This window comes from Panicum virgatum, chromosome 5N (assembly GCF_016808335.1).
Source record: "Panicum virgatum strain AP13 chromosome 5N, P.virgatum_v5, whole genome shotgun sequence".
Classification (NCBI taxonomy): domain Eukaryota; kingdom Viridiplantae; phylum Streptophyta; class Magnoliopsida; order Poales; family Poaceae; genus Panicum; species Panicum virgatum.
The window spans coordinates 36778198-36849160 of record NC_053149.1 but is presented as its reverse complement, the minus strand read 5'-3'; the positions used below and the strand labels follow the sequence as shown (position 1 = coordinate 36849160).

At 46.9% G+C, this 70963-nt stretch overlaps 4 protein-coding genes and 1 long non-coding RNA gene across 5 annotated transcripts; 2 read left to right on the top strand and 3 right to left on the bottom strand.

Annotated features, from left to right (window-relative positions):
* Positions 1–26428: 26428 nt before the first annotated feature.
* On the bottom strand, positions 26429–27236 carry LOC120676202. The gene is made up of 4 exons (XR_005675717.1): positions 27066–27236; positions 26731–26992; positions 26560–26667; positions 26429–26485 (listed from the first exon to the last, which is right to left on the bottom strand). It is a non-coding gene; the product is annotated as an uncharacterized LOC120676202 (long non-coding RNA).
* Positions 27237–41957: 14721 nt separating this feature from the next.
* On the top strand, positions 41958–44989 carry LOC120675729 (bidirectional sugar transporter SWEET2a-like). Its single transcript, XM_039956934.1, has 7 exons — positions 41958–42323; positions 42655–42691; positions 42900–43116; positions 43207–43365; positions 43566–43685; positions 43788–43918; positions 44539–44989. The coding sequence occupies exons 1-6, from the start codon at positions 42239–42241 to the stop codon at positions 43899–43901; spliced, it is 732 nt and encodes a 243-aa protein (XP_039812868.1). The 5' UTR covers positions 41958–42238; the 3' UTR covers positions 43902–43918; positions 44539–44989.
* Positions 44990–45377: 388 nt separating this feature from the next.
* Positions 45378–48353, bottom strand: LOC120674122 (protein kinase and PP2C-like domain-containing protein). The gene is made up of 4 exons (XM_039955244.1): positions 48319–48353; positions 48115–48219; positions 47094–47189; positions 45378–45641 (listed from the first exon to the last, which is right to left on the bottom strand). Exons 1-4 carry the CDS (start codon positions 48325–48327, stop codon positions 45447–45449), a joined length of 405 nt encoding a protein of 134 aa, XP_039811178.1. The 5' UTR covers positions 48328–48353; the 3' UTR covers positions 45378–45446.
* Positions 48354–48951: 598 nt separating this feature from the next.
* LOC120674774 (transcriptional regulatory protein AlgP-like) lies at positions 48952–49802 on the top strand. The gene is made up of 2 exons (XM_039955900.1): positions 48952–49087; positions 49180–49802. Exons 1-2 carry the CDS (start codon positions 48952–48954, stop codon positions 49800–49802), a joined length of 759 nt encoding a protein of 252 aa, XP_039811834.1.
* A 9912-nt stretch (positions 49803–59714) lies between these two features.
* LOC120672065 lies at positions 59715–60886 on the bottom strand. The gene has a single exon (XM_039952354.1). The coding sequence runs from the start codon at positions 60791–60793 to the stop codon at positions 59843–59845; it is 951 nt and encodes a 316-aa protein (XP_039808288.1). The 5' UTR covers positions 60794–60886; the 3' UTR covers positions 59715–59842.
* Between the last annotated feature and the right edge of the window lie 10077 nt (positions 60887–70963).

The following is a 70963-nucleotide window of genomic DNA, read 5'->3' as shown; positions in this document are numbered from 1 at the left end:
CACCCTACAAAACAAGGAGCAGAAATCGGGAGAAGGAATCTGCGGGGGATCTGGTGAGACATACCCCCGGCTTGTTCGGATGGGACCATCTATCTCCAGGATACCTCAGAGCCCGTCACCGAAACCTGCTCACATTCGGACTCCTGAACCAACCGAGTCCTTGTTCGATTAGGATTTTGATCAATTCATGAACAGTCGTGACAACTTTGAACCATTCGATGATCTCGAAGACTGGTCTAACAATGTCGACCTGTTCATGGACGCTATGGCCAATCCGCCCGAACACGCTGATGCTCTTTGGGAACTGGCCAAGCTCAAGAAGGGAAAAGCCAAAGCTCCAGAACAATCCAGTGAGTCAATTTTCGACAAACCCTGGATTAAGGAACCTGAAGGGCTGACTCCCACCCAATCATGGCTACATTGGATGAACGAGAACGCCCTCTATGTAGAGATGGGCATCCCGCTTCTCGCTCACCCAAAGCACACATACTCTAAAATTGGTGGACTAACCGATTCCGAATCCGAGTACTCTTCCAACTCGGAGAATGAGCAGGATGACCTAATCTAGTACAGCAAGTAAGTCGAGTCTAACTCGGCTAAGAACTCCAAGTCCGATCAGGACTCCCTTCCTAAATTGGTCATATATGCAACGCTGCAAGGACGGACAGTGCACCTAAGGAAGACACAAGATCCCCATACTTCTGGCCCACAGCCAACGGATCCACCCTTCCAGCAGAGCACCCCTCTAGACCCGTCCTCAAGCAAACAAGACCAAAAGATTCAAGATCTTTGCCGTTAAATCCTCATGGTTCGTATCTCCAAAGTTTAGGAACCTGAGTGCGATTCCGCGGAGCATCTCAACCTCGACAACTACAACTTTGATGATTTCGACGAGTACCTTTCCGACAACATTGAAACTACTCCCCCCCCCCACAATCACAAAAGCCCAAGTTACTGTCAAGCAAGACCCGCCTGCGCCTCCTCCAGCAGCGACAGTCACTGTGCAATTAGAAGAACAACAACCAGCAGAAGATCTTTACGAGCGTCGTCGCTTGCTTAACCAGAAGAGGGCGTTCAGGCACCAACGCCTCGCCAACAACCAGTAGGAGCAAACGACTACTCCAACTGCAACCTTCGCAATGTGACCAACGTTGGTCGTGACACGCGCAACGTTATCATCTCAAGAAGAAAGGAGCGCGAGGAAGTCGAGGCTTACAGCCCTTCTTCCAACTACCTCATCCTACCAAAGGCTTCCGCATCCTTCAAGAAGAACAAGCCGGTAAACACCCGTCCTCAGGGTAAACCGCGCACCCCACATCGTGGTCCTACTCCGCAAGTGCTTCATCCACCCGAAGAGCTCCCATACCATCTTCGAGTGCAACTCACTCCGCAAGGCCCTTGGGGCACCTCTCCTAAAGGAGACCCTACCAAAAATCTAGTCGACGCCTGTATCGACTAGTTTTACCGTCGAATAGTTTTATTCAGTCATGTAAACCATTTCTCACGTCTAACGGGCAAGGGGTAGGTCTTGAGAGTCAGAGTCTGTCGCTTTACAACTATTGTAATTTCGACAAATCCAAATAAAAGTTGATTTCTTCCAAAAATCGACTACTTGGCTTTCGCTCATATGACCAATACTCCATCTCGACAGTCATGCTCAGCATCAGAGCAGCTATCGAGTAGTTTTTATGGTTTACCCCCGAGTGCTTTTCGACATTTACGTCTTGGGCAACCCGATGGGGTTCGTACCTAACAGTTCTGTATTAAGGATTACTCCAATCCTTGGTTAAAATGACACCCTACTCGCTGGCTCGAGTAGGTTTTGGATATCTTTTCGACATTTATGTCTTGGGCAACCCGATGGGGTTCATACCTAACAGTTCTGTCTTAAGGATTACTCCAGTCCTTGGTTAAAAGGACACCCTACTCGCTGGCTCGAGTAGGCTTTGGATATCTTTTTCGACATTTACGTCTTGGGCAACCCGACGGGGTTCGTACCTAACATTTCTATCTTAAGGATTACTCCAGTCCTTGGATAAAAGGACACCCTACTCGCTGGCTCGAGTAGGTTTTGGATACTCTTTCGGCATTTTCATCTTGTGCAACTCGACGGGGTTCGTACCTAACAGACTTGCACTAAGAGTTACTCCAAGTCCTCAGGTAGGACACCTTACTCGCCTTGCTCGAGTAAGTTTGGGATATTTCTAGAATATTTACATCTTGGTTAACTCGACGGAGTTCAATCCTAACAGTTCTATTGTAGAAATTAATCCAGTCCATGTATAGGATATACTACTCGATAGGATCGAGTAGTCAGGGATATTTTCACAATAGTTGTATACTATCTGGGTCACCAAGCAAGGCCCATCCTAACTGGTCAGCTACGAAAATCCCTCAAGGAGTATGAATAAATTCTTGATACTCTAAAATAGGTTGACAAGAGCCTCATGTTCACCTATCTGTCAAGGAACATCTTAAAGCTCCTGACTATCCAAATACTCTATAAGAGGTATCCCCCCGATTGGACTACAAAGTCCATATGAGCTTTAACATTCTTATAGCGCTTTTCCCACTTGGTTAATCATGCGGGATTCAATCCTAACCGGTCAGCACTAGAGTTCTGATTCAGAACCACACAAAACTCGACCCCATTTGAGAATACCTTGCCTCCTAAGGCACATATGGATACAACTCCTCATATCTACTATTATAACTGAGTAGGCGCGATGCTGCCAACACTCAGGACCTTCGAGTACAACAACTCGACACATCAAAAGATTCTACAATCCTACCATTAAACAAAGTACTAGACATTACACAAATATTCAACATTTGTTCAAAGTACTAGCGGCACACACGCCAAACAAATATTACATTCAAAAGTTCAAGGGGACTGAGGATTGCTATGAGATTCCACTATTTGATCTGCTACCACGGAGGTCTCTTGCAAATATTGATTGAACTGGTCATTAGTACAATCAGACCTTGTGCCCTTCCCAAGTGCATCAATAGGAGTTGACGGCCAGTAAGATTTTACCAACCCAAGTACATGACCCACGTACTGACAGGTGGTTGCGGAGACATACCTTTCAAAGGCCTCGGGTACTTTACGAAGTCTCCCCACCAGCGAAAGCGGTTCGTCTTCGTTCCCTTCAGGGATATCCATGACCTCGACTACTTCTTGAGCAGCATCCCTCACTTGCCTCAGCTCCACGAGCTCTCGCTGCATCGAGTCCCATGATTCTGACAAGGTCCTGAGTTGCTGAAGAACCGTCAAGGCCTCCCGGTCAGAGTCCTCCTTGATCTTTTTGAGCTTTTCAATCTCATCCGCATTTCGGTACATAAGAATCTTTAGATCCAGTACCAAGTTTTCCTAAATCTTTAAAGATTTTGCACAAGCTGTGTACTCGATTGAAAGAAAATCTTATAAAAACCAAGCAGACCAACTAGTCGAATGCATAATATATGCTAAAGACTAACCTTTTTTGGATTGGGAGAGCTTCTTAAGCTTCCCCTGGAGAGCAGTCTTCTCGGACGAGAGTGTTTTCACCCTCTCTCTCAGAGCATTCAGCTCTGTATCGTCCCGAGCTTGGCCAGCCTCCCTCCCCAGTGCTTCCTGCAAAAATAAAAAGATCAGTATACTACTCGATCTATACTAAAGTATTCGGAGTATTCGACTACTTACCTCCAGTAGCTTGAAAGCAAGCTCCGCTTTCTCTTGCGGCACGTCACTTCCCGATGAGACCTGGGAAGTATTCGCCCGCACTTCAGATACAGCCCTCTTGGGCATATCTGCAATCTTCCCTACAGTATTCCCCGTATTTTGGGAATCTAGAGGAATAACATGCTACTTAATCAAATTAAGAGCAAAAAAAAAGGATAGCTTGGGTCAGTTGGATCCATGCCACTCCAATTTCTTGAAATTGGATCTCATGTTGAAAATCATGCCATTGAGTGGTATGATTTTCAACATGACACCCAATTTCACGGAGTTGTGGTGGCATGAATCGAATTTTCCCTCAATAACAATGTGGCACAAGTTTACCTGTAGGGGTCTCCTCCGGCAGCTTATCATTGCCTCCCTCGGGAAGCTTCTTGCCATCATCCTCCTCTTCTGAAGGCTTGCCGCTTCCACTATCCTCCGGGAGCTTCTCATCGCTCCTCTCGGTATCAGGCAACGGAGAATCTCGAAGCATGGAATTCACCATGTCTTCAGTCTCACGAGCACTCATATGAAGAGTACTCGGAGGCTTCTCCATTGCCGATTTGGGGGCTGAGTCGTCCTCAGCATCCTTCCCCAAGACCGTGTCGCTGAAAAGACAAAGTAGTTATAAACTACTCGATATAAAGGCAAATCCTACAATTACAAGTTTCGAAGAACTTACGTAGGAGCTCTTTTCAGAGCAAGCCCTTTGATCCCAAATTTGCGGGCAGGCTTCACAATTAGGGCCTGCTTACCCGTGTCACCGGCTTTATCCACATTGAAACTACTCGCCGGAAGAGTAGTCCTAGTCCCTTTTGACGAGTCCACTGTGGTGGAAGGGACGGTTTGTCCCACCCCAGCATCATCCCCAGATGTTGAGGTCCACGACACTTTAGTTGCTGGACTTAAAACGAAAGACTCAAGACAAAACCAGCGAATCGTAATCAGAAGCTTTTGATTGCAATTAACTTGCTACTTACCTGTTGCTAGTAGTCTATGAGGAGCTGCTTCGCTTCCTCATAGTTGAGCGAGTACCCATTGGGTGACCCGCATGGGTGTCCTCGCTTTGATTGGGACTATCTGTCCTGTCATCATCCCCGCCTGATTCCGCAGCTTCTGCATTTTCAGTTTCATCATCAGAACTAAAGCCTTCAATTTCTGAAGAATCTTCAGAATCAGGCACAAGTTTGGCATAAGCACTTGGAATAAGATGGGATGGGCGAAATATGCCTGGCAAAGGAGGACTACTCCTATAAACATTCACATCATCCTACAAAAAGAAAGGGAAAAATCGTCAGTGGCAAAAATAAAGTACTCGATATTACAAATCGACTACTTGTCACTTACCTCCTTGGGAGGATTCAGCACTGAAAATGTGTTGAGGAGGTGCGGAACATGTTCCACCTTCTCGAATAGTCGTTGTACTCGACGAAGAGCTTCTCCATTGTAGATCTCTTCTTTCGAACACCGCGACGGATCATTTTTCCCCCGGTATTCAAAACCAAAAGTAACTCGAGCTTGGAGAGGTTGGATTCTACGCTTCATCCAGTCAAAGGCTACAGCCTCTCCACTTAATCCTTTTTGCTTCAGACTTGCAATTATTTCTAGCAGCTCTGAAATCTGGCTCATATCAATAGGCTTTTCCAACCATTCAGCCCGCTGAACGGGAGGGCCAGCTAGGATGGGTGGAAGGCTGTTTCCATGGTTTTCGATATAAAACCATCTTGGTTTCCAGTCGATCACCTTTTGAGATAATTTATAGGGAATGTAAACCCTATCCATCCTCTGTCACAATTGAACCCCTGCCCCACCAACTACATCTAAACTAGCCGAACTTGGCTGAGGCTTAAGATTAAAAAGGTGCCGGAAAAGATCGAAATGGGGCTCGATCCCCAGAAAAGCTTCGCACAAATGCACGAAGACAGACATATGCACAAAAGAATTTGGTGTAAGATGGTGAAGCTGGATCCCATAATAATATAGGAGTCCATAAAAGAAATTAGAGCTGGGAAGACCCAACCCTCGCTCAAAATATGGAACAAATCCAATAATCTCGCCCGTATTCTCAAATGTACGGGCATCACCAAATGCAGGACGCCATTGGATTACTGACTCTAATGGCAAAAAGCCTTGCTTAACCAAGGATTCCAAGTTAGATCAGGAACACTTACTTGACTCCCAGCCTTCCTCACGAGTTGGCTCTGCAGCTGTACCCTTCCCCTTGCTGGTCTTCTTGGGTGCCATCCGAAAATCTACGGAATGCTTCACGCGCATACACTGGCAAAAAACTAGGAGCGGAGTTGGGAAGTAAGGAGAAGCAAGAACTTTAGATCTAGGGGCTTGAGGGCAAGAACAGATCTAAATCAGCGAAAGTGAAGGCGGCCAGTGGGGTAAAACCTAGTTACTGTTTCATTTTATAAGAGGCGGTGGCAGCACCCAGCAGGCCAACAGTCCGTTGCAAATCACGGAAAAAGCGGGATTTATTGAGACATTCCTTTTTCTAAGGTAACATTCTGGAAAAAGAAAACACACACATCCCTAGTCAACTACTCGACTCTTCTTTCCTCGATTGGGATTACATTCCAAAACAAGGAAAAGTACTCGACACAGTACAACTACTCGACATTACAACTGGAGTAATTTTTCCTAACTAGCTTTACAATGACTCGGACCTGCATGCACACTGCCTGGATCTCTTGGAGCTTCTAGTCGATGTCTGCTGCAGCTAGATCGGCCCGAGGCCATGACTAAGTACAAACTTGTTATTCCCACTAAGGGAATAATGATACTCGTACTCTGGGAGAAAAGTTTCAAGAGTATGGAGGCAGATTACAGTAATCACCTCACAAGTCCTCTTGTAGCATCTTGCGGAGAAATTTCTCCTTCTCCCGGAATACGTTGTGACAAGATTAAGCCTTCCTGCCAGAGATGTCAGTTCTTGGGCACCCAAAAACAGGCAACCCCAAAAGAACGACATACATACCTGCAACCAGTTCACAGAGAACTTACCTCATTGGAAGATGCAAGGACATAATATCCAGAGTGGATCCGATGAGAGCATTGGGGTTGCAAGATGAGGTAGCATGGACTTTTCTTGTCACTCACAAGTTCTCTTCTAGCATGATGGCGATGTTCGGGATGATCACACAGCTTTACACTCACATCGAACTCGCCCCGCAGCAGCCAGGACTTCAGGGTGTTGGAGCACCTCAGCTTGCAGTCACACTAGCTCCAGCCCCTACTGCAGCTCCAGCTTCTTCAACGACACCGGAGACCACGTTCTCGATGTCCACACTTCTTGGGTCTGCCGGTCGTCCGCTCTTCTCACCACTGCCAGCGACTACGCTCTTTCAGGACTCACCGTCAGCGGTTCAGTCAGTCGCCCTCCCCGTCGTACCACAGGCACCACTTTCAGGGGGAGGAGGAGGAGAGGAGTCTATACTTCCGCAGTCGACGCAGCTGGCAGCTTCAGCAGTCACGACTTCAGATGTTGACACTTCTTCTGCTGACCCAGTTACCACTTCTACGGACCCTCTTCCAGGCAGTGCCAGCACGAGAGCCTCCACGACAGCTACACCTCTAGTCAGTTCAGACCCGCAGCTCCCATCCATCACCGAGGGTTCTCCTTCCGACGACGATGACGACAACGGCCTGGACCGCTTCCTCGCCGTGCCGCGATAAGCAATAATGGTTGTCATTAACCGGCGCTAAGCAGTTTTCTGGTAGCTTTTCTCCAACGGCTCTATTCGTGTGAGCTGCCTATATATACTCCTCCAATGGGTCATTTTGCACTCTTGACACCAGGTAACATTCATACACTCATATATTTTATTGAGAGCCATCTTGAGCTTCATCTTCCACACATTTGTTCATTCAATCATTCAAGAAGCAAGACTAAGGACTTGAGTAGAGAGAAGCTTGTGTGCATCCGTTCTTGGTGATCGGTTCTTGCTCAAGTGAAGGCCCTAGCTTGTTACTCTTGGTGATTGGTAGCACCTAGGCGATCTTGGTGATTGAGGTGTTTCTTCCGGAGCTTGCCAAGTTGATTGTGGGAGCCCGAAGAAGTTATGTACGTGGCTTGAGCTCCACCACGCCGGGATGGTGAACGGAGACTCTTAGTGAGCACCCTAGTCTCGGTGACTTGGAAGGTGACAAGACTCTTAGTGAGTGTCACAACGTGGATTAGGGGTGGGTGCCAACACATCGACACCACGGAAAAAATCTGGTCGTCTCTTGCCCACTCTTTACTTTCAAGCACTTACTTTCATGCAATTATTCATGTGCTTGACCTTAGAGATCATAACTTAGCTCTACCTTGCTTAGTTTCGTATCTTGTTATATCCTTTATAGCTTGTGTAGTTTGCTTAGTTAGCCGGTTGGTGAATTGAGCCTTACTAGTATTGCATAGGTTAAGGTTGCTTTACTTTGTCTTAGAAATTTGAAAAAGGCCCAATTCACCCCCCTCTTGGTCCATCGATCCTTGCAGCATTCATTTTTGTTGGCCCAAGTGATATTTGGAAAGAGATCATTGAAATTAATGAAGGCTCCACAAAAGTTCGTGAGTAAAAATATCACTTGTTTAGAGCTAAGTATGATTCTTTTAAAATACTAGCTCATGAAAATTGCAATGATATGTATTCTCGCTTGAATGTCATTGTCAAGGACATTAACGCTCTTGAAGTATCTAAAATTGACAGTGGCTCCATCAACCGCAAGATTCTCATGCTCCTTCCGAAGCCCAAGTACAACATCATCAATGCTATGCTTCAAAAGGAGAATCTTGATATGATGGAAGTGGGAGAGCTTGTGGGCGAAATTCGCGCTCATGAAATGGGTATCCTTGGTATGTCCGAAGAGCCAACTACAAGCAAAACAATCTCTCTCAAAACCAAGGCCAACAAGCACCGCAAGCTCAAGATGATCAAGTAAGAAACAAGCTCAAGCAATGAAGAGGATGATCATCATGAAAGCTCATTCGGTGATGAAGATGATGGAGAACTTACTCTCATGATGAGAAAGTTCACCCGCTTGAGTGACAAGATCAACAAGAAGGGTTACAACTTTGACCCTAAGAGAAGAATGTTCCGGCCAAGGGAAGATGTAAGGAGAAAAACATACTATAATTGTGGAGAAAAATGTCACATCTCTCCCGATTGCCCCAAGCCGGACAAGAGAAAGAAGGACAACAAGAGCAAACATCGTCATGATTCAAGCGATGATGATGAAGATGAAAAGAAGAACAAGAACAAGAAACTTGGGAAGAAGAAGAGCCATGACAAGAAGACCAAGCTCTTCCCAAAGAAGAAAGGCCACACCAAGAGAAGCTTTTTGGTGGAAAAACAAGAATGGGTGACCGATGTCTCATCAAGTGAAGATTCAAGTGATGAAGAAGACATCGTCACCATCGCTCTCACCAATGAAGAACCATCGCTACCTCCACCTCCCATGTGCCTCATGGCAAAAGGTAACACAAATGTATGTGAGGTGGATAGTGATAGTGATGGTGAGCTTGATCCTAATGAATTTGCTAACCTCATCAATGAGTATACATCCGTCATCAAGAGAGAAAAGGGCAAGGTCAAGCTTCTTGAGAGCACTCTTGCCAAGCTAGAGCTAGCTCACTCCGATTTGCTTGGCAAGTATACTGATTTGCTCAAAAAGCACCATGAGTCACTTGCACTTGATAAGCAAGTTGAAGAGAGTCACAAAAAGCTCAAGCAAGAGCATAGGGAGTTAGCTCACAAATATCAAGAGATTGAGTTTGCCTATGAAGCAATTGATCCAAGTCTTGAGAACTCTTTCAATGAAAATATTAAAAATGTCAATGCTTCTACTTCATGTGATGACCTAATCAATGATGCATGTGCTACTAATGTTGTGCCCGAGCTTGCTCCTTCTAGGGAAAAAGAATTGATGGATCATGTGGCAAGCCTCAAGAGTAGTGTGGTGAAGCTCTCACGAGGAGAATACATCCACAAGGAAATTCTCTTCAACAATGCTCGTGACTATGGCAAGAGAGGTCTTGGTTCATTTCCGGAGCCAAATCAAGGCACTACTCCATCTCCGGAGATCAAGACTAGCTTCATAAAAAAAGTTGGATCATATTGCCAATATTGCCAAGTCACCGGGCACCACACTAGGGAGTGTCCCTTGCCATCACGTCCTTTCCCTACTTTACCTAAGAATTACTCATCTATGCATCAAAATAACCATTTTCTTTTGAGTAAGGTAAAGGGCAAGGTGAAGGCCAAATTCATTGGCAAAATCACAAAGGAAACAAAGAAGAAGCTTCCCAAGCAACTTTGGGTCCCCAAAGCTCTTGTCACACATGTGCAAGGACCAAAGCTCGCTTGGGTTCCAAAAACTCAAAATTGATTCTCATGTGTGTAGGTGAACTACAAAGCCGGTGGAAAACATTGGGTACTTGATAGTGGTTGCTCTCAACACATGACCGGCAATGATAGCATGTTCACTTCTCTTGAAGACTCCGGCGATCATGAACACGTCACCTATGGTGATAACTCAAGGGGAAAAGTTTTAGGTTTGGGTAGAATAGCAATTTCTAAAGATTTATCCATTTCTAATGTCTTGTTTGTAGAAGCACTTAGTTTTAATCTTATTTCAATTGCTCAATTATGTGATCTTGGACTAACATGTACCTTTGACAAGAATGGTGTTGTAGTAACCCTTGAAGAAGACAAGTCATTGGTATTCACGGGGTTTAGGCATGGCAACATTTACTTGGTGGATTTCTCTTCAAAGCAAACAAGCTCTATGGCATGCCTCTTCACCAAGTCGTCTCTTGGGTGGCTTTGGCATAGAAGAATTGCTCATATTGGCATGAGCAACCTCAAGAAAGCCCACAAGAGAGGGATGATCACCGGCTTGAAGGATGTCACCTTTGACAAGAACAAACTATGTAAAGCATGTCAAGCCGGAAAGCAAGTTGCAACACATCATCCCATCAAGACGATGTTGTCTACCTCCAAGCCGCTCGAGCTACTACACATGGATCTTTTTGGTCCAACCACATACATGAGCATTGGTGGTAACCTCTATTGCCTAGTAATCGTTGATGATTTTTCACATTATACTTGGGTCATGTTTCTAGGCGATAAGGGTGAAACTCCGGATGTCTTCAAGACATTTGCAAGAAGAGCTCAAAGGGAGTACAACTCCCCAATTGTGAAGATCCGGAGTGACAACGGCACCGAGTTCAAGAATATGAAGATTGAAAAATGGTGCGATGAAGAGGGCATCAAGCATGAGTTATCCGCCACCTACACGCCTCAACAAAATGGAGTGGTGGAGAGAAAGAACAAAACACTAATCACTCTAGCAAGAGCAATGTTGGATGATTATGGCATGTCCGAGAAGTTTTGGGCGGAAGCAATCAATACGGCTTGCTATGCATCCAACCGAGTGTATCCCCACCGACTCCTCAAGAAAATGCCATATGAACTCATCACCGGGAAGAAACCAAACATATCCTACTTTCGAGTTTTTGGTTGCAAATGCTTCATTTATAAGAAGAAAAGGCTCGGTAAGTTTGAGAGTAGATGTGATGAAGGAATCTTTCTTTGTTATGCATCAAACTCCAAAGCATATAGAGTATTCAATCAAACGTCTGGGTTAGTTGAAAAAACATGTGATGTGGAGTTTGATGAATCTAATGGCTCCCAAGAGGAGGTTGTTGGCTATGACAATATAGGTGATGAGGAGATTGAAGAAGCTTTGAAGAAGATGTCCATTGGGGATATCAAGCTGGAAGAGGTGCATGAAGGCAATGATCAAGGGGGACGACATTCCTCATCTACACCAAGCACCTCCACGGCACCCCAAGTGGATGAAGATAAAGAAAAGGATGATTCACAATCTCAAGAAAGAGCTCCAACGCCAACACACCAAGTCCAAGAGCAAGAAGAGCAAAATGTTCCACCACAAGCACAAGTCATCCATGATCCACCCCAACAAATATCCACGCATGTATGCTAGTGAAGCATGGTCGTGTCTCCAAGGATCATCCAATTGATCAAATCATTGGTAGTCCTTCCAAGGGTGTAAGAACTCGTTCTAAGCATGCTTCATTTCGCGAACATTACTCGTTTGTTTCTTGTATTGAACCCACTATCATAGAAGAAGCGCTTGAGGACTCGGATTGGGTGATGGCCATGCAAGAAGAATTGAACAACTTCACCCGCAATGAAGTTTGGGTCCTCGAAGCTCCTCCGAAAAACAAGAACATCAGCGACACTAAGTGGGTCTTCCGAAACAAGCAAGATGAACATGGGGTGGTGGTACGCAATAAAGCAAGACTTGTGGCAAAATGGTTTTCTTAAGTCGAAGGTTTGGATTTTGGTGAAACTTTTGCTCCGGTCACAAGACTTGAAGCTATCCGCATTCTTCTTGCTTACTCTTCACATCATAATATCAAATTATATCAAATGGATGTGAAAAATGCATTCTTAAATGGCGTTATTAACGAACTTGTTTATGTTGAGCAACCTCCCGGGTTTGAAGATCCGAGGAATCCTAACCATGTTTATATGTTGCACAAGGCACTCTATGGGCTCAAACAAGCTCCAAGAGCTTGGTATGAGAGGCTTCGTGACTTCCTAATCATGCAAGGCTTCAAGATCGGGAGGGTGGACACCACATTGTTCACAAAAGACGTCAACGAGGATCTTTTCATTTGTCAAATCTATGTTGACGATATTATCTTTTGCTCAACTAATGATTTACTAAGCCATGAGTTTGCTACTATGATGTCTAGGGAATTCGAGATGTCCATGATCGGCGAATTGACCGTCTTCCTTGGTTTTCAAGTCAAACAATTGAAGGAAGGGACATTCATCCATCAAGAAAAATATACTAAAGATATCTTGAAGAAGTTCAAGATGGATGAATGCAAGCCGATCAAGACACCCATGGCAACCAATGGGCATCTCGACTTGGATGTGGATGGTAAACCGGTTGATCAATCCCTCTATCATTCAATGATAGGGTCTTTGCTTTACCTTACCACATCTAGGCCCGATATAATGTTTAGTCTGTGCTTGTGTGCCCGCTTTCAAGCAAACCCAAAGGAATCACACCTCTCAGCTGTGAATAGGATCCTTCGGTATCTCAAGCACACCCCAAGCATAGGCTTGTGGTACCCCAAAGGCGCTAGCTTAGATCTCTTGGGATACTCGGATTCGGATTTTGCCGGAAGCCATGTGGATCGCAAGAGTACCTCCGGGGGTTGATACTTGCTTGGTCGTTCTCTAGTTTCTTGGTCGAGTAAGAAGCAAAATTCCGTGGCTTTGTCCACCGCGGAAGCGGAATATATATCGGCCGGTGCATGTTGTGCCCAAATCCTATATATGAAGCAAACCCTTTTGGACTTTGGTGTGAAACTAGATAGGATACCACTCCTTTGTGACAATGAAAGTGCCGTAAAAATTGCCAAAAATCTGGTTCAACACTTTCGCACGAAACACATTGATATTCGCCATCACTTCTTGCGTGATCACGAAGCTAAAGGAGACATATCTCTTCAAGGTGTGAGATCCGAGGAGCAATTGGCGGATATTTTCACAAAACCATTAGACGAGAGTACATTTGTTAGGCTAAGGAATGAGCTTAATATATTAGATACGGCAAACATCATGTAAGTTGCCATGTCATATAGAAAAATGCATACATATAGGTTACATGTCTAACCATGGTAAGATAGTGATGAGCATGGGTTTAGCTAGAGGTGGTGGTCCACTTATTTTCCTCTAGGCTTGTAGAAAGGCTCATCATGAAGAAACTTCCCGTGGGGTCAAACTTGACAAGTAGAACGTAAATTCTTTTTATGCATTTTTTGTCATATAGATGTGCACTTCATGTTTATTTTTTCTCTCTTGCATGTGGTTGTAGCTTGCACCATCATTGCATGCGTAAGGGTCACAAAGGAGATCACTTGATGAAAATGAGACTTATTTCATATGCAAGATCTTAATTTATGAAAAGTGAAAAGAGCAAAGTGTTAGGTGCGTTATTGCCTAGTGAGTCATGTTATGATGAGTTTGAAGCTCTCTATCTTCAATATTCCTATGACATGGCTCATACATTTTATTTGGCGCTTTGTCTCGCTTTGCGGCTTTTTCCTTGTGTTTGAAAAGAAAACTATTAAGCTAGTGTGCTATCCTAAATATTTTGAGGGGTAAAGTCGCCTATGCAAGTGTAACACCCTAATTTAATTTTCAGTATTTAATAATAAATTTAATTGGCTTTAATTAAATATTTAAGGATTATTGTGTTAGTCTTGCATTTAATCTAATTGTTGTTCCTTAATTAATTAAAATTTTCCTTAGATTAAAACTTTGTTGCTGCATTCATGCCGGTGCATTGCTTTAATCGTTTGAGTGTTAGGGTTGGATTCAAACTTAAATTTGAATTCAAATAGTATTGTTTTGTTTGAGTTAGTATTGTTTTAGCAAAAAGGAAAAAGAAAGGAAATTCAGAGAAAAAGAAAGAAATCCAGCCAACCCAAAACCCCAACCTGGCCCATCCCTCTCCTCCTCTTTACCAGCCCAGCCCGTTCTGCCCCGCCAGCCCACTTCTCTCACTCAAGCCCAGCCCGGCCGGCCCTCCTCCTCTCTTTCTTTTCTCCCTTCCTCTACGTGGCCCGCGAGCAGCCCGACCTCTCCCTTTGGCTCTTTCCCAGCGCTGCGGCCCATCTCCCGCGCCATCAGCCCAGCGCCGCAGCCCACACCCGAGCGCGTAGCACGCGCTCGCCCCCCCCCCCCCCTCTGTCTGATCCCGCGGCCCCACCTGGCAGCCACAGTGGGTCGCACCCCGCGCTCGCTTGCTGACAAAACCGGCCTGCCTGTCACACGCAGCGCGTTCGCCACGCCCGCTCCTCTCTCTGGTCAACCGGCCCGCACTCCACCCACGCCAACACCCCGGCCCAGCTCCCCCCTGGCCTGCTCCAGCCCACAACCGCGCGCCCAAACCAGACAGCCCGGCCCCGCCTCTCTCGCTGCGCCCCCGGACCCACCTGTCGGTCTTGTCTTCCTCCTCCCGTTTTCCCCGTTCGCGCAACGGAATCCGCCCGAAATCCCCGCGCCGCACCTACCTTTCCGAGCACCAGCCGAGATCCCCGGCCTCCCTACTTTAAACACCCAACCCCCCCCCCCCCTCAGTGTCACATCTCACCACCACCCACTCCGCATCCAACCCTAGCGCCGCTCGCTTCGCTCCGCCGCGCAACGTCACCTGCGCCACCACGAATCCGCTGCTCCGCCGCGCTACGACCCTGGCAAGCTACCGCAAACACGTCGCCCCGGTGCCAGGAGCCTCATCAGGCCCCCCTTCTCCGACCCCGACCCCTGCAATAGACTCCTCTGCATGCGCAGGGTCAACCTCGCCGCCGGACCTCGACGTCAGCGCCCCGCACGGCCTCCCTGCTTGAAATCCAAGCCTCGGTGGGCTTTGTCTTCCCTTGCCCTTCATTTTGGACTAAAAATCGCAGGCGGTAACACCCTTTAGGTGGCCGCGCACCCCACGCCGGCGGACCAGGGCTGCCTCTCGCCACGGCGAGCCTCGTCGGAGCACAGAACCGCCACCCTGCGTGCTCCAATGAGTTACGCGTGTCACGCTCGTCCTTTTTCACCTGACCGCAACCCAAATGGCCCCCTGGATCACCGGAACGGCCAACTCCGGCGAGCTCGGTGCTGCGCCGCCACGGGATTCGTCGGCGGCGGCAGCCCACCGCCGCCTCACGCGCCGCTTTTCACCCAGCCGCCCGATCTAAACCTGACGCTCCAGATTAGATCTAGGTTCCTTTAAATCTAAGTCATCGGATCTTGAACCAACGGCCTAGATCCAAACATACCGGTTCGGCCCGCCCATTTTGCATAAGAGCCCCTGTCTTTTATGGATTTCAACCCGCAGTCCAGGCGCTTTCAAAAATAATTACAGTTGGGCCCAACTTTTAGCAGATAACCCCCTGAGCTTCTTTAAAATAGAACCCGCCGTCCTGCTCTGGTAGATTTGCGAGTTAGACCCCGGATCTAGCTGTTAATTACGTTTTAGCCCTCGGTTTTTGCAGAAAACCCCCTGCAACTTAGTTTTTCTCGCAGATAAGCCCCTAGAACTTGTTTTTAGCCTAGATTATGCGTTTTAACTCCGTTTTAAGCGTTCTTTATGTCCACGCGATCGTTGTAACGCGTAGAATAGTTTTAGACTAGTTTAGTGTGTTGTTTCTATGTATTGATGTACTATTTCTTAGTTTTTGCTAGTGTTTGCATGTATGTTTACTGTCGTGCCTTGTTTTGGCCATGTGTTCGTGAGTAGACGTTGAGCTACCGGAGGAGCATCAGCACTGTACCAGGAGCCATCTTCTGAGCAGTTTGAGCAGCAGGAGAACTTTTGAGGAAGGCAAGTATAACATGAACAACCTATCACTTTTAAATACATTTTCATACTGCATTTTAATACTATGTGCCTATAAGGATTTCCTAGCCACATTTATCCTTTATATATATCCCTTGGGTTGCATTTTGGTTAGTTGTGCTAGGTGCCGCGCTATAACACACTTGGTCCTTTTTAATTAATTTGATTAATGGTATATGCAACTTAATTTTGAGAGTGGCCCTCTGTGTGGCTTGAGTGGCTCACTTCTCGTTAAAATTGGTTTTGTTAGAAACATGGTTTAGGGGACCAGCACGGTGCTTACTGCCTGGTTGGCCACTCTCCATAAGGACCGGTTCATAGAGCGACAACCTGGGACAACAGCGCTACCACAAGGCTAGAATGGGACGGTCTTGGCTTACTAATTAGGCCATTTTGGTTCAGGAGTAACTTACCGACGGGGCAAGAGGGGAGTCGAGCCTCAATGGTGCCCAGGCTATGAGGCTTGGTGTGCGTACCCCTCGAGGTGGGTACCATCGTTGCATTGCCTGAATCCTTAGCGGTTACACCTTACCAACGTGTCCTTTGTAACGGCCTCATAGTGAGTTTGCTAGTCATCTCACCTAAGGAAGTGTGATGAACAACTGGCGTAGCTCACGACTTGTGGGTAAAGATGTGCAACCTCTGCAGAGTGTAAAACTGGTATACTAGCCGTGCTCATGGTTATGAGCGGCCCAGATCCTCCTTTTGATTAGTGGGGTTAGCTCCTTCCGACGAGGGGGTGCCTCTCGGGGTTTTGTATGGTTGTGGTTTGGTTCTCAATAGTAACATGTTTAATCTTGATTAATTACTATATAAATGGGTTAATGGTAATTCATCAACTCGTAGTAAATAGCTTTAATAAAATTTTGCCAACACTTAAAAGCTAATGCAGTTGAGTCAGCCAACCTTAGAGCCTCATAGTTTGTGTTATACTTGTTGAGTACAAGTTGTGTACTCACCCTTGCCTCTTCTCTACTTTTTCCTCTTGGATACGCTACTGCTGCTCAGTTCCTACCGACGCGAGGGAGTTCACTCAGCGCTACCAGGACTACGAGGACTTCTAGGCGTTCGTCTCCCAGTCGACGTCCCTGTGGCGCCCTGCTCAGCTTCGGAGAGTTTATCGTATTTTGTACTTCGCTACCGCTGTATCAGACATTTTGTCATTAATGTAATAAATAACATTCGTATTCGCTTTATTATATCTTTTTACGTGATATGTGCTGTGATATATTGTTCATTCTGTTGTATATACGTGTGACTTGATCCTGGCACGTATATGATTGCTCGGTTTATGTCCTTTTATAAACCGGGTGTTACAGCAAGTCCTTTAACTTGAGTTTAGTAGAAATTTATAAGTTTATTGGACTTAGCAAAGAAGAGTGAGTTGAGTGAAGGTTTTTCGGGTTCACCGGTTAAACCGACGCTTAATGGATTTAACCCATCGGTTTAACCGGCGTCACTAAGTCTCTGTCTCAGCTCATTCAATTTCAGGCGTTCAACCGGCGTATGCAATTGTCAGATCATCGGATCAACCGGTGAACATAATGCAGTTCTGACCTAACAATCAACCGGTGATAGCAGTGTTCAACCGGCGAGTTCAAAATGCATATCGTCGGTTCAACCGGCGTTCAGATGGGTTTCTGCTGGAGTCTCGGGTGAACTGAACCGATGCAATCAACCGGCGTTCTAAACCTAAGCATCGGTTTAACCGGCGTTAAGGAAAAATGCGGGGCCCACTTGTCATATATGTTTCTTGCTCGCGCCGCCGGCCTCTGTTTCTCTCTCTTTTCTCTCTTCATGCCGCCGCCGCTCCGGACCCGCACTCGCCTACACGCCGCCATCGCCGATCCATGCAGTTGCCACCGCACGCTCCACGCGCCGCCCGCCATCTACGCCGCCGGCCCAAGCTGCCGCCGCTCGCGCTCGGCCCGCGGACGCCACCGCCCGCACTTGCTGCTCGCCGCCGCCACCGCTTGCCACTCCGCGCCGCCGCCACGTGCTCTAAGCCGCCGCTCCCGCACCACGCTCCGCCCACGTAGCAGCGCTTGCACGACCGTTCACTTCGCGCCGCAGCCATCACCTTTACTCAGTGCGCGCAAGGTGTTCAACGGTTTGCCTGAATCAAGATGGGTCGCGAGGAAAGGAAGGGGAAGGAGGTTGTGGTCGAGAAGCCAGTCCGAAAGCGGACTCGTGCAGAGAGGGAGGCCGAGATGGTGGCCAAGGCCGCCGAGGAGCAGGCATCAGGCCGTGCTCGTCCGTTCGCTATTCGAGAGCAACCAGTCAGGGGCAGAGGCAGAGGCCGAGGTATGGGCAGGGTCCGAGGTGCCAGGGCCACCAGGGCCACTACACAGCAGACAGAGGGCGATTCGTCTGAGGGGGAGCCGACAGCTGCAGATTCAGACGCAGATTCAGAGGCAGCATAGTCAGAGCAGTCTTAGGGAGAGAGTACTCAGGGGTCACTGACTCTACGACTGTCTGGCCGCACTCGGCAGACATCCCCAGGAGCAGAGTCTCCACCAGCGACCGAGCATCGCACCGGGCCCAGGACGCGAGGTGGCCACCAGCCACAGGTGCCTCGCAGGACAGCAGCAGCAGCAGCAGCCCGTAGAGCCGATGCCCTAGAGGCCAAGCGCGCAGTGTTCTGTATGGACACTATTGTGCGTCTGGAGCCAGGTGTGCTGCTCCAGAATTTAACCAAGGCCAATGCGGCAAAGGTCAAGAGGCTCAGGTGGAGCGTGACAGAGGAGGACTGGTTCCCCGTGACTCGTGATAGCAGGGTCGACCATAGGTTCTGGACACTTCTTCAGGCCAGCTTCTACAAGACCTACCAGAGGTGAGGGCACAGGATCTTCCCACACAGAGTGCTAGACTGGGATTCACTGAGGACAGCCACAGGGGGAGCGGACGTTAGAGAGCACTTTGCACACTTCAGAGGTCTGCCCAGGCTACATGAGATGGAGCAGAATAGATATATTGAGGACTGGGTCAGAGTGTTCTATGCCACAGCCTGGATAGCTCCCGAGCGCAGAGCCGTGCACTTCATGTTTGGAGGCCAGGTCTTTGGTTTGTCGAGGGCGACCATTGCAGGGATCCTTGGAGTCGACTTGGTTGATGTCTCCCTGCACGAGAGAGTATATGGAGATCCAGATCCACCTCGCAGGGCGATGATTGGCGGGATTGCACCTTCTCACGAGGCGATCTCTCAGTGCTTCCGCCAGCCATTTCCAGCATCATATGCCAGAGTTCGCAGCCTGCTGACGCCAAAGGCATACGCAGTTCACATGGCACTCCGGAGAACTTTGTTGCCAAGGAGTGGCTACCCAGCGGGGTTCACAGGTCTGCAGCAGTTACTGCTCCTACACATCCTCACTCACGAGCCATTTGATATAGTGGATTTTATTCTGGCTGAGATAGAGGATGTGATCACTGACGGGATGGGTGTAGTGCGCCAGTTTCCTTATGCTCACTGGATTAGTTACATCTACTCTATGTTTGTGCCAGTTGTGTCACCCATCAGCAGTGTCTACCGTCAGGATGAGGCTCCCAGGTTTCCAGTCTACCGTCCCACAGCACCACAGGACAGGAGGAGGGGCAGACAGGCAGACAAAGCTACTATGGCACGACTGTCACCTGAGGTGCAGGCCCGAGTGGCACAGGAGGACGAGGCACTACTAGCAGCCGAGGCACAGCTTCCCAGAGGAGATGATGAGATTCACTGGTCTGAGCTTGAGTCAGAGTCCTCCGAGGATGACGAGTACTTTCCTGCAGCACCAGCCAGTCACGACCACGAGACAAGAGGGTCCAGAGAGCCAGCTCCATCGTCACCAGCAGCTGCTACTGTCACAGAGTCCCAGGTGACTAAGCCGTCTGAGCTCACCTCTCCTTGAGCAGCTTGTTACTCAGCAGAGAGAGGATCGGATTGCACAGGAGGAGGCTAGGAGAGCCCATGAGGCTCAGCTTGCAGCTATTCAGAGGGAGGATGCCCGAGAGCGTGCTGCAGCCGAGGAGCGTTTTGTTGGGCTTATTGACCAAGTTTCACAGAGGACAGACGCTCAGTTCCAGCAGATGCAGCAGGGCATGATGGCGATGTTCGGAATGATCACACAGCTTTACATTCACACCGGACTTGCCCCGCAGTAGCCAGGACTTCAGGGTGTTGGAGCACCTCAGCTTGCAGTCATACAGGCTCCAGCCCCTACTACAGCTCCAGCTTCTTCAACGACACCGGAGACCACGTTCTCGATGTCCGCACTTCTTGGGTCTGCCGGTCGTCCGCTCTTCTCGCCACTACCAGCGACTACGCTCTTTCAGGACTCACTGTCAGCGATTCAGTCAGTCGCCCTCCCCGTCGTACCACAGGCACCACTTTCAGGGGGAGGAGGAGGAGAGGAGTCTATACTTCTGCAGTCGACGCAGCCGACAGCTTCAGCAGTCACGACTTCAGATGTTGACACTTCTTCTGCTGACCCGGTTACCACTTCTACGGACCCTCTTCCAGGAAGTGCCAGCACGAGAGCCTCCACGACAACTACACCTCCAGTCAGTTCAGACCCACAGCTCCCGTCCGTCACCGAGGGTTCTCCGTCCGACGACGATGACGATGACGACCTAGACCGCTTCCTCGCCGTGCCGCGACAGCAGGACCCGTAGCTCGCCTTTTTGGTGCTTTGATGCCAAAGGGGGAGAGAGTCAGGGGGAGTTGGGAGTTGGAGTCAGGGGGAGGGTAGAGCTAGAGAGAGCTCGTAGTTACAGGACTTTGATGTTTTATATCTCATTTGATTTTAGTTCATGGATATGTACATTTGACTCTTGCGTATGCTGTGTTTTGAGACATATCTATGGATTCCGTTTGAGCCGTTGAGCTCTTTGGTTCTCTTTCGAGTTTGCTTGAGTTTCTCCTGTTTACTTCTCTCGCTCTCTCGTTATTTTTATGTTTGTGTTGTCATCAATCACAAAAAGGGGGAGATTGTAAGCATCTAGGCCCTCTAGGTATGTTTCGGTGATTAATGACAACCATTATTGTGACTAATGAGTTTGTGCAGCTTAATGAAATATTATTGCTCATTTGGTCATATGTTAAAGAGGCCCTTCAATTTCATTATTTAAAAAGGCGATCTCCGTATTCAACTCATGTATGTAACAAGACTAAGGATCTTTCTAGTCCTAAGTGTCACAAGGTTGAGAAGGACACTTAGGTTAGTATAGGTTTTATAGTTTTGTAGAGATCGCACTATTAAGATTGGTTAAGGCCAAGTAACTTGAGCATGGACATGGTCAATAAAAAATGGATGCACACTATGGTCACTCAGGTTATTAGAAGTTCAAATAAGTGGTTTTCAACTTATATCTCAAGAATATTTGGATTTCATTCAAGACTCAAATCAGAAAAGTCAAAATCAGAAAAAAGTCTATACACCGGTTTAACCGACGACTCCAATTTTCTATACGTCGGTTAGACGCAGTTATCAGAGTCTGGACAAGTACATACACCGGTTAAACCGATGATATTTGAAATCAACGTCGGTGCAATTGACCAGAGAGTTTGTTTTTCCAGGGATTTCAGAAGTTATACTTACCGGTTAAACCGACGATGGATTTGAGTTAACGTCGGTGCAGTTGTCCAGAGAGTTGGTTTTTCAGTTGATCAGTGGACAACTACACTCACCGGTTAAACCGATGGTATGTCGGTTAATCTGCCCGAGTTGTAACGGCTAGTTTTCCAAATGGGCAGTTTACATTCATCGGTTAAACCGACGATGACTTTTGGAGGACCGTCGGATTAACCGGCGTTGCGTACTTTTCTGGCATCTTTTCTCCAACAGCTCTATCCGCGTGAGCTGCCTATATATACCCCTCCAATGGGTCATTTTGAGCTCTCTTGACACCAGACAACATTCATACACTCATACTATTGTTGAGAGCCACCTTGAGCTTCATCTTCCACACTTTTGATCATTCAATCATTCAAGAAGCAAGACTAAGGACTTGAGTAGAGAGAAGCTTGTGTGCATCCGTTCTTGGTGATCGGTTCTTGCTCAAGTGAAGGCCCTAGCTTGTTACTCTTGGTGATTGGCAGCACCTAGGCGATCGTGGTGATTGAGGTATTTCTTCCGGAGCTTGCCAAGTTGATTGTGGGAGCCCGAAGAAGTTATGTACGTGGCTTGAGCTCCACCACGCCGGGATGGTGAACGGAGACTCTTAGTGAGCGCCCTAGTCTCTATGACTTGGAAGGTGACAAGACTCTTAGTGAGTGTCACAACGTGGATTAGGGGTGGGTGCCAACACATCAACACCACGGAAAAAATCCGGTCGTCTCTTGCCCACTCATTACTTTCAAGCACTTACTTTCATGCAATTATTCATGTGCTTGACCTTAGAGATCATAACTTAGCTCTACCTTGCTTAGTTTCATATCTTGTTATATCCTTTATAGCTTGTGTAGTTTGCTTAGTTAGCCGGTTGGTGAATTGAGCCTTACTAGTATTGCATAGGTTAAGGTTGCTTTACTTTGTCTTAGAAATTTGAAAAAGGCCCAATTCACCCCCTTCTTGGTCCATCGATCCTTATAACATCATTTTTGTTGAACCTTGATGGATGCATTTTCAACAAGGGGGAGAAATTTGCACAAATCATTCTTTGGGAGAGATGCTTTGTTCAAAGGGGAGGTTTGCTTGCGTTGCTTTTGAAAGGGGGAGCTTTTGAGCTTTGTGTTCGATTTTCACTTGATCAAATTTCATCTCGACACATGATTGGCATTGAGCCCTTGCTGCCTCTTTTTGAGGAATTCATGTGATTTTGTCTCAGTCACATTGAGCTGTTGCCCTTATCTTAGGGGACTGAGATTTTGCTTCTTCCGGATCGTTTCTGCTTTTTTCACTTGGCTTCTGGATCTTTTGGGATAAGTTCTGTTTCAATTTTCAAACTATCAGATTTGTATAGAGTGTTGTCAATACACTTATCAAGGAGGAGAGTGAGGACCAGTGATGGTCACCCCTGGTGTGATGAGTGATTGACAATCATTGTGTGCTGATGTTTTCCTTGGTTGTGAAGTGCAGGTGCAAGGTGCGATGTGGCGGTTGACGGCACGAGGTGAAGGCCAAGTGAAAGGTTCGGGGAAGAACATGAGTAGACTTGGGTCGAGGGAGCCGAAGATGTCGAACGGAGTCACGGGCGGTCCACATGATGAACGGATCGACAAGGAAGAATGAAGGAAGGATGCGATGACGCGGGCCAAGTCGGCGAGGACGATGGAGAGTCAAGTAGGCGGCTCATGCGGCAGGCGCACGCGAACGACTCGAAAGCGTCAAATCGCAATGGGAGGACCGACACGTGCCGGCATCGGAGAGGTCGCATGGCAGCCAAGCGAAGATGGTCGGTTTTGATGGTTTCAGCCTCAAAACCATCCCGATGGCTGGTTTTCTGGTTTCGGCCGCAAAACTGGGGGCAGACTTAGCACGGTCAAGGTCCGGGCGGAGGACACATGGCGTCATCTCCGAGCTTACTTCGAGGCGAAGGGAAGGCGAAGAGGAGTCGTGTCCGTCCGATACATCTATTAAAATCTAGACGGTTTTGATGCTGCGTGGGTATGTATCTTAATTAGTAGCATAGGGATATTTTGGAAATTAGTGGAGAGATGGGAGGACAGAAATTGGTTGGTCATGGCAGCCCCCTGCTCCCACTTGGTCTGTTCTGTCACCCCTTCCCCATCTCCCATTCTTTTCAGTTGTTCTTCCTCTTCCCCTTCTCTTCTCCATCTAGGGTTAGGGATGGCGATGATCCTTGAGACCATGTATCGTGAATTCATAGGGAATGGAAGCCCTTTCTTCCTAGTGCCCTCCGGGCTTTTATTTTGAGGGTGTGTTTAGATCCAAAGTTCAAAATTCCAAAAGATTTGTAAATTGCTTGCATGGTGTACTAAATGTAGTAAAAAAATCGACTTACACAAATAGACTTTAAATCGCGAGATGAATCTAATGAACCTAATTAGGTCGTGATTAGAGATTAAATTGCTACAGTAAAGCTACATTAAATATATGAAAATGATGGATAATTAGGCTCATTAGATTCATCGCGTAGTTTACAGACGAGTTCTGTATTTAGGTCTGTTTGGCAGAGCTCTGGCTCCTTCAAAAAGGCTCCAGCTTCGGCTCCTCTAGTGGAGCGCCTTCTCTAATGAATCTAGATCTGTTTTGCAAAATGTTTGGCAAAACAGCTCCTTCAAATTATTTAAAATACATAGAAAAGATAAAATGTCCATAATATCCTTTCTTTTCCATTTTTTTCTTTTTATTTTTCTTTCCTCATTATCCCTTCTCCTCTCGTCACTTCTCTTTCCTCCTGTTCCCAGCGCCCCCGGCCGTCCTAGCCCCATCCTCTCCACGCGCCTCGGCCCCATCCTCTCCATGCCGCCGGCCACCTCGAGCCCGCTCCCTCGTGGGTGCAGCTGCAGCCTGCAACCTGAAGGCCACACTGATGCCAGCCAGGAGCTGAGCTCGCCGATGGGGCCGCAGACCGAGGGCCTCCATGTCGGGCGGGCTTGGAGTGGTAGCTCAAGAGCATCTACGCGCCTGCCTCCTCCCAAGGGTCGTCGCCGGCCACCTCCTCCCCATGGTCGTCGCCGGCCACCTCCTCCCCACGGACCGCGCGCCCCTGCGACTGTCGTCGGCCGGGTACCTCCTCCACGCGGACCGCGCCCCAGCGATCCCCACCGGGGGGCAGGGCTGGCAAAGGGCATGGTGGAGGTACGGGAGCCGGACGGAGCCACGATTTTATGGCTCCACCTCGTCCAATCCGCTCCAGAGAGCGCGATTCGAGGGGCTCCAAGCTGCTCCAAGGTTGGAGCCATCGCTGAAAATACCATTTGAAAGTGCTCCAGCAGAAGCCGGTTTTGGAGCCGGAGCTGAAGCCCTCCCAAATATGCTCTTAATTTGCGATTAGTTTATATTTAATATTTCAAATGTGAAAAGATTATACCTTTCAAAATTCCAACATGGGGAACTAAACACACCTTAATCAATTCCTTGTCTCATGGTGTTTTTCCCCTTCGATTTCGCTTTGGTGTTGTCTCTGTTCTTGGCGCAGGGAAGGAAGGGCGGCCTGGGCTGGTGGTGCTTGTCTTCGGCGTGTGCTGTGTGCAGCATGGGCGCAGGAGGCGCTGCGCCAGCGTGCGCGCGGCGGCGAGCAGCCGCTCTGCGCCGGCGGCGGGGCCACTTGAGCGCGAGCTTGGCAGGAGCGTGCGTTGCAGGCAGGTTCCGCACGCGAGCTCGGCAGCGCTTGCAACGGTGTGCGGCACTCATGGGCCGGTGCGCTGCTGGCTCGGTCCAGATGCCAGCAGGCCGAGCAAGCAGCCAATAAGGTGGGTGGCTCTGGCGCCTTTTTTATTTTTATATTTTTCGAAAACATTTTTTACAGAAATATATTTTCAATATCACAATTTACAGTTTTGTACCCCTACCGCCCGGCAGTGGGGCGGCAGGGGGCCTGCCGCCCAGCAGCGGGGTGACAGGGACTTATATGTAAATTTAAAAAAAAATTATTTGCGCGGGAGCCCTTGGCGGGAGCCTGCCGCCCCCCTGGCGGGCGGCAGGCCCCCTGCCGCCAATCCACTGGGCGGCAGGGGGCCTGTCGCCCGCCAGGGGGGCGGCAGGCTCCCTGCTGTAGACAGCTTCCTGTGGCCATTAGATGTGTTTTAGATATGGATACAAATAAAAACCATTAGTAAAGAACATGAATATGAAACGTATAAGCTAGCAATTCACACACAAACGCAAATGAGAACGAAATAGGTGATGTATGAGAACGAAATAAGTATAACATGATGACATGTCCATAACAAAAATACAGAAACAACTAGAAGCACATCCTAAGCACCCCGGCCACCCCGGCCATGTCGACCTCTTTTACGCTGAGCGTGGACGTGGTCTGTAGAGTAGGTGTGTCGCTCTGGAGGCCCTACGTCTCTACCTGGACGTCCGGTTGGCACAGGTGTCTGGAAGGTAATATCGGCCTGCGGGTTAGGTGTAGAAAATAACCGACTCCAATCTTCGAAGTTCGCCTCAAAGGTATCCTGTGTGGGCCCTATACAGTAGCAATTAAGATATCTGAATATCGTCTTATAAGTCATATATTTTGGTATATATTCATCATACGTACCTGGTGGTGGTGGATACGAGGAATGACCCATATCAGAAAGCTGGTGGTGCGATCCTGTAAACCGTTCAAATTATTTAAAATATTCATAGAGATAAGAAGCACATGATAAATTCGGGCTACAGATTAGGTATTTACCTTGCGTTCCTTCTGCTGTCGCCGTAGGGTAATACGAAGAAGGTCCAGCATCATACCCCTGTTGTGATCCTATATGTAAATACAAAAGGAATTAGACTTCATACCACAATTAATTGAAATTAAGATATTGACTATATGTTTACCAAAAGGTCGTGGTGGTGCCTATGTTGGTTGAAATGACATCCCTGCAGCTGGTGCCATGGTACTAAACTGAGTCCCTCCGTGAGGTTGGTAAGGTGGGTGTGCATCACCTGTATGGACTGAGAATTAATTGTTGGCTTCAAAGTAGGAAGTTAGTAAGTATCCTCACGTACCTGGATAATGCTGCTGAGACCAATAAGGTGCTTGGGAAGACTGCTGCTGTGTGGTACCACAAGGAAACGACGTCGAGGCTTGAGACGAACCGTACGAGTCATAGTACGATGTCCGGCTACCAAAGGCTTCAAGCATGGAATGAGATCTTTGTGAAACTCGGGTCCAGGCTGACTCTTGCTCATTCCTATCCATCATAGATCCCCCTCGAATTCTCATCAAATTCGCCCTGGCATCTAAGTCCATCAACCTGCACATTTCAAACTGCAAGCAAGAAAAAAAAGGCATTAACACTGTAATCCAAAGTATTTGAAAAGCGATGATAACTTTGACTCACCGCCCCAGCTAATGCTTCGTCCCTATGTCGTGCGTACCCATCCTGTGCTGTCGCAACATGCGGCTGTGGTTGCATGTCAGCATATATCAAGCGGCAACGAGTCTGAGGCTGGTACCAGCTCAGGTACGCCCTGTACGAAGCCTCCGTGTGTGCAGGGGTCGCAAGCGCCACGTTCTCGTCTGCCTGGTCCCAGCCATCGACCCAAGGCTGCACCATTGTCACCCACATGTTGGAGAAGGGTTGCCCAGTCCTCGATAAACTAAATATTGAAAACAATTTAGTCAAATATGATTAGTTAACTATACAATGCATAGTCACTGAAATAGTATATGAATTGTTACCTGTGGTCATGGCGTTCGACCCGATCCAATGCTGACGGCACAGGATACAACTGCCTTTGACCGAACTGTCTCCTGACTCTGTCCGGGCAGTGAGCCTCAGGCCTCCATCTATCAACTAGAGCCGTAAGTAGAGACCTGTCCAGCTGTACTAAACCACTCTCAGCAAGACGACCTATAGTAAGAAGACCAGCCTCACTCAACCTGAAAAATAGAACGATCAAATGTAAGTACATTATGTACGAAACGTATATGAAACAAACGTATTTGTAAAAACATAATCCGACGACATATCACCTGGGCACCCATCGTGGCTCAACAGGAATAAACTCCGCTGGTGGACGTGGACGCAGCACGTTAAGTTTCACGCGCTGAACCACAGCAAGAAAGGACCGGTGCGACGAGTCTATGACTCCGTCAAGTAGAGCTGGCGTATCTCCGGCCATACCTAACACAAAAAAATATAAGTTTTCTGCATTTTCTATAATTTTTCTGCATTTTTCTACAATTTATCTTAAATTTTCATAAACTTTTCTAACATTTTCGTGCATTTCCTACAATTTTTTACAATATTTTTTTATAAATATATTTTTCTAACATTTTCTAAATTTTTCTGCATTTTCTACAATTTATCTGAATGTTTCATATACTTTTCTAATATTTTCTACAATTTCTGACTATTTCTCGAAATTTTTTCTCGTATTAAACAACTAATCAATACCACAAAAGTTGTTGGTAAACCTAATTGGTTTTTCTAAAAACTAATCTTAATTCTACCTAAATTATATTAAAAACATTACCTAAATCGCTAAAATATCATTACTGCTGCATACACTAATTATAGAATTAAACATACAATAAATTTAGATTGAGAAAGTTGAGAAATATTTATTACCTGCGGTTAGGATCCAAAATCCGGCAGGGCTTCGCCGTTACAACTCTCTCCCTCACCCCTCCTCTCTCCCTCCCGCTCTCTGGATGTCGTGGGAAGCAAATGAGGGGGGAGGGGGAGGGAAACCCTTTTATACAGGATTGGGAAGCCTGCCGCCCCCCTGGCGGGCGGCAGGCCCCCTGCCGCCCAGTGGATTGGCGGCAGGGGGCCTGCCGCCCGCCAGGGGGGCGGCAGGCTCCCGCCAAGGGCTCCCGCGCAAATAATTTTTTTTTAAAATTTACATATAAGTCCCTGTCGCCTCGCTGCTGGGCGGCAGGCCCCCTGCCGCCCCGCTGCCGGGCGGTAGGGATACAAAACTGTAAATTGTGATATTGAAAATATATTTCTGTAAAAAATATTTTTGAAAAATATAAAAATAAAAAAGGGGCGGTGGCTCTGCAGGCCAGCGACAGCAGCAGCTGGGCTCGTAGCACAAGGCTGCATGCAGCCCACGCGCAAGAGGTGAGTGGCCAGGCCAAACCACGCAGCCCAAGGTAAATTCTTTTCGGCTCTAACTAATTAGCTGTTTATTTTCTGTTTTAGTTAGTATCTTTTAGATTTAATTAGTTAGCTTTGCTTAGTAGTTAGACTAGCTTGTTTTTACCTTGTTAATAGTTTTTTGTCGTTGATCTAGTTAGTTTCGCTTGTTAGCACCTTGCGTTAATTAGCTCTTGTAGGCCTAAGTAAAAAAGAAAAATAAAACAAAAATTAGTTTCTTTTATGTTAGTGCTAGGTAAATTAATTTTCTATCGTCCTAGCTTTTGTTTTACCTGTGCACTATTCTTTCTCCAGTTCTTGAGGGTTTTCTTTTCAGCGATTTTACTCTGATTTGCGTTGTTGTGTTTGTGTGTGTGGGCGTGTTTCGTGTGTGTTTTTCACCGCTTTGCTTCAGCATGTGTGTTTTGGTTACGGTGTGTGAGTACACCTAGTGCCGGGTGTGTGAGTACACCTAGTGCCGATAACTCACTATTTGAGACGTGTCATGAAATAGAGATTTTATCTCTCTAGTTTTTCGAAATCGGATTTGAGACACTCAGTCATCCCCTCTAATCTCCTGTTCGATCCTTCAAACGACTCTTATAACTGATGACTAGTCGTTGGACCATGGTAGCAAGCAAAAGCGAAACAGGAATCCTGATCAGGCTACCGTAGGTGACCGGAGAGATGGGATGTGTGAACCCGGTGAAAAGCTTGGAATATGCTCGGGATAAAAAGGTGGTCGAGGGCGCGTGTCATCCACAAGCACACCGAGCTGGCGTCTACCTACCCGTTGAAATTCGTTGGAAAGTGCCGGCAAAAGCAGAGCGAGCGTGTCACTTGGACGCAGAGCAGAAGCAGCTCGGCGGGTACTGGTAGGCGACACTGACACGTACGTACGGCGCGAGCAAGTGCGCCTCGTCATCCGTCCTGGTCACCACTCCCGCATGCCAATATGCCATCACGAAACAGCTTTACAAAGCTTATTAAAATCATCAGATTTCCGTGTCACTTGTGGCCAAACTCCGCCACTCTTCATGCGCGGTCGCGCCGGCTGCCGGCATGCCGTCGTCGGCCGCATCGGAGCTGATCCCTCGGCCTGCAAGGGGATCGGGTCGATCCACCTGCGAAATCGAACCGCTCCTCAAATCAGCCCACAAATCGGAGCGGGGCGATCCTGAACTAAAAAGAATCAAGAGAGTCGCGATCCTATGTACTCCTGGTGATCCTGGGGTCAGACCTCGTATGCTTCAATTGCAGCAGAGCACCTCCCCATCGCCTCGCTTGTGTCTAGACAGCAAGAGCAGTGCAGCACTGCAACGGCTAGCTGGCATGGGAGGTTCGACCCCTGGCTACCCGCGGGTCATGCGGAGCAGGTGTGCAAACGGGGCGGTCCGACCCTTGGTATTTGTTTGGCAATGATGGAGCAGCGGGTACGCATTAGGAGCGCACCGCTCCGCACCATTTGCAGGCTGACTGATCCCACCCAGAACGTGGCGTTCTTCACATCAGACGCCAGCGCCATGGGCTCTTCACGCGGCCAAGCGTGTGCGGCAACCAGCGGCCAAGCACGGCGCGGAGCGACTGCCACGGCGGGTGTACCGTACTACCGGTCGTGTATATGTATGCGTCAATGCCGCGGTGGAAAACAGATACGACAATAATATATTGAAATGAGACTAAATTAAAATGAGGCAAATTAATAAACTAGTAGTACGACTACTCCCATTAATGCAGTCACGGGTGACCGTATATCATATAATGAAATCCAAACAATTGGAACAACTTTGCTCCGTCAAGTCAAGCGAGAATTATATTCACTACTAGAAAACAGATCTTGAGCACCGGCTGAGAAAGGGCAAAGGCACCGGTTTCCCAACCGGTGCCCCGCAACCGCGACCAATGGCCTCGTTTAAGACACCGGGTTTTTCAACTGGTGCCTTAGGCACCCATTGGTACCGGTTGAAAAGACCAACCGTTACCAAAGCATTTTTGGCAAACAAAAAAAATAAGCTGGCATCTTGCTGCCGGCGCTCGGCCCCGAGCTCCTGCTGCCAGCACTCAGGCCCGGAGCTTCACCTCGTCGCCGTCGCAGCTCCTGCTGCCACGCTCCGAGCCGCTCGTACCGGCCGCCACTCCTGCTGCCGCGCTCGGGCCCGCTCCTCCCTTGGCCGCAGCGCCGCCAAGAACCGCCGTCCTCGCGCCCCTGCTCGGACGCCGCCTGCACAGAACGACTGCGACTCCAGATCCGCCACGGGCCGCCGCTGCTCCGACCTAGATGGCCCGCCGGCGTGCTGCTCCGCGTGAGGCAGGGCTCGAGCGCCCCCCTGCCGGTGTGCTGCTCCGCGTGCCAGGATCCCTGCCGGTGAAAAAAAAATGAAAACCAGTGCAGGATTTGAGGTGAAGATGATGACTGACCTGGCCAGCATTCGCCGTTGTCATAGCTCCACCTCGTGTTCTTGGGGTCGCATCCCATGACGGTCTGCCACTCGTGTCTCTCGATGGCCGGGAAGCAGATCTTGACGGGCAACTCGCCGACGAGGTCCTCCCAGCGCTCCTCGATGAGGTCCATGATGGCGGCGGCCTGGTCGGGCGTGGCGAGCGAGGCGAGGATGGCGACGCAGTTGCCCAGCGCGAACCACCGGAAGTCCCCCCGCCCGCACGAAGAGAGAGAGAGGGGTAGAGAGATGAGAGCTAGAGAAACGAGAGTGGTAGAGAGACGAGAGAGAGGGAGGACGGCCAGTGCTTAAAAATATCAGACGCCAGAGGCATGGGTACCGGGTGGTTTTTTCCACCGGTGCTAATGTCTACTTCATAAGCACCGGGTTGTGCCACCACCCGGTTCCATTGATGCATGGCCAATTTGGTACCGGCTGATGGATTTAACCGGTGCCTTTGTCAGTGCATTGGTACCGGTTTGTGCTGTGGCGCGTTTTGCCAATGCTCGGCGCAGGCCAAGAGTACCGGCTATTGATGCAGCCGGTGCTGATGTCTCCCATTAGTACCGGTTCAAGCAACAAGTGGTTCCTTTGGCCTGGATCTTTGGCCTGTTTTCTAGTAGTGATTAGTAGTCTTAATGAAGTCGTATAATTATAATTACAATGACAATTGGATGCATATATACTCAGTTTGATTTATTTCTCGAGAGTGGGTGAAGCCAGACAAATTCGTGCCAATAATCACGTGAAAGACATATATAACAACTGCTACTATGTCTTAATAAACTTTCAAAAATGAAGTGGCATCAAAGAAGTTGATTAGGGATAAGGCTTAAATTGCAGAGCAAAATGCCTGGCAGTCCTTCTAGAAAAGTATGTGTTAAGACTTTTTCATTAGCGCATTGGTTATTAACTAGGAGGTTATGAAAGTACTTTTTTCAAGTGAATCGGGTAAAGTTAAACTATATGAATTTTTATTAACGAAGTTTTAATTTCTAACAATATATTATATTTCAGATTAATAGCATTATATAGCCCAAATTAACGGGTGCACTACGGTCATGTTTGGGAGGATGAGTCTTCCCTAACTTCAGCTCCCGTCACTGACATATGGACCCGGCCCTACGCATTAGTGACCCAAATGCAGATCGACCAAAGTCAGAGGAACCGTTTCCATTTGGGAGAGCTCCTAGAGTAGCTTCTAGGCTGAATTCAAAAGAAGCTCTGGCAAACAGTTTTTTTGAGAGAATTGATTTAATGATGATTCTTCGAATTGATTCGCTGAAACGAATTAAGAAGCTCGGAGCTGAAAAAATAGCTTCACCTAATTCACTTCTCAAGCTGGACCTGTTTTCCATAAAGGTAATCTTAGAGAATCAATCATTTTCAGCTAGCGAATCACTTATTACTAAATCTTATGTACGTACATTTTTTATACGGTCGCAAGTGACGGAGTCATATAAAGAAATCCAAATAATTGAAACAGCTTTGTTCCGTCAAGTCATACAAATAATTAGTAGTGTTGATGAAGAATTTGTATAACTATAATTAAAAAGAACAACTGGATGCAATATACCCGATCTGATTTCTCAAGAGTGGGTGAATAGCCTGAAAAATTCGCGCAAAAACTCCCAAAGATGAAGTGGCATCAACAAAGTTTGTTTGGGATAACGCTTTGCGGAGCAAAATACCAGACAGTCCTATTCTAGAGAAGTACTACGTAGCACGATGATACGTTAGGAATTTGTTAACGGCTTAATTAACGCGCGCATTGGTTGTTGATTATTATAGGAGGTCCAGGGATCCGCACAGTCCACATTCCACAACCCACGGATGGTCCCAGATATTTGATCTGTAGTACTCCCTCCGTTGCAAATTGTAGGTCGTTTTGGCAAATCTAGATTTATAATTTTTGCTATGCATCTAGATTCATACTAGGTCTAGATACATGATAAAAATTATATTCTAGATTTGCCAAAACGACCTATAATTTGGAACAGAGGGAGTATTTGGTAGTTGGGACTCCAATTAAACCGCGGGCAGTGGAGCATTCAGCTTGTTCCGGCTGGGTGTCCTTTCAGAATGGAGGGAGGCCAAAACATTTCTTAAGAATTTATTAATTACCGTGTACTGTAAATCCTGCTGACGACCCACCAGCTGCATACAGAACTTGGATCGCGCTGGCTCCAGTCCAGCTACATCAGATTTCATACACACATCAAGCTAAAGCTACAACTACTCCCTTGAGAGACGAACAGAAGCCTTCAACATGACTAACCAACATTCAGACCAAGACAACAGGCTCCTCAAACATACACCATCAACGTTGAATAACTACCACACCATCTCCCTTGTTTTAATTTTATTTGTGGATCACGCCATGTCTATGGTTTGCAACGAAATTGTTATTTTCATTTCTGCAACGGGTTTTAATTTTTGTTCAAACATTAGAGATGAGCTATATCGAACTGCAGATGTATCCAACCAAAGATTCATGTAGCATCGGTTAATTGTTCCTTGGGATTTAGAGGCAATACATCCAAATCTCTTGCTTATTAGATCTCTTGTTTTGTCCGATCTGTCTATAGTCTTGAAACAGCTTTTATCACACGTTTTCTATTCATCACGCGCGTAGGTGCAATATGTGGTGTCGCCAAAGGCACATCACCGACACCGCCGTAATTCCGCCACCACCGTTGGTCGTTAAACCTTGAGTTAGAGATTGGAGGTTGTCGAGGTGGGTTTGGGATTGCTTTGCGAGGGATGGAGCTATAGAGGGTTGCCACGGGTAGTCGGCCTGCCAAGTAGGTCGGGTTGACATGACGGCGATGCAAGGGGGGGGGGGGGGTTGGGTTGGCAGCCGGGCAAGTAGGTTCGTCAGGGGTCTCACGATTTGGGAGAAATTGGCAACGAATCGCCGATAGAACCCTACGTGTCCTAGGAAGTTTCGGATTCCTTTTCACGTTGGTGGGAGGCGAAGGTCGCTCAATGACTTCGATCTTCTCCTTATCCACCTCTATTCCTCTTTCGGACACTAAGTGTCCTAAGACGATGCCTTCTCGGACCATAAAAAGGCACTTCTCCCAATTGAGTACCAGATCCTTTTCTTGGCATCTTTGCAAGACTCTATCTAGATTAGCTAGACATTGATCGAAGGTCTTCCCGTAGACTGAGAAGTCGTCCATGAAGACTTCCATGATTTCTTCGATCATGTCTAAAAAAATGGACGTCATGCACCGTTGGAATGACGCGGGTGCATTACACAACCTGAATGACATCCGTCGATAAGCGTAGGTTCCATAGGGGTGTGTGAACATAGTCTTGCTTTGATCATCGAGATGGATGAGAATTTGATGGTAACCAGAATAACCATCAAGGAAACAGAGTAGTAGGAGTGCTTTGCTAGCCGTTCTAACATGTCATCGATGAAAGGCAGTGGGAAGTGGTCCTTCTTTGTGGCCTTGTTGAGTTTTCTGTAATCAATGTGCATTCTCCATCCCGTGACGGTACGTTGTGGAATCAGCTCGTTCTTGCTGTTTTCCACTACTTTCATGCCTCCTTTCTTGGGCACGCCCTGGACGGGGCTCACCCACTCACTGTGCGGGACAGGATAAATGATCCCATCGTGCAGGAGCTTGAGAACATCTTTCTTCACCACCTCCCTCATGGCGTTGTTTAACCTTCGTTGGGGTTCCCTAGAAGGTGTCATGTCTAGATCAAGAGGAATTCAGTGTGTGCAAAGAGTAGGGATGATGCCCCTGAGATCTTGAAGAGCGTAGCCGAAAACAGGTCGATGCTTCTCTAGAATTGCGATGAGCTTAGCTGTCACCTTCTCCGAAAGTTTGTCACTAATGATTATGGGAGACTCTACATCACTATTTTGGATGACATATCTGAACCCAGAAGGTAAAAGCTTGAGCTCGACTGGAGGTCGTGTTGGCTTCTCGATCTCGGGGAGTTCAAAAGTTTCATCGTCGCTGTCCTCTTTCTCATCAAAATCTTCATCATCTCTTTCGATGGCCGATTCTGGTGAGTCGAACACTGGTGTAAGGATCACCGGGGTGTCCGACCCTAGAGGGGGAGGGGGTGAATAGGGTCGCTAATCGCTTTTTAACCTAGGGCTCAAACTACTTGCATAAGATAAACCTAACACGTCCTACGCATACTAGTTATGACTAAGGTTTATCTATGTTACTCTCTACTTACCCCTAAAAAGACTTGCAACCTAGCTAATCCTAATCAAACTAACTAGGAAAGTAAAGGTATGCAAGGAAGAGTAAGTGCGGAAACGTAATGCGGTAAGTAAAGAGGTAAGTGCAAGAGGGATGCAAACTCCCGAGTAGACACGGTCATGTAACGTGGTTCGGCATAAACGCCTACGTCCACGGGACACCGAGGCTCTTCCGATCACCGTCTTGCACTACGCCACCAGTGGCGATGCCGGCAAGCAAAGGCAAGTGCCCACAAGACACCGAGTCTCGTGCACCGCCACCGTCTCTCTCGGTCACCCGGCCGAAATCCACTACGGAGCTTCTCCACCAAGGAGGGGGCCTCCTCTTCCCCCGCACAAAGTGTCGTTGCCACTCCACACCAAGACGGAGGGTCACACGATGGATCACAAGTTGCTTGCCGCAGCAAGACTTCTCTCAAGGGAGCTCTCGCAAGAACTAATCCCTAAACAAGCACTAAGCACTCTCACAAGTGTGCTTAAGCCTATATGATGTACAATGAAGCTCTATGGTGGTTGGAGATGTTCTTGGGTGTGTTTGGGATGTTCAGCAACTCCAGCACACTTCAAATGGACGGGGTGAGGCGTATATATAGGCCACCAAGTCTTGTAGCCGTTGCTCCAACGGTCAGCTGAAAATCTGCTACCACCGGAAGAACCGATGCCTCTTGGCAGGGTAGCGTCGGTTCATCCGGTCACTCACAACATGAAGTAGCCGTTGAAGTCCTGACAGCTGACGCAGAGACCACCGGTTGAACCGATGCAATGCACCGATGCCTCACCGGTTCAACCGGTGCTGAAAGAATCTTCTCCTGGACGCTGACGTCATTACACCGGTGGTATGCACCGATGCACCGTCGGTTGAACCGGTGCTGAAGAAACTTCTCCTGGGCACTTGACATCGTCTCTGGTACATAGGACGCCCAATGCACCGATGCCCTATTTTGGACCGTCGGTTCAACCGGTGCCTATAGGCTGACTTGGCTTCGATTCCCTTCTGCACCAAGGTATTATGGCGTCGGTTCTTCCGACTACCACCGGATGCTCCGATGCCCTGGCGTCGGTTCTTCCGGTGCTCCTGAATCGAAGAGCTTTCAGGGCGCTGCCCTGAGACCCGCGAGGGGCGGCTCCCCCTCGACCCCCGTCCGCTAACCGGGTAGCGGAACCCCCGTAGGGGCGGCCCTTTGGGCCTAGCTACGCCTATCTTCTCTTTGTCATCACTTGAACCTAAAAGCCTGAGAATGGTCATCTTTAACAATCATATTAGTCCAAGTGTTGTGTGTGTCATCAATCGCCAAAACATTATATTGAAATATGGCACGAGAGGCCATTTTCGCTACAATCTCCCCCTTTTTGGTGATTGATGACAACACAACCAAAGCAAGCATGATGAATTGCAAGGATATAAAATTGATACTAATTCGAGAAGTTAGAAACTACTTAGCTTGCTTGGATGACATTTCAATGCTCATTTTAAAAGCCCTTGATACCAAATGTAGAAAGAATTGTGGAACAATGGCTTGTGTGTGGTTTGAACCATATGAGCAATGAAAGAATTTGTACCTTAGTCCATGGGATCATCAAATTGCACTTCTCCCCCACAATGACTAAGTACCTCCCCCTATCACCATGCATCCTTTTGCATTGCATTTTCCATTCCTCCCCCTTGCTAATGGCATCACTTGCTTGCTTTTAGGGTACATTTCTCCCCCTTTGTCATCAAACACCAACTAGATTAAGCATATCTCCCATTGTTTGAACAAGCTCCCCCTTTTTCAGAACTTGTGGCACCACCTATCTTGACATCCATTGTAATACCAATTGTGACTTGTAGGGGTAGTGTTCAAAAGAAATTGAATTCATGGAGATAGCTCTAGGTGACTAGCCATGCCTCCCTATATCATTTATCTCTTTAATCTTTTGGGAGTTATGGCTTGGTCTTCTTCCCTTGTCCAATCTTTCTTGATCCATTGATACCAAATGTAAGGTTAATTGCAATGTGTATTATCTTGATATCGAGGGATTGGGTGTATTACCATATGGACAAAAAGGAGTGTGACTACAACAAATAGCACTTGTAAAGCATGTTAGTCACAAAAACACAAGCTATAGAGTTAGCTCCCCCTAAATGTGTGCATTAGTGTTTGAATCACTTAATCAAATGTATGCACTTGTAATTCACATAATGGGGATCAAACTCTATAACTTGAAAAACATGACACCAAATGAATACCAAGGATAGGATTGATACCAATTGTAGACTTTGGTATTTTCTTTCGAAAATATGTGTCATGGTGAAGCAACGGTTTTTGCCCATGTAGGTTGCACTAGATAAGAAGTTAGTACCAAAACAACCTACCATATAATATTTCTAGGAAGGCATAAAAGATACCAAATATAAATACTAATTGTAAAGATAAGATCATGCATTCCTAGAGAGGCATTGAGCTACAATGATGCATGAAGGATATCAAATGAATTTGAGATCATCCTTTTACCTTGCTCATTACCTCATATGTAGGGGAGGGGAATTTGGGTTACTAATCTTTAATCCATAACTTGGCTTTCCTTTATCTTTACATGATGCATCCCTACTCATGTATCCCAAACCTTGTCATCACTTGAACCTAAAAGCCTGAGAATGGTCATCTTTAACAATCATATTAGTCCAAGTGTTGTGTGTGTCATCAATCGCCAAAACATTATATTGAAATATGGCACGAGAGGCCATTTTCGCTACAACTGGGACTGTCAAAACTTCCTCTAGTGGCTCGATAGCGGGAAGTTCTCCTGTCGCACGACTCAATGAATGAGTAACTGGGACGAAATGAGATTACTTCTCGATCTTGATGTTAAGGGTTCTAGAGTTTGGGATATCCTTAAGGAGTGCCTTAATAGGATATCCTATGAGGAAATCAAAGTTGAGGTCCTCAAAAACATGGAAATCCAGAATGACCCTGACATCATCATGTCGTGAGGACACGTTTCTGATCATCCCATAACTGCTCACAAGAGATCCTGCGGATCTCTTGATCTTCCTATCTGTCGGAACTAGAACTTCGTCGCCCAAAAAGGCTAACGCAAATTCATCCGAAATGAGGTTTGCTCCGATAGTGGGGTTATAGAGAACATCCACATCCTGATTCTTGATGCAGCAACGGAAGGATGAAGAGGGGGAATTGATCTGAATAGGTTTGGAGGACAACCCTCCTTCTTTAAGCCATTCGTCGCCCATCATGATCGTCAGACTCTTTATGGTTTCACGGAGGTATTCCTTCTCGGAGGGATCCAAGGGAGTGACAAGTACTTTTGGTCGTCTCTGATAGGAATAATTCGAGGTGTTTCCATAATCTTCAAAAAGATCTTTCTCAAAATTTTGGAGAAACTCCAGAGGTTGAGGGTCCTCATCCTCTGGTTTTTTGGGTTTAAGTTCAGGAGAGGGTTCCGGAGTCGAATCTACGGATTGGTTTTCTAATTGTTCGGACTCGATTTCTGGAACTTTCTCATGACTCACCTCGAGTTCTGCTGAGGGTGATTCGTGCACGCAACCAAAGGAGGTTCTATCCAAGATTTTGTCGAGGATTTCCCTTCCCTCGATTGGGGTTAAATGTGCAAACGATCCTCCAGAAGTGATATTGAGGTGGTGTACAGACTTCTTGTCAAGCCCCGTATAGAAATGTTGAATGTTGAAGCAACATATACTCGGGCAAAGACAAGTCATGACCTGAATGAACCAATAAGGCAAATCTGACCCATGCTACATCGATTGATTCCTTCTTGTTCTGGTGGAAGGTCAAGACCTCCACCCGCAAAGAACAAATACGAGGAAGCAGAAAGAACGTGGAACGAAATTTATCCCGTAGTTCAGTCCAGTTTCCATGTATGCTTCCTGCGACGTGAGAGTAACATTGTTTTGCATCTTTCGAAAGAGAGAATGGAAACAACTTCTATTTAAGAGTCTCGTGTGCCATGCCCTAAATTTTCAGATATGAGCACACTTGCTCAAATTCGCGCAGATAATGGTAGGGATTCTCGGAATCCTTCCTAGAAAAGTAATTTTCCTGAACTAAAGCTATAAAGTCTGAGCCGAGTTATGTACGGATAGGATCAGACGGTGATGGTGGCTCATAGAACTCTTTGTTGGGTGCAGAGTGTTCATGAAGGGACAGCTGCTCCATGGATAGAGGGAGTAAAAGTAGAAACCAAGAAAAATGAAAAAGATACGAGGACGAGCTAAGTCCGAAGGTAAAGTAGCTGTCGTTCCCTAGCAACAGCATCAGAATGTTTGTTTGCACTTCCTAGCGTCACTACTTGTTTAATAGCAATGGCGCTAGAAAGCAGTCTTGAGTAACAGAACCTCACGAAAAGAATCCACAAGCGTATGGATACCGTTGTAGTTTTCATCTCAGAGTATTCTAAGGGTTGTCGAATCTAAGGGAACGTGAGTAAGGTTCAGGCTCATCCAAGGACACAACACCGGTAGGATCAAGGGGTAGAGAGGACTATTAAGAGTCAAGGTAAGATCAGACTAAGAACCAGTTGTTTACATCGGGCGCCGACTTCGCCTGGTCAAACCAAAAGTTTCGACATAGGCTACTATCATGCAACTGAACGTGGAGGATTACAATGGCACTAAACAGGACTGTCACCACCTGCAGACTACCTCTACAAATCATGGGAGGCACAACAATCAAATGGTAAAGTCTAGCCTAGGCACCACGCTTACACTATCATTTACTAACTCTAGTCTCAGCCAAGAATATCCATCTCTATCAGTAGTCTTAGACTAGAGATAACTATTATAATACTAGTAGACATTCAATCCAGTAAAACAGCATGAAACTACTAACTAAACTTGAAATGTAAATTATGAAATTGAAATAGTCATGAATACTTACAGACCAATAACTTACAGATCGATAAGCATCCATTGAGGTACAAGCGGAGAAGAGTGCCGACAGGCCTAACATTTTTTCCAGCTTCTCCTCACTCTCTCCCTATTTCTCCTGACCTCCTAGGCTGCTTAAGCTACTAGGAAGAACTCCCAAGCTCCAAGTGAAGGATGAGAGGTAAGGTGTGTGTTGTGTGTGTCCTATTGTAGCCCCCCTCTCATATTTATAGGGATGAGCAAAAGGGTCTTTTCGGCCGAGTTGCAGCAGGTGAGGCACCCCAAACCGACTTAAGAAAGCTCCCTAGAAGCTGCTAGCCAAAGCTGGAGGTTGGTGGTGGGACCCACTAGGTGGCCGACCAGTGGATCCCACCCCTGGCCACCGCCTTTAGCCATGAAGCTTCCTGGTAGGTCCCTATGGTCTTGCCACATGCCTGAGCTTCTAAGACGTTGGATTTCTTGCTCTAGTGGACCTTTTGATCCATGTAACGACACGTGTCGCCGTCTAATTTGCTGAAAAGTTGTACCTTGGATCATGACATGCCATCTAGTTCCAAATTAAACTCAAATTCACCTGCATACATTCTCAAGCCAGCACTTGTGGCATTTGTTAATAAATAATTCTAAGCTACCATATATTCACTTTCATGCATGGTTTTCATGTAGGAGTTGACGGTCAAAATGGATCAAATTAGACTGTCAACAATCATTAAAGGTGTTATTTTCCGGTTCCAATAATCTTGTCACGATCCAACTACCAAGCTAGGAGGGTCACAACCCCGAGTTGGGGTGGATTATTGGTTTATCTCAATAATTAATAGAAAAAGAGAAAGGTAAAGTTGATCTGCTGGAGTCCCATTTTTGCAAAAATCTCTCCCTATATGTTAGTAGGACTGGGGAACAAGAAACTCTCTCAAGATCAAACTTAACTCTATAGGATTTTGGACAAGGCCGGATTTAAGATTAGAGATGACAACAGAAAATTGATAGAAAATTTGATTGTTTTTTTTGCAGGCATTGCCCTTGTATTATAATTTATTTTGAGATCGGACTGTTAGCGTTGAAGAAGCAACTGTGCTCATCCAATATGGTAACGACTCCATAACAAACAAGAGACACATAATATGCATTAGAATAAGACAAATCTCCCGTTGCAATGCACGGACATATTGCTAGTTTAAAATAATAAAAACAGGTCTAGGCTGAACCGTGAATATTTATGTCAACGGGATAAATTCGTGCCCAAGAGGCCAAGACCCGTTGTTACTACTCTCGCATAGATAAAAGTCAATGTTACGAATGAAAATGGTAAAATTCAAGAAGCTTGTCCGAAAATTACGCAACGACGCACTAGCTACGACTTCATTCATGTCCGTGAATCGTACTCGTGCACGCCTGGATTCGCGCCGTGGACTGCGACTCCCCCTCGTGTCGCCGTAAGCACCACCTCCACGAGACGTGACAGGCCGCGCCCGTCCCGACCTGCCGCGGCGACGGTATCCACGGAAGAAATCCCACATGTGCTTGCTTGCCCTGCCGTGCCCTGACGAGGACCCCGATCGATAAGGAAACGAGACGAAACGAAACGAAGACGCCACACGCCGAGCAAAACAATCCAAAACCCCTCGCGGTCCGTCTCCAGATCCCACCAAGCCTCTCTCTTTCCTCGGCTGGCGACAGGCAGCCGCTGCCGCCTCCTGCGGGTTGCGGCCTGACCGGCCCGGCCTCTGCCGCCGCCCCTTATATTCAGAACCGTGCGGAGCAGAGCAGAGCAGTACTGCAAAGCAAGTAGAATTGGCGTATCTTCCCTCCTCCGTCGAACGGGCGAAGGAAGGGAGGAGGCTGGAGATACTGGTGGGCGGCTGGGAGCGCCATGGATTGGGGTGTTCCGGCATTGATGAACTCCGTAGCCGACCCGTCCTACCGGGACCTCTGCTGCTACGGGGCCGGAATCGCAGGTCAGTGTTTATCCTTATCCGGATGTAGATTAGCTAGTAGTGCGTGGGCACATGCTACCAGCCTTACTCTTTCTTCTTGTCTCCCTGTTGTCCGTCCGGAGAGAGAGCCAGGCATTCTTCTTGGCTTCTTGTTCGTCTTCCCCTTCGGGTTCTGGAACTAGAGTCCTGGATTGGGTCAGCTTTTGTTGGGTTCCTTGGGTACGGGATTGGATGCTGGAGGGTAGCAAGAAGAAGATGGCTGAATTTGATTCGCAGAGTTCTTCCTCGTTCTTCGTCCCATCTCATCTCATCTCATCTTAAAATCTTCTTGTTTGTGGTTGATTCGTTTCAGGGAACGTCTTCGCCTTCGTCCTCTTCATCTCCCCACTGTAAGTTCCCCTTCTCTCTCTCTCTCTCTCTCTCTCTCTCTCTCTCTCTAGAAAATGGAATAGTTTCCGGCCAGTTCCCCCTTCTCTTGATTAAGCTGTTTTTCCTTGGTCAAATTATTAATCTCAAGAATACAATTTTGCCCCCATGTTTCTACTCTCAGCCGATCCAATGCTGAAGAAGCTATAATGCTCATCTCGTGTCTTGCAGGCCGACATTCAGGCGGATCGTTCGGAATGGATCCACGGAGCAGTTCTCGGGTATGCCCTACATCTACTCGCTTTTCAACTGCCTCATCTGCATGTGGTACGGCCTACCCTTCGTCTCGTACGGCGTCATCCTCGTCACCACCGTCAACTCCATCGGCGCCGTCTTCCAGCTCGCCTACACCGCCGTATTCATCGCCTTTGCTGACGCCAAGGAGAGGGTGGGTAACCGCGCACTAGACTGACTACTTGGTTATTTTCTGCATATTCCACATACTGAATTTCTGAGAATGGGGATACCCTTGTTGCAGTTGAAGGTCTCTGGTCTCCTGGCAGCTGTCTTTCTGGTGTTCGGCCTGATTGTATATGTTAGTTTGGCCTTGCTTGATCACAATACACGACAGACATTCGTTGGATATCTCAGCGTCGCATCCCTCATATTCATGTTCGCGTCTCCCTTGTCCATCATTGTGAGTTCTTACGGATTGGCATGATTATTCTGCATGTCCTGATTTGCTAATCCTAATTGCATTTCATATTTCGCTGGTACAACTGCAGTTGGTTGTGGGTGCTATGCTATTCAATACTATTAGCTGTGTTTTGACCACGTTTCTTTTATGATATTTCAATGATCCTTATTCCCTGTTCTATTCCACTCTTTGTTGGACAGAATCTGGTCATCAGGACAAAGAGTGTGGAGTACATGCCCTTCTATTTATCATTTTCTATGTTCCTGATGAGTGTATCGTTCTTCATATATGGGGTGCTGCTACATGATTTCTTCGTATATGTACGGTTCAAGTTCCCTATTGTTGGTTGTAGCTTTTGCTTGGAAGGGTGCTAACTGAATGTCTGTTAGTTGTGCTCATCTTGGTTTGTTTCTCAATTTCAGACTCCAAACGGGATTGGAACCATATTGGGTATCATACAGTTGTTGCTGTATGCCTACTTCAGAAAAGGATCAAGAGGGGACGACAGACTGCCACTGCTAGTCACAAATACATGAGCATGCCAAAGAACAAGGTTCGACAAACGACTGTTATCTTTCCTTGTCCTCTTTGTTTTTTTTTTCTGGCTTGGATTTGTGAATGGAACAATCTAGTTCTGTCGCTAGCTATCCATCATAGAGATTTGTTCTCTGCTGAAAGCGACCATTAACACAAACAAAACTGCTTTTCTTTATGTAAAGGTAAATGGTGTGTTCCCCTAGCTCATGCTAAGTCACTAAGTCTAAACCAAGAGAACAAATTATATTATCATAGATCAATTCATCAATTAAGTAATGCTGCTTATTTCGAGTACAAAAGTTGGTATAAATCTAATGCTCAGATAACCTGCAAGCAACCCCATGTGTATTTTTATGACTAGGCGATTCCATAGAAAAATGTTAGATGCCGAACTTTGCCAAAGATGGATAAGAAGCAAGTTCAAGTTTATACATGTTGCTTAATTAAATATAAACTGCCAGTCAATTAAGACGAAGCAGCTTTAATTGGTGTCCCTTTCTTGCAAGATATTGATGTCTGGGTACGGCTCGCACGTTTCGTTTTCTTGAACGCAAAATATGGCCCAGGTCAATTTATTGATGTTGTTGGGTCTGAGCTGGCGCTAAAACAATTTATTTGTTTTCTCCCAAATTTCAGGTACATTGTCGAAGCTGTGTAAATTCTTGAGGCGTGTACAGTCGTTGCTTTATTCTGCTTGTATGCTTGGAATTCAGAGGATAAACTTGACCTGTCAGTGCTGAATGGGCGGCCTATCACATTGATTTGAGTCAAGGCCGATGTTATCTGAGGACAGAAGACTCCAATTGCGGTAGTTGTCCAAATCGTTTCGTTTCTGTCAAAAGCACGCTGTTTATTGGTTATGTGTACACGCAACACAAGTCAGAGTTTCTCTGTATATTCCACGGTAGATGCTTCAAATTGTTGGAATAATTTGTTTAAATATATAAATATATATATACGTATATATAAAGTGAATGAAGTTTTGTATAGCATTGTTGTTGCTTGGACTTCCATCAATGGATGGGGCCTCCTGTATGTACACTAAAAACAATAAGGAGATTGGTAATAAAAGAGAATTGTTTCATCATCTCTTCTCGTTTGGCCTGGCCTCTCGTGACACCTTGGGCACTTTATTAATACGATAGTATATAGTAGGATAATGATTTGCCTGTTCCACAGTTTTCTCAAGAGAAATAGAAAATTATCCTCGAGTCTGCACACAGCACACTTCAACCACATGTTCTCAGCTAGTATACTTCTATTAGAGAGATTATTCGTTGTGTTCTGCTTTACAACAGGAAAGGAAAATAAAAGGACTTTTGTATGCTCATTCGTTTGGCTCGTTTACAAATGAGGTCTTGCAGAAGACTGAGGAAAAAATTGCAACTGAGGCTGCTATCTTGACATGCTATGTTCTTTTTAGCCTCGACAGGAAAAAAACTGCATACTAACACAAGAATGTGTAGCTTCTTTTCTTCTGTACCGATGTAAATTTAACTAAAAAATAGTGAGCTGATAGCATGAGCAAGAGTTTTGGTGGTCACTCAGTATATTCGCTCAGCTGTGGAGACAGGGCGAAGGAACACAACGATGACAGTGATGTTGTCGCTGCTGCCGCGCTCTGCAGCCTCTGTAGCCAGCCTCTTGGAGCACATTCCAGGCTCTTTTACTGTGTCCTTGATTATTGACAGCACATCCTCGTTGCTTACCACATCCCACAGGCCATCACTAGCCATCACCTACAGGAAACCGAATGAAGTGGTTGTGAAGCTTTAGATACTTCATTTCAGTAGATCTCTCTATATTTGCTTAATCATTGACATCAAGTGCAGTAGGAATTCTGTTATAATGATTTCAAGAAAACTATTACATTCAAAAAGGGCTTCGTCGATGTAAACAAGTAACAGAATATTAGGGCCATCATACCCTTTAGGAGCATCATACCCAATGAGCTTCTTTCATAACTAAACATTAAGAGAAGTGTGTATCTCCCTTGAATGCATATTGTAAGTTAAGCACAGTAAGCAGTGGTTGATATTTCTGAAAAACTTCGAATGCAAATCCACATGCTTGGATTAAACATTATGTTTGGCTGGCGATTTGACAGGTGTTCTTTATTAATTATTACCCAGTATTCAATTTTATGCCAATCAAAACAGAGGTCACGCATGTGGTTGTGTGTGGCTGTATTTGACTTTATAGCCTCTAGATCTGGGGTCTCAAGTCTGTGGGCCAGGAGAACCAGGCCCAGTCTGGTTGGCAGTGTCATTTAAATTGGTTTCAAAAGTTTTGGTTTATGAGGAAAAATTATTTCAGGTGAGAACTGGTGAGTTCCAGTCATTCCATGAGGACCCCGTCAGATTTCTTCAAATTAGAATTTAAGACGCATTAACCAAAATCACTGGGAAGAGAACCAAAATCACCTTGGGTCCAAGATTTTTTGCAAAACCAAAGCCAGCTCCTGGTTCACAATAGCGAGGTCCATCCAAAGCCAAGTGGATGTTCGGATGATGTGGATTTTGTATTATAGCTTTAGAAGAAGATTAATATGGGCAAAGTAAGCTACTCCCTCCGTTCCAAAATGTAGGTCGTTTTGACTTTTTAGATTCATAGATTTTGCTATGCACCTAGACATGTCTAGGTGCATAGCAAAATCTATAAATATAGAAAAGTCAAAACGACCTACATTTTGGAACGTAGGGAGTAACTAACAACTAATAATGCCCTACAATGTTGAGTCACTCAAGTACTCAACTTGATCAAATAAGTAGAACAATGGCAGACTGGGCATCATCAGAACTAAACAAGTTCCACAGTACCATATGTCCTTCATGTTGGACTATGTAAAGTATTCAGGCTATCACTTCCTTATTAGATATCATCTACTATAGCAAAATGACCTATACCCTCCATGCAGCGTTGTGTATACCAGAAAAAGAAAGAAAGAAAAACATTTATCTAATAGGGGAGCATGACATCTAAATAGGCAATTCATCTCTATCTACTCTATTCTTAGGCAACAGAAACAGTGGGTAGCAAAACATTCCATTCTGAAATAAGAAAAATGCACCTTTTCCAGTTCAGTACAAGGCAATAGGTAGATACCAACTAAAGAAATAAATGAAGTTCAATGTATCTCGGTGATTTACAATGACAAACTGCAGAGAGAAACATAATAAAAGAAAACCTACCAGGAACTCATCATCATCTGACAAAGCAGTTTCAATAACCTCAGGTTGTGCTGTGACTGCTGGCTTGAGATCATCATCACCAATTGACCTTGTGACCTATTAGTTAAAGCTACATTCTTATGAACGCGAATTTCCACATAAAATCCTCGATCATCAGTTTTAAGCACCCAAACACCAACACCCCAACATTTATACAACTTATTGCCACAAGCCATAAAAATAATATAGAAAGAGGTGGAACCTTTTTTCTTATGACCTTGGTTCCAAACTAATCATCATTACATTTCTTGTTTATTGAGAATCTAAGGACTATATTCCTAGCGGTACAGTGTAATGCTAAACTACCAGAATGCTGAGATGACGAAATTTAAAGAGGTGCGTATGGACAGATAAAGCAAAATTTATTCAAACTGAAAGTCCAAAGTACCATTAAAGTCTTTTTAAAATATTCACCATTAAAGATTCTTATAGCTGCATTAAAAACCCTGTGAGTAAATAAAACTTTATGACTTTGCTGAGCATGTGATGTGATTATATGAAAGTCTTCCTGGATCCAGATAGTCTTGCATGTCAATTATTTTCTATGTCTGGTATTTATTTTGTGAGCTATGGTTTTACTGAGCAAGAATTATAGTTCCATACATAATTGCCGTATAGCAGTTAGTCATGTGCATCAGTAGGCAGCACAATGATTTGATAGTTTTCCTTGTTGGCAAAAGCACACAGATAATTTGATGTTTTATAGCCAAATAAATTGAAAGGTGATGAACACAATCTGTCATGTACCATCTTATAGCAAGAAGGAACAAGTAAATTGCCGACAGAACATATTAGTAGGCAATAGCAGAAAAGTAATAGTTTGCAAATTTGTTTTTATTTTTTAATAAATATTTGCAACATTGTTTCATAAATGAGTACTTCACTGATGCAAGTAAAAGAATTTTGCCAGTTTATTGCCAGTCATTGGCCATTTCAATGCATAATCTAGTCAATATTTACTAAAAGGGGTCAATTTGAGCACCTGAAGAGCAGCTGTACCCACACGCCACGTATCTATTTGCCATTTTACTTCAGTTCCAGCTTTTATTACGCGCTCTCTTTCCTTCGGACAGCTGGCAACATGATCCTGTAACAACGAAATGAAAATAAAGTTGAGCCAGAGATGCCATAACCCCCAAAAGAATGTTGTATGACAATAATATGATACAGAACGATTAAGCCCAACCTTGGTCATGGGAAATGGTTTACCAGCACGGCTCAGGATGGCTCGGCAGTCACCAGCATTTGCTACAAAAAGCTTGTTTCTCACTACTAGGGCTGTGACAGCTGTGCAACCAGGATGCCAGTCTTTTCGGATTATCCTTTTTGACTTTCGGTGAAGAATTAGTTCTTCTCGAAATGCTATGTCCGTCCTTACAAATGCTTCTGCAAGGGCATCAATTGGGCTGCATAATGCCAGAACTCAGATCAAAATTTTTGTTGGAGTATATTGAGCCCATGTATAGAGGCCCTTGTATAGTAACTATATATCCCAGCCGGCCGCCGGCGCCGCCCCTCCCTTCCCTCTCCTCCTTCCCTCCCTTCTCTTCCTTTCCCTCTGCTCTGGGCGCGGGCTTCCCTGCTCTGGGCACGGGTTCCTCCCATGCTCTGGGCGCGGACTCCTCTGCCCTGGCCGCGCCGCCCGCTGCTGTGCCGGCGCCGCCGCCGCGCGCATGGCAGGGCCCGCGCGCCGCCGCCGCCCAAGAACCCGCGGCCTGGGACGCGCCGCCGCCGCATCCCGCGGCCTGGGACGCGCCACCACCGGATCCGCGGCTTGAGGTGCGCCGCCGTGCGGATCCCGCGGCCGTCCTCGCCACCGATGCTGCAGGGCCGCAGGCTCCATGGGCCGCCGCGCAGGCCGCCGCGGATCTCGCGGCCCCCCTCGCCGCCGCTGCTGCAGGGCCGCTGGGTGCGCCACGGGCGCCCTACGCCGCCGCGTGGGCTGCTGCTGCGGGGTCCGGCGCAAGCGGTCCTCCTCTTCCACCTCCTCCCGGCTTGCTGCCGGCCCTGACCTCCCCTCCCGCCGCTGCCGCCCCTGCGGGCGCAGGGGGCGCAGGAGGTGCCGCCGGCGCGGCCCTCGCAGCCTCTGCGGGTGCGACCTCCCCTGCTGTGGTCGCCACTGCCGCTGCCCTTGCCGCCGTCCGCGGGCAGGGCGTGGGCGCGAGCGTGGCCCTTCCGGGCGCCGCGGGCGCTGCCGCCGCGCATGCCGCGCGCGCCGCCGCGGCTCCTCCCCTGGCTGCCGGGCCCCCTCCTCCCCTGGCCCCGACCGCTGCTTTGCTTCCCGCCCTGGCGCCGCTTGCTGCTCCACTAGCGCTGGCCGCTGGCTTTGTCCTAGGCGCGGGAGCCGCGCCCCCACACGCGCCCTCCTCTGCTACCCCCGCGGACCTCCATGGACAGGGCGCGAGTGCCTCCGCCGCGGTCGACGACCTGCGCGGCGCCGCCTCGCACCTCAGGGCCTACGAGCGCATGCAGGAGGTGCTGCAGGACCTCGAGGCCAAGCTCGTAGAGGCCAAGCTCGCTCGGGCGCACGTCGCGCCCGCCGCGCAGGCCGCACGGGCCGCCGCCTACCTCGCCGCTGCGCACGCCGCGCAGGCCGCGTGGGCGCCCGCCGCGCAGGCTGTCGCACCCACCGCACACGCCGCGCAGGCCTCCATCGCGCCCGCTGTGTAGGCCGTTGTGCCCGCCGTACCCGCCACGCAGGCCGTCGCGCACACCGCGCGGGCCGCCGCCTCCCTCGCCTCCACGGAGAAGCCCTACTTCCTTGTCCCGCCTGTCGTCCCCTTCATCGAGCACGTCACATCATCCTCCCACCAGGCTCCGCTCTTTGGGGGAGGCCGAGGGCGTCGGCGGCGGAGGGGACGTGGTGGTGGTGCTCGGGGCACTCCGGACCCGACTCCAGCTCCCACTCCTGCTCCTGGCCATGGAGGTACGCCCTGGCCATCCTTCAGGGCCACATGGCCAGGGCGCATCCCGATGTGGCCAGTTCAGGGTTAGGGGGGCCCTCGTCCTCAGCCCCAGCCGGCGGCCATGCTCGCCACTGCTGCTCCCCTGTTCGCGCCGTTCTGGACCCCGCCCGCTCCACCCAGCCAGCAGCCAACCTGGCCTGGGGGTGGGACCAGGCCGCACTGGCGCAGTCCTTCAGCGCCACAGGGCGGACGCAGCCGGTCAGCACCGAGTGGATTGCCGACTCGGGTGCCTCCTTCCACACCACCCCACATGCCGGTATCCTCTCTTCTGTCTGACCCCCACACCCCTCTTGTCCTTCTTCCATCATAGTTGGTGACGGGTCTTGCCTTCCTGTCACTGTCGTGGGTTCTGCTCCTGGCTCTTTTCGTCTTCCCAATGTCCTTGTGGTTCCTCAGATGGTTCATAACCTTCTTTCCATTCGTCAGTTTATAGCTGACAATTTTTGTTCCATCGAGTTTGATTCTTCTGGCCTCACTGTAAAGGATTCGGCCTCCCGGTAAAGGATTCGGCCTCCCGGCGTCCGCTACTCCGGTGTGACAGCACGGGGCCCCTTTACACTCTTTGCCTTCCTTCTTCCGCTGCACCACTCTCACCTTCTTCTTCGCCCTGGCCGTCTTGGTCTGCCGCTTTTGCCGCGATGCCGTCTTCCACCACCTGGCACCGCCGTCTTGGTCACCCTGGCTGCGACGTTCTGGCTCAGCTCAGTCGTAGTGCCGATGTTCCTGGTACTAGGGCTCCTGCTGAGCCCCTCTGCCATGCGTGCCAGCTCGGTCGTCATGTTCGGCTCCCTTTTTCTTCTTCTTCTTCACATACGACGCATGCATTTGATCTTGTTCACTGCGACCTATGGACCTGTCCTGTACTTAGCCTTTCTAGTTATAAGTACTATCTGGTGGTGGTCGATGACTTCTCGCACTACTTTTGGACGTTTCCTTTGCGCGCCAAGTCTGAGACCTTCCCCACCCTCCTCCACTTCTTTGCCTGGGTGTCCACTCAGTTCGGCCTCACCGTTTAGGCCGTCTAGTGTGACAACGGACAGGAGTTCGACAACTCCACCTCCCGTTCCTTCTTCCTCTCTCGGGGTGTTCAGCTGCGTATGTCTTGTCCGTATACCTCTCCTCAGAATGGCAAGGCTGAGCGGATGATTCGCACGATGAACGACGTCGTGCGCACCCTTCTGATCCAGGCCTCTCTACCCCCGCGCTTCTAGACTGAGTGCCTCCACACCGCCACCTACTTGCTCAACCGTCTTCTGTCCACTGCTTCTCCTGCTCCCACTCCACACCACACTCTTTTCGGTACCCCTCCTCGCTACGACCACCTTCGGGTCTTCTGGTGTGCGTGTTACCCTAACACCTCCGCCACTGCTCCTCACAAGCTGGCACCCCGCTCGACTCGTTGTGTGTTCCTTAGTTACTCCCCTGACCACAAGGGGTACCGATGCTTTGACCTCACCTCTCGCCGCGTTCTGATCTCTCGACATGTCGTCTATGACGAGTCGGATTTTTCCTACTCCACGTCCTTCACACCTTCTCCTGACCCCGAGCAGGAGTCTCTGTTTCCGACTGACCCGGTGGTTGAGCCACATTTTCCTGTCTGTCCTTTCCCTGCAGGTTTTCCCGGTACACCGGCACCGTTCCCGGTGATCCCTGCTGCGCCAAGCGCGGCCCCAGTGCCCGTAGTCATGCCGCGCGCGGACCCGGTGTCTCCTGCTGCGCCACGCGCGGCCCCGGTGTCTCCTGCTGCGCCACACGCGGCCCCGGTGCCTCCCCCTGCACCTGTATGGTACGCTTAGCCGGTGCGGGTGTACCAACATCATCCGGCACCGACTCAGGCGCCGCCGCGGTACGCTCAGCCGGTGTAGGTGTACTGGCGTCGTTCGGCGCCGGCACCGGCGCCGACTCTGGCTCCGGAGGCTTCTGTGATGCCTACACGGGAGTCATCGCCGCCGCCATCTACACCGGAGCCACTACCGCCTCCGCCTCCGCCGACTCGCTCTCGAGTCGAGCCGGAGGTGTTCCGCCTGCCAGTCGTCAATTCGCTGTCAAGGTGTTCGAACCATAGTGAAAAACTAAAGAATATATTTGAGGTATCGAAATAATAGCTCAGGTGGCAAAAATCCCCGTGCGGGCGGATCCTCGCGGGGACCCGCCCCTTAGCAGCAGGTATGAGGAGGATTTTCCCACCAGGAGATCGGGGCGGGGCCCTGAAATGGAGATGGGGCAGGTTCGGGGCTGGATTTAGCCCCGCGAGGATCCATGGGCACCCGAAAATTGAAAAAAAAATCAAGGAATCAGCCCATGGTCCAACAATCCAGCACATTAAGCTATGTGAAACCCTCATGGCCTGGCTCATTCACTCTTCTCTATTCCTCTTGGTCTCTCCCTCTCTCTACCTACCTCTCCTCCCGAGCATGGCCTCCCCATCCGCCGCCGCCTCCCCATCCGTCACCGTCGTTGCTCCTCGCCTTCCTCCGCCGCTAGCCGCCACTGCCGCTCCTCATCTTCCTACCGAGGTCGCCATCCACCGCCACCATAGCTCCTAGTGTTCCTCCCTGTACCGACCTCCCCATCCACCGCCACCGCCGCTCCTCGTCTTCCTCCCCGAGGTCGCCATCTGCCGTCGCCGCATCTGGAGCTAGAGGACTGTAGGCTCGAGTGCTTGCCATCATGTCTTAGCTGACACCAGCGCCGGTGCACCGCCCGCCCGCCCTCACCGTCCAGCCGTGCCTCCTCCCCACGGGGCTTCATTAGGGATCGGGGATTCGCGGGGTATGGGGTCGGGGCCAATTTCGCTCTGATAGTGCTTTCGGGGTCTGTGACAACCCAGGTTTTTTGGCTAAAACTATTCAGTTGAAAATAAAATTTTTATGTTGATTTAAAAATTTAAAACATGATTTCTATAGCAAGGATATTTTCTAATTTAGAAAAGGTACAAAGTCCTCTTTATAAAATAGTTTTGTAAAAGGCAAAATTTTAAAATTTATGAGGGGTTAAAATACATATTTTGTTTTACACTTTTATCCTCATAAAAGATGTATTTATGTTCAAAGTTACCCTTGCAATTTTTCAAAACTAAGTCGTGTTCTTTTGCATTTTAAAAGGGTTGGCGGATTTCAAAATATTTCAAAATCCTTTGATCTAATAAAATTTTTCACAACATAAAAGTTGTAGGTCTTGAAAAACTGAACAATTTTCATTTTGGACACTTTTTTATTTGAGCCCTAGATCAACGGGAAATTTTTGTTTTACAGTTTGACCCTTGAAATTTTGGAAAATTACAAAATCATCCCGCCCACCTCCTTCCTCCCCTGCTTTCCTTTCTGTTAAACTGCGGGTGCCGCCGTCGCCGTTGATTTGCCCCGCCGCCGGTTCTCGCCGCCGACCTACAGGGCCGTCAGCTGCTCCACGCCGCTCCACGTGCCGCGCACAAGAACCCCGCCGCCCTCGGACTGCCTTCGCTGGCCTCCTGCGCACATGCCACGCCGTCCCCGTCCCGCCACATCACCGCCGCCGCCGCTGGAAAGCTACTCCCGCTGCTGGAGCTCGCCCATGGCCTCGCAGAGCTCATCCCCTTCCCCAGCATGCTAATCCTTCCCTCCTCTAGCCTATATATTGACCCGACCGACCCCTCCCTGCTCACACAAGGCCGCCGGCCCCTTTAGCGCTGCCGCTCGCTGGCCGCAATGGAAACCCCCTCTCCACCACATCCCGACCCAGATAGCGAGCGCAACCACCTTTGTCTCAGTTCCCTGAAGCCCCCAAGCCCGGCCATCCTCTCCTTGCTTCACCAGCGCGCCTTCGCCACGGCCTAGCGCCGCCGTTAGCCGCCTGCTCCGCCGCGCCACCTTGTCCGGCCGTCCTAAGCCAAGCCCGAGCCACCTACAGGTGCGACAGGGTCCACTAGTGCCTCCTGGCCCCTCGGCCCTCGCTGCCGGCGAGCCATCTCGCCGGGATTTGGCCGGCCTCCATCTCCTCGACCGCCGGCCATGGTCTGAGGACCTGATTGCAAGCCCCAAATCTTTTCTAAGGTCTTTTCTGCAAAACTGCCTAACCCCCTTTTTATTATATGTGATGAACTTTGAAAAATCCTGGAAAATGTTAGAAAAATCAAAAAAATGCCAAACAAATTTTGTTGAGTTCCTCTTGACTAGATTTACAACTTTGGCTACTAAAGTTTGTATGAAACTTTATTTTGTGTGCTCTAGTTTAATTATTTTCAAATGAGTAATTATTTTTGAAACATGTAATCTATGTGCTATGTATGTTCTTGTATAAAATTTGGGGCTCAAATGCTTAATTTTTGCATGTTATTTCATGTGCTTTGTTTATTTCTACCATAGGCTCTTGTTATTTTTGTTAAAGCATTTTTTTAGTAATTTCTTAGGGCGATCTTTTTATCGTGAGCTCCACTGATCACAAGTAGGTTATGATAAATTTTTGGAGAATTTTTGCGTTGTCTAGCTTAAGTTTTTGATTTCTTCTTGAGTTCTAGAGTTAACTCATACATGCTAGTTTTGCTTTTGCCAAAATAAGCTCCATGTTTTTTGTTTGGACTTGATTTATATGCTTAGAGTAGCCAACCATGTTATTTTATGTAATTCTTTGTGTTTGCTTTTACTCTATAAACGATTGCCCAGTAAAGTAATACTTTTAAGCTTGGTCTTAAATATTTACTTTATTGGATATCAACCTTTTTAGTGAAGAAAAGCTATACTTAAGCACTTCACTAATTTCGAGTACTGCATTGCATATAGAAACAATATCGCTAGTCGACGGAACGTACGAACTATTCCAGGAACCAGACGAGGATACTATTGAAGTCCAAGTCAACATTACGGAAGATAACAAAGACCTGAACATGAATCCGAAGTCCAAGAATGAACTACATGAAGTCCAACCAACATCGTGGAATTAACTGAAGTCCCGAACCCAGATTCCGAAGAGCTAACGTTTACTGACTTTATAAACCCTTCTAAAGGCAAGCCCCGGTGCATAATCCTATTATTTTATGCAATTTATTACCATTTACTTGTGCATTTAAGTTATTGGAGTTAAATGAAAACCTAGATGCATAATCTTAGGTATCTATTGATTGAACACTAGAAATAGAGTTCGACTAGATGCTTTGCTAATAGGACCGGTAAAAGTCGAGGGATTTCCTGTCTCTCGCGAGATTTATAGGAGTTGATTGTTTACTTTATGCAATCACTATAAGGACCATGGATGGATTTGGTCAACCTCTTCATTTGAAATCCGTCTGTGTTGATAAATTTGTTAAGGCCGCAGTGTGCTGGTCATCGTGGTTAAGCGTTTGAAAGTACTAGCCACATGCCGTGAATTATGGGTAAGCGGCAAGCCTAGTAACTTCTTCGGCCCGATAAGTGGATATACTTCCCACTCTCTTTTAGGGATAATTGAATAACTTGATTAAGGGACGAGGAGTGGTGCCCATTAAATCATAGAGCTTCACTACGACTATAAGGACGAGGAGTGGTGCCCTATAGTCGGGGAGAGTGGCCCTGTCCATGAATCGGAATGAGAAGCCAAAGGTTGCTTTGGAGTGACTCAACAGTACTCCAAGCATGTGTGTTAGGTTTTACCTTGCAAGGATTGAAATTCGGTTCGAACTGTTCTGCCTCTCATGGATATTGAGACTGCTTAATCGCTTTGCCACATGGAGTAAGAAGTGGAACAATGATGATATTCAGTCTTGTTGGATGCAAATAATTCCTCTACCATGTTTGTGTAGATAGATGCTTACCTAGACTGATTAATCAAACTAGAATCTGAAAGCTAAAACATGAAATTAAGGATCTACTCTTTGTTGCTTTTCAGCAAAAAAACCTAGAGCCTTCACAAACCTTGCATGTCTAGTTAAAGGGATATTATATACCCTTCTTCGGGTAAGCCTTGCTGAGTATTAGTATACTCAGTCTTGCTTGTGACTTTGTTTTCAGGTAACTTTAAGAATAGCTGGTGAGATTGACGTCATGTACGGGCTTCATCATGATGTCATATATCGACACTAGTTATCGTTGTCTTTCCGCTATTTATAAACTCTGAAGAGCTTATCTACTTTCAAACTTCTGAGGTACTCTATCTGAATTCTCAAACTCAGTTTGTAATAACTTTTACTATTGAAATTTGTATTGTAATCTCTGGACTCACTTTCGAGTGAGGTATGTTGTTCCGATCCGAAATCAAGTGGTTTTATCAGGATTTTACCCGACAGTCTGTCAAATTATTCTGTCTTAAGTGCGTATTAACCATTTTAGTGATAATAGTGATGGTTTATGCATTTAATCCAGATTAATTCTGGCGGTTCTGCCACAGGGTCGGGGCGGGGATGGTGAATTGGGGATCAGGTCGGGGGCGGGGATCGTTCCCCTGCCCCCCTCCCCGCCCGTTGCCATCCTGAATAATAGCCAATATGAGTTGGACATGATGCAACAAAAATCAACTGACCGGTTAAAACCGAAGGCATCAAAATATAACGGATCGTTGCAATGAAGAATTGCAACAATGATCAAGTGCAGAAAAAATAAGTAGCACCAGTTAAACCGATGGGGTAAACAAGAGGAATCAGTGCATTGATACTGCAATTGGACAGAGAGCCTATCAAGCTGCAGAAGGGTTCAAGGGACAATTTCTTGAGAACCGGTTAAACCAACGGACCTCGGTTGAAGGCATTGGTGCAATGGCATCAGCAGAAATAGGTAGTTGGAGCTCAACAAAACATTCAACAGCTAGTAGTGTGCTTCGTATAACTGGTTAAATCGGCACCTATGATCGATTTAACCGGCGCGTTTTGCTTTTTGGTAGAACGACTCATAACAAATATGTGCTGCCCTCTAGTCTATATAAGTGCCTCACCTCGGGCCATTTATTGTTGTTGGAGTTTAAATGAACACCATACACAGTGAAGAAGACATCTGAGGCACCTTTGAGCTTAGTGATCGCATTTATAGGTTTTAGCACAAGCTTTATGAGTGTAGTGCTAGGTTAGCTCTTGAGAGAGTGAGAGATCAGCATGATCTTGGTGCCTTGTGGATTGGTTCTAGAGTGAACCACACTTGTATTCACGGTGTGCTGCCCCCTTGGAGTCTTGTCCACTCGTCAACAAGTCTTTAAACCTCTGGCTTGGTGTGAAGCGGCATCGACGACCTTGTGCTTGGGATGTGGAGAAGCTCTTTAGTGGAAAGTGGCATCGAGGTGACCGGAAAACTTGGCGGTGAGCTTTAGTAGCCTAGCCTTTGTGACAAGTAAGGGTGTCCCCGAGGAGACTTGGTGACCGGGAAGCAATACTCTTAATGAGTGCTCCAATAATGTGGACTGACAGTGGCTTAGAGTCTACCGATACCATGAGATAAATCCTCACATCAAGAGTTTGCTTCCCCTCATCCCTTCCTTTACGTTTCCACGTTTCATACTTACAACTTTTGTGTCTTTACTTTCTTAGTGCAGTATCTTACTAGGATTGGCTATATATTGCAAAACTCTTTTGGAATGAGCGTTTCACACTAGTTGAACTATAGTTGCACATCTAGATAGTACGATGTAGGTTATGTTTTGTGCAAAACTAGTTTGAATCATAAGTTAAGATTTTATGTTTGCCTATTCATCCCCTCGTTACGAGTACCTATTCCTTTCAAAATTATGTTTGGTCCATTTAAATCCAAAAATTCTACTTAATTGGTGAAATGTATGAAGAGTTGCAAGTTTTCTTCCAATTAACATAAGACATTCGATATTTATTAATTTATTATAAATTTAAAAATTTTCTTACTATCTTACTATTGCTAATTGGAGGCTCTTTTGAAGTCTCCACGTGATGCCACCTAGTATCCTAGGTGGACACTCTAGAAAAATAGAGAAGTCCTAGAAATTCTCACAAAAATTAGAAACATCTAGCCATCAATCTGACTACTCTAATTATAATAGTCATTGAATTTATTATTTTTTTCTAATAAATTACCCACATGTGTTATCATAAAAATAGACTAAAGGAACCCCCTAAACATGTCTCTAAATTACCCACCTCTGCCATTATAAAAAAAAATCTAAAGTAACCCCCTAATCTTCACGTAAATTACCCACCTATGCCATTAAAACAATAATACAAAACAACCCCTAAATTTATATATATATATTATCCAATTATGTCATTATTAGAAGTTAAAGTAACCTCTAAATCTGAATCTAAATTATATAATTATAATAAAGTATTAAAATATATAAATATAAATTCTACTATTTCTATCATTATTATATTTTTTATATAAAAATACTACCCACAATAAGAGTCACAATGTATTCATGTATGATGAAGAGATAAAAATTCTAATTCATAAATAAATAGTTCAATTAACTATATATATCAAATACACATGGAGGTGTGGTGTAAATCTATTGCAAATGTATCATGATAAATATATATTTTATATGTGTTAGAATATTTAATATATGCGAGTGCGTGAGATAGATAATTATAGTTATTAGCTGTATGATTTACTTTAAAATAACTTTAATTAGCCCGTACGGGAGCACGGGTTGATAGACTAGTATTATAAATAATAAATATGCATGTGGTACCTAGTTCTCCACTAGTCCTTCAGGAAAAAGTTGGGCGCTTATAGTTTTGTCGCTATTTACAAACAATATATTTTTTATCCTAAGATAACATTTGCCATGTACCCCTTCTATTTTTATTTACATATCGTATTAGGTTTATCCTAAATCAAACTTGACAAATTTTGACTTATAGAAAGAAATAATAACATTTACAATACAAAATTTATTTCGCTGAATCCATCATAAGTATACGTTGTAGTGCATATGTTGGATATTATAATTTTTACTATATTTTTCCTATAAACTTGATCAAAGTTAGTCAAATTTGACTTAGAACAAACCTTATATGATATGTAAATAAAAATGGAAGGAGTTATTATTCACTAATTGAGGGTTCGGAACATATGATCGTGTTGACGCCTTTTACGGGCCAACACACGATCGCGCTAGGTCGCGCGGCGCGAGGAGGAGCTCCTTGCAGCACCTCCTGCGTGGAGCGGTCATATTGGTTATCTGGACCGGTCAGACCGGTCGCCGTGTAGAACGGCGACGATCCGACGAACGCTCGCCCGGGAGGAACCCCGTCCGGGCAAGCGTGCATAGGGTTGCCCTAGGTTCGGCAGGCCAGGTAGGGCGTCCTCAAACACCATGGAGACGAGACAAGAACAGCATGTCGAGATTGGAAAAGTAGGGTAAATAGAAGAGATAAAAGATGTGTTCTTGATAGATTCGATTGGGTTGTATCTCAATCGGCCGTGACCCTTTATATTTATAGAGTGGGGTGGACTTATCCCGCAAGAAATCCTGTTTACAGATCTAAATTTATTAAGAACTCTAGTTACAGTCGGATTCCTACTAGACCGGTCAGACCGGTCGGGCTCCTGCCGGATCAGCTACAGCACTAGACCGGTCAGACCGGTTGATGCCAATTTTAGCTGTCAACAGATCATAAGAACTTAGAAAGATATTTTAATTGCCTCCCATAAGTCGAGCTGTATGTACTATTTTTCAAGCGTCTCGCATATCTCATCCACATAGTAAATTCTTCTCAAATGAAATATAAAGATAGAGTATTACACATTTGGCAGCCGCAACAGCGAATATAATTCAATTTCAAAATAACACGATATATGCACAGTGCAGAGAACGAAGAGGTGGAGCAACTGATAATCAAACATTTGTTTGCTCTTCGGTGGACACTTCGATGTACTCCGTGGCCAAGGCCTCGGTGCTCCCCTTGCACTCGTAGTAGAACGCGGTCATGGCGCAGAAGGTAAACACATGCAAGGCTGCCATCAGGCTGGTGTACAATAACCCCAAGAGCAACCCTAACGTCATGTTACTAATGGCGCACGTCTTGGCGAGGGTGTAGACGGGCCAGCAGGCGGCAGCGAGCCCGAAGGTCACGAAGATGAAAAGCACGGCCCGCAGGAGCTTCCCCTTCATCAGCCGCCACGCCCGCCCAACCGCGCCAGCGCCGTGGCACCCGGGCTCAGCGACCGCCACGACGTTGCTCAGGGAGCAGATGAAGGAGAAGTACACGGCGAAGATGGACGCGATGATGACGAGCGCGCATACGAGTAACAAGGCGAAGTATTGCTTGATCATGAGGTAGGAGAGAAGCCCAGCCATGGCCACAAGGCCCACAACAAGCACGAGATAGGCGATCTCCAGCGCATAGACGAAGGCGAGCGTTAGTATGGGGCCTTTCAGCTGCGCCTTCGCTTTGCCGAGGAGCGACGCAATGGTGTGCAGCTCACCGGAGTATGTCGCGACGGCAGCGAAGAGGACGATGATCCGGATGACCGATCCAATGATGAGGGACACCAGGAGATAGACGGCGCTGGTAATCATGAGATCCCGGGTGTCAACCTGTATCTCCTGGATGAGGTGAACGAAGTCTAGGCTACGGGGGTCGGTGCTGTTGAGCGCCTTGGTGTCGATGCTAATCTCATCTAAGAGGGGCTTGACGGCGAGGAATTGGCCGAGGAGTAGTAGAGAAGTGGAGGCGATGATGATTGCAAAGACTGCCGCGAAGAGCCTCCTGTTCTGGGCAGGGAGGAGCAGGCCTTCCTTCAGGAAGTTGAAGAACGATGGGGTCGAGCGTTGCCCGGTGGCCATGGCTGCAGCTACAGAGATATGCGAGGTGGAAAGCAATGGGGTGGTGAGAAGTGGGAGGAGGGTACCACAGATTATAATGCCACGATTGGGTAATCAAACATGTATGTTTCCAGGAAGTAACCTCATAGAAAAACTTCAGTTTACGCTGATTAGAAGACACTGTTGTAAGAGTCAGAAGCAGACAAAAGTCCAAGGTACGCGTACGATAATTCTAAAATCTGAATTGGACGATGCCGCATAACGCCACAACACAGGGAGGAAAGGGTCATCGAAATGTTTATTTGTGGTGTGGGTGTAGTTGCATGGAATCTACTCTCATTTTGAAAAGTCAGTTCGCCTGACCTCTGGCTCTCTGAGTCCTACAGTCCAATAATCTTCAGCTTCGCTACCGGAATCAGTAGTAGCTTTGCCGAGTGCCGCAAAAACATCCGGCAAACAGTCCAATCATCTTCAGCTTCGCTACCGGAATCAGTTGCTTTGCCGAGTGCCGCAAAAACATCCGGCAAACAGTCCAATCATCTTCAGCTTCGCTACCGGAATCAGTTGCTTTGCCGAGTGCCGCAAAAACATCCGGCAAACTCGGCAAACACCACACATTGAAAATTTACTTTGTAAAGAGCTTTTTGTCGAGTGTTTTTTGTCGAGCACTCAGCAAAAAGTTTGTCATATACCAAATTAACACTCGGCAAAGAAGTTTTAGAAAAAGTAAAAAAAAACAGCCACTACAATCACACCGCCGCCACCACACCTCGCCCCACAGCAGCCTCAGCCACACCCCCGCCGCCACCTCCAGCCTCGCCCCATGGCGGCCACCGCAGCTGCCCCGGTTCCGCCGCCGTGCCGCCCTGCATCGTACCATCGCCCGAAGATGGGGCCGCTCACTGCGTTGCCGGATGAGGGGCGGCCCCCGTGTTGCGCCACGCCGCGCGCTGATGGAGGGGCACTCTCCTGCACCGCACCGCCGTTGGAGGGTCAGGCCCCAACGCCTCGCTGCTGTGGGAGGGGCACCGCACAGGATCCGATGAGGGAGAGACCGCGGCTGAGGGTGAGGGAATGATGGATGGGTCAGGGTTTCACCAGTTTATATAGGGTGACTAGATTCCGAGCTGAGATTGGGCTTCTAACAGGCTTTGCCGAGTGTCGGATCGGGACACTCAGCAAAGATACATCTTTTGCCAAGTCCCAGCACTCTGCAAACCTTTATTTTTGATTTTTCTTGTTCTCTTCTTATTTTCTGTTCTTCTAAATTTATTCTGATGCACTTTGAAAATACCTTGTTAAATTCACACAACAATATGTATTTGATTTTTCTACTCAAATTCAATTTATATTAATTAAAATTTTATAATTGCACTTAATACATTAAAATTATCAAATGGTTCCAAAAAATTTCAAAAATTTCACATGAAACAATCAATGTTCTCTATTGCCTATACAAAAAGTTTTTTAGTCAAACCATAATTCGACCACCACTTTGACTCCAAATCTTATTGATCCATCTCAATGCTACGATTCTTGCTCTGGTATGCTTCAATTTGTAAACATCTTATGTGATAAAATGTACGTAACCTTCTCAATTTTTTACAGCCTCCACGTACGATACCATCACATCATGACAAATCTCATGATATTCAGACTTCATTTGCTTTCTAAAAAAATTAAAAACCATTCGGCCACATGTTTGTGGTCGTGTTTCCTGAACAAGATGTTCGAAATTCCTTTTCATTTCACAGGTAAGTCCTCAAACTGGGCTGAATAATATGAATGTCATTTTTCTACTCATCTTATTCTATTATCTGTATAACTTGAAGTTCAAATTCGACTTGATTCAAAAAATTGCATGAAGTGCAATTAATTAATTAAATATTAACATTGATTACCACGTGCTATATGTGGAGGGTAGAAAAGGTTTGAAGAGTAGGAAAGGAAAAAATTTAATTTCTTTGCCGAGTGCCAAAAAACACTCAACAAACTTGCTTGTTTGCCGAGTTTTTTTTTCACTCGGCAAACAAGCAAGTTTGCCGAGTGTTTTTCGCGAAGCACTCGTCAAAGAGAGTTGTTTGCCGGATCTCTCCTAGTTCTCCTGCTGGATTGTCGTGGCCATAGCGCAACGGCAAGATCTAGTGGATCATGTCGATTTTGCTCTAGGTTTGTCTTTCCAGAAGGAGGTTTGTTGGTGATTTGGCAGATCGGTCCACCATCCCTCCTCGTCGGAAGGATCTTTCTTTCTCTTAGCCAGTTTTGTCGGTACACCTTCAGATTAACTAAAAATTCCGTTGTTTTTTATTTGCAATCTTTTCTTGGTGGGACAGCATCTGGTTTTCATGTGCAATATCAAAGTGATCGGCACTTTCGCTTCTTAGTTTCCTGCTAGGTTGTTGGCACAATATTTGACGGTTCATTGGTTCCAGTTTTGATGTTTATTTTCATCTCTGGAATGATGGTGCCCCTCATTGGGAGCATGAGAAATTTCTTTGGGAACAAGAACAACTGAAGGAATGGGCTTATGTTCAATCTAGGAAACAAAAGTGTGTCAGTTCTTCTAGTTTTAAACCTCCCCAGCGTGTCAAGTTTGATCCCAAACTTGTTCATGATTCTCCGGCTGTTAAACATCATCCTAAGTCTGCCTTGGATTGTATTCGTATTGGTGAGTTCAATATTCCATTTGTTATCCCTTCCAAACAAGTTTTCGGCCGACTCAACAAAGATTTGGGCAACCAATCCAGTGGTCCCCGAGATCCAAATTCTGGGGCATGTTCTTTGCGTTTTTCATCCGATGATGTTCAAAATTCAAACTCGCCAACGCTCACTGATTCTCAGCCCTGTGCTAAGGGTTTGTGGCCTGTTCATGTGGCCCATTTCTCTCGTTCAACTTGGAGATGCAAAGTCTGTTTCAAGTTAGACCACAAAGCCCGCTGGTGCCGAACGACGATAAAACCTAGAACCTTTTGGGCCCCTAAGGCTAGCTCGGGTAGTGTTTCTAGAAAGGATCTACCCTTGAAGGATTCCTCAGAAGCTGTCTCTCCTCAAGCACCAGACGCCCCTTCGCCTTCCCCAAACTACAGTACCCCTTGATCGCCGCCTTGCTCATCCTCGCACCCTACAAGCTCCACCGGCGACATGGCGAACTTCCCGTGCAACCCCATGTTGTTTGTGCCATAGGGAACACATGAAGAACATGGATGGCTTTGTCCGGCTCGTGCTCATGTTGCCCAAGGTGATGAATCACCAAGAAGACACGAAGAATATGCCATCATTGTGCTAGAGCCAGAGCCTCTCCCTCAGTAAGTTGGGGGTTTCATCGAGGTTATTATAGAATTTAATCAACACAAATTCCTAGTGAGAGTGGTCTCAGATTTTTCTCCCCCTTTTGGTGTTGGGCTCCGCCAATTTCGAAACCTAGTTCAAAGGGCCTGTCTCTTGGATGCCTCGCCAATTCATACTAACTTTGGTGTGCTTCAAGTTCATAAGCATGATGAAATCGGAAATATAAAGGCCTGCCCTTACACTAGAGAAAGTTGGATTATGTTCTTGGGTTTCCCTCTGGATTATCAAACTTAGGATTTCATAAAAGTTGTTGTGGCCCATTTTGGCAGATTACTCAGATGGTTTGAGGGTCCGAATAAATCTAGAGTTCTAGTACAATGCATGCTCTTGACTCCTCATAGAGTGCATAGGAGTGTAATGGTCTCCCAAGGAACTTTGCTTGGTGGAAATGGGCGTTCTTGGTCAGTCCCAACTTATATCCTGGATGGTCATTTTCCAGATATTTTCCCACCTGACGAGGATCATGTCCCAACTGATGGTAATCCACATCCTTTGCATGGGTCACTTAATAATGTCAACCCAAATCTTCTCTAGGGCTGACAAAATGATTTTGTTGGTGTAGCACAGGCAGTACAGGCAAAATGATTTTAGCCTGCATGCAAACCAGATGGCTGATATCCAAGGTGATTGTTGACGCTCAATAATGACCAAATCTGAGCGTCAATAATGTTGAAATAAATGGATGAGCTTGCATTTCTTAAACTCATTATACAAATAAATCACTGAATTCCACATGTCCTTGTAGAATTTTACGAGTGCAGGTTTTTGGCCAAAAGTAAAGGGAAATCACACCCTTTGATCCAAGGAGCAAAAGCAGCATCCAATCATGCATCGTCACGCAGGCTCACATGGATTGGAGAGCCTACCAATGTGGAAAACCGACATACCGAAGCCTCTGGAGCGTGACATTGCAAGGGGAAACTTCTTGGAAGCTTACTGGACAAAGTTGGTGGCCAGTGGCTGGGCCTGTTGACGCTTGCTAACGACCAATTTCAAGCATCAATTTGATCAAAAAATCTATCCAAAATAAAGTAGAAATCCACTATGCCCTTAGAAATTATGCAAAGATGGAAAAAGGGACTAAAGTGCAGGTTATGAGGACCTTATGATCCATGAGAAAAATCATCGACCAATCAGAGCGCAGGATTCAGGCTCACATGGACCAAAGGGCCCACATGTAGCACCAAACCGACTTACCAGAAGCTTAGGCACGTGGAAAAAGGACAATAGGACACGTGGGAAGCGACCAGAGAATACTGGAGGTGGTTGGGCCCACCTGCTAGTCGACCGACCACCATGGTCGGCTTAGTGGGCCCCACCTCCACCGACCTCCAGCCTTCAGGGGAAGCTTCCTACTGCCTTCCTTAATTCGGTTTGGGGTGCCATGCGTCGTCCAACCAGGTGCAAGATGCCCATTGAGCTCCCCTATAAATATGAGGGGGGGGGGGGGGTAAGAATGGGGTAGAGAAGCAAGAAGCACTCCTCTCATTTTTTCTCTTGAGTAGTTGCAAGGCTAGTGGAGCTTAGGAGAAGTAGTTGTCGAGTCGCCGGACATACTTCAGGGAATATATATGAGTTCGCTACTAGATGTCTTTTGTAATGTTTGATCATGTATACTTGACTTATCTTATAGTTATTTATATTTGCATGATTTATGCCCTACTGTGTCAGGCATAGATATCATGATTAGTTTACTTTGTTGCTATATGCTTTTCCTGGTTAGAACTTAGTTCTAGTTAACTTTTACAGGCTCTAGTATTTGTATGTTTGCTCTAGTTTGATTTCTTTCCATCCGAAGGGTGGGGGCTCCACGCGGGATACTTGAGTATCGCTTGCTAGTGTAGACATATTGTCTGGGTTAGTTAAGTGTTGCTGGATGTCGTCCTTTCCCACGGTTTGTAGAGGTAGCCTACAGGTGGTGACAGCCCTGTTTAGTGCCATCGTAATCCTCCACGTTTTGTTAGGGGGGGGGGGGGGGGTAGGAGGATATAAATGTCTGTGATGGCTTGGCAGTCATATCTGTCAGTCATTTGCACAGTACTCCCGTGTATTAGGAATAACTAGATAAAGACTAATGACATTAAGTGTAAAGTATAAAGTACTAGTGAACGATATAGATAATTAAAAGAACATTAGATAGACCTTGACTAACTAACTTTTGCCGAGCTCCCTGCCTTCTTTTCCCCTTTTTGTTAGAGATAGGAGTTGCTTGTCTTTCCCACTAACTTTATCCAATAATTATCTTAGCCTTGTTTATGGATTTAAATATTCCATTGAGATAAGTTCATGTTGCCTACCTACACAACTTAGTCGCCGCCTTTCCCGCGGAATTATAAATGACACCCCGATGTACTCACTGGGTAAAATGTTGCACCGGTTATTCCGTCCGCTTGCGGAATGATTCATGGTTCATTAGTTTGCTTATCAGTAATTGCTATATGAAATGTCGAGGCATTTGTTGGAGCCGATGCCAGGCATTTCTGAAGCCTTTACCGAAACTAGGCTGAACGCCCCTGTTTCTGAAGTAGACATAAAGAAATACCAATAGGGCCCACTGGTCAGCCGACCAGAGGGTGAAGCCACCAACCTTCTCCTTTGTTGAGAAGCTTCCTAGTGACTTCTTTATGGTGGTTCAAGGTGCCACACGCGCACAATAAAGGCGGAGCTACTGGTGAACACCCTCAGGGCATCGTATGGTAGAGTCAGCCAGTTGTACGCACATCATAGTAGGTGAAAGAGTAGGATAATTGAGTTTCTCAAATGTGGTCTTGGGCATAATGTTGGCACTTGCCCCAAGGTCACATAGAGCCTGCTCGAAGTGGCAATCATAGATCAAGCAGCAGATCATAGGTGTCAGACCCGGGGCAGCGTGACTGCTAATAGGCATAGATTGTTCTAGAGTAAGGGATAGCTCATGGATGTACCTTACCCCTCTTGTAACTACCCGAATAGGCGTAGAACTAGCTGCAGTACAAAGGAAACTACCCGGTCTTGTTGTAGGACTCCAACTGTACTCGACTAGGAGTTTCCATGCAACCCAGTCTCCCCGGATATATAAGGGCGGGCAGGGACCCCCTCAAAAACAATCAACACCTAAGGCAATACAAACCACCACACAGGACATAGGGTATTACGCAACTCGCGGCCCGAACCTATCTAAATCTTTGTGTTCCTTGTACTATTGAGTTCCAGAGCAGTCGATCCCTACCTACAAACCTTACTGCTAAGGGTATCCCTGAGCAGTCTTGGCGGTAAACACCGACAGCTGGCGTGCCAGGTAGGGGATTCGGTGAGTTCATCGGCGAATTCGATGGCCGGATCAAGCGACGCCAACAACGTGCCCGAGGGCACAACCCTTGTTTTCGGTTCCTGGGCATGCACGACTGACGGATCGGGCGGCTTCTCCAGCCACCTTGTCACGCCAACTCGCCTAAACCTAAAACCACCCCCAACTCGCCAACATCCACAAATCTGCGGATCTCAGTGAAAAAAGAGTTCTACTCAAGCACAATTCGGATAATCCAGAAAACGTGTCAACTCCAACTCGAACTCTCGGGTCAGCCAAGTTCGACATAAACTCTGACTCCGAAAAACATCACTTTTCCAAAACTCTCGGAAAATACGTGACTAATCTCAAGTCAATCAAACGCCCCAAGATCAACAACTCAGAACTACTCGATGGGGTAGATCGAGTCTCACGATCGATAAAGGGATGCATCAAACTTGCAGAATCAGCTCTCAGCTCATCCAAGTCTCAGCAGAACCCAGAAGTATTAAACTCACCACAAGAATTTGTGGGCGACATACTCTCAGGGATCAATCAAGTAGAGTCCAAGCTCGCCGACTGCATTAAGATAGCTGAAGGCACTCTGCAAAACATGAAGCAGAAATCGGAAGGAGGAATCTGCGGGGGATCTGGAAAGACAAACCCCCGGCATGTTCGGATGGGACTGTCTTCCTCCAGGATACCTCAGAACCCTTCACCAAAACCTGCTCACATTCGGACTCCTGAATCAGCCGAGTCCTCGTTTGATCAAGACTTTGATCAATTCATGAACAGCCTCGACAACTTTGAACCATTCGATGATCTCGAGGACTGGTCAGACAACGTCGACTTGTTCATGGATGCTATGGCCAATCCACCCCAGCATGGTGACGCCCTCCGGGAACTGGCCAAACTTAAAAAGGGAAAAGCCAAAGTTCTAGAACAATCCAGCAAGTCAATTTTTGACAAACCTTGGATTAAGGAGCCTAAAGGGTTGACTCCCACACAATCATGGTTGAATTGGATGAATGAGAACGCCCTCCGCGTAGAGATGGGCATCCCGCTTCTTTCTCACCCAAAGCACACCTACTCTAAGATCGGTGGACTAACCGATTCCGACTCCGAGTACTCTTCCAACTCGGAGGATGAGTTGGATGACCTAATCCAGTACAACAAACAAGTCGAGCCCGACTCGACTAGGATTCCCAAGTCCGATCAGAACTCCCTTCCAAACTTGGTCATATATGAAACGCCGCAAGGGCGGACAATGTGCCTGAATGAGACACAAGATCCTAACACCTCTGACTCTCAGCCAACAGATCTACCCTTCCAGCAGAGCACTCCACTAGACACGTCCTCGAGCAAGCAAGACCAAGAAGTTCAAGATCTTTGCCATGAAATCCTCATGGTTCGCATTTCCGAGGTCCAGGAACCTAGGGATGACTCCACGGAGCGTCTCAATCTTGACGACTACAATTCTGATGATTTCGACGAGTATCTCTCCAACAACATGAAGACTACCCCACCCATAATCACAGAAGCCCAAGCTGCTACCAAACAAGATCCGCCTGCACCACCTCCAGCAGTGACAGTCACTGTGCAACTGGAAAAACAGCACCCAGTCAAAGATCTTTATGAGCATCATCGCCTGCTTAACCAGAAGAGGGTGTTTAGGCGCCAACGTCTCTCTAACAGCCAGCAGGAACAGCAAGGCGACAACTACGACTACTCCAATTACGATCTCCGCAATGTAATCAATGTTGGTCGCGACGCGCGCAACGTCATCATCTCAAGGAGAAAGGAGCGTGTAACACCCAGTTTATAAAAGGACATAAACCGAGCAATCATATACGTGCCAGGATCAAGTCACACGTATATACAACAGAATGAATAATATATCACAGCACATATCACGTAAAAGTTATAATAAAGCGAGTACGAATGTTATTCATTACATTAATGATAAAATGTCTGATACAGCGGAAGCGTAGAATACATATACGAATTCTCTCGGAAGCTGGGCGCCACAGGGACGTCGACTGGGAGACGAACGCCTAGAAGTCCTCGTACTCCTAGTAGCTCTGGGTGAACTCCCTCGCGTCGGCAGGAACTGAGCAGCAGTAGAGTGTCCCAAGCGGAAAAAAAGTAGAGTAGGCAAGAGTGAGTACACAACTTGTACTCAACAAGTATAACACAAACTATGAGGCTCTAGGTTGGCTGACTGACTGCATTAGCTTTTAAGTCTTGGCAAAATTCTATTAAACCTATTTACTACAAGTTGGTGAATTACCATAGACCCAGTTACATAATAATTAATCAAAATTAGTTAAGAACTACTGAGAAGCAAACCGAACCAAGCCACCTGTAACACCCGGTTTATAAAAGAACATAAACCGAGCAATCATATACGTGCCAGGATCAAGTCACACGTATATACAACAGAATGAACAGTATATCATAGCACATATCACGTAAAAAGATATAATAAAGCGAATACGAATGTTATTTATTACAATAATGACATAAATGCCTGATACAGCGGAAGCGAAGTACAAAATACGATAAAGCTCTCTGAAACCGAAGCAGGGCGCCACAGGGACGTCGACTGGGAGACGAAGCACCTAGAAGTCCTCGTAGTCCTGGTAGCGCTGGACGAACTCCCTCGTGTCGGCAGGAACTGAGCAGCAGTAGCGTAGCCAAGAGGAACAAGTAGAGAAGAGGCAAGAGTGAGTACACAACTTGTACTCAACAAGTATAACACAAACTATGAGGCTCTAGGCTGGCTGACTCAACTGCATAAGCTTTTAAGTGTTGTCAAATTTTATTTAAGCTATTTACTACTAGTTGATGAATTACCATTAACCCAGTTACATAGTAATTAATCAGAATTAATTATGAAACTACTGAGGACCAAACCAAAACCAAACCGCCAAGGTAATCCCCGAGAAGCACCTCCCTCGTCGGAAGGAGATAACTTCACTAATCAAAAGGAGGATCTGGGCCGCTCATAACCGTGAGCACGGCTAGTATACCAGTTTTACACTCTGCAGAGGTTGCACATCTTTACCCACAAGTCGTGAGCTACGCCAGTTGTTCATCACACTTCCTTAGGTGAGATGGCCAGCGACTCACTACGAGGCCTTTAAAAAGAATCTCGTTGGTAAGGCGTAACCGCGAGAGTTAGGTCGGCGACGATGGGGCCCACCTCCGGGGGTACAAGCACAGGAGCGCAATCCAAGCACAGACCAAGCCGGAGGAGCAGGGACCATTGAAGCTTACTACTCTTGCCCCGCAGGTAAGTTACTCCAAACCAAAAAGATCTAGTTATTACGCCAAGTCTATCCCATTCTAGCCTTGTGGTAGCGCTGTTGTCCCAGGTTGTCGCTCTATGAACCGGTCCTTATGGAGAGTGGCCAACCAGGCAGTAAGCACCGTGCTGGCCCCCTAAACCATGTTTCTAACAAAAGCCAATTTTAACGAGAAGTGAGCCACTCAAGCCACACAGAGTGCCACTCTCAGAATTAAGTTCAAGTATACCATTAATCAAATTAATTAAAAAGGACCAGAGTGTGTTATAG

Bases quoted from the DNA above. Each gene is read 5' to 3' on its own strand.
- LOC120675729 (XM_039956934.1), top strand. From the start codon at position 42,239: ATGGATTGGGGTGTTCCGGCATTGATGAACTCCGTAGCCGACCCGTCC. The intron at 42,324-42,654 runs GTCAGTGTTTAT...GATTCGTTTCAG, and splicing joins CTACGGGGCCGGAATCGCAG to GGAACGTCTTCGCCTTCGTC. The intron at 43,366-43,565 runs GTGAGTTCTTAC...TTTGTTGGACAG, and splicing joins CGTCTCCCTTGTCCATCATT to AATCTGGTCATCAGGACAAA.
- LOC120674122 (XM_039955244.1), bottom strand. The intron at 47,190-48,114 runs GTGCTCAAATTG...TTTAACTAATAG, and splicing joins TGGGTACAGCTGCTCTTCAG to GTCACAAGGTCAATTGGTGA. The intron at 45,642-47,093 runs GTAGGTTTTCTT...GGTTTCCTGTAG, and splicing joins CAGATGATGATGAGTTCCTG to GTGATGGCTAGTGATGGCCT.
- LOC120674774 (XM_039955900.1), top strand. From the start codon at position 48,952: ATGCTGCAGGGCCGCAGGCTCCATGGGCCGCCGCGCAGGCCGCCGCGG. The intron at 49,088-49,179 runs GTCCGGCGCAAG...CTGCGGGCGCAG, and splicing joins GCGTGGGCTGCTGCTGCGGG to GGGGCGCAGGAGGTGCCGCC.
- LOC120672065 (XM_039952354.1), bottom strand. From the start codon at position 60,793: ATGGCCACCGGGCAACGCTCGACCCCATCGTTCTTCAACTTCCTGAAG.